Source organism: Numida meleagris, chromosome 4, assembly GCF_002078875.1.
Source record: "Numida meleagris isolate 19003 breed g44 Domestic line chromosome 4, NumMel1.0, whole genome shotgun sequence".
Classification (NCBI taxonomy): domain Eukaryota; kingdom Metazoa; phylum Chordata; class Aves; order Galliformes; family Numididae; genus Numida; species Numida meleagris.
The window spans coordinates 70,553,759-70,625,847 of record NC_034412.1 but is presented as its reverse complement, the minus strand read 5'-3'; the positions used below and the strand labels follow the sequence as shown (position 1 = coordinate 70,625,847).

Here is a 72,089-nt window from a genome sequence, read left to right as displayed (position 1 = left end):
AGCGGCTGGAAGTAGACTGATCCAGCTGCCAGCTGCTGGGGTGCTACTGGGAGTCTATGGGGTCCAGATGCCAGCAACCGGGACAGAGAAGCACCTGGGGTCAGGAGGTGCACGGTCTGAGTGCCTGAAGGCTGACAGCTGGAGAAGGCTGCACAGCATGTGTCTGGGAGTGCTGGTGAACTTTAGTCCCTCTCAGCCACAGGGGAGGAGCAGGATGAGTCTGCCTCTGTTCACCTCTGTGGGGTCACCGTCTGTGTTTATCTGGGTGCTGGTACAGGTGCTGCTCTCTATTGGTCCCTGGGGCTGGTTGTGCGTGTACCATTTGTAGCATGTTTCTCTGTGTGTGTTTGTGTGTGTGTATATATGCTCAGCCTGGACTTTGGGACATGTTCATCCAGCAGCAGCCTCATATCTGTTGGGCTGGTCTAGGAGAAATCACCTGAATCATGTGTCTCACTGGATTCAGCTACCTCTAGCAACAATCATGACTAGTTTTGTTCCTGTTATAACTGCTCAATATTATCATCAATGATCTGCAAATTAATTCTGATGAAGCTAGCAGATATCACAATAATTGGTATAAACCAGACAATTATTTTCTCAAGAAGGCTATTCAAGAAAAATAAAAGTTTTAAACCACAAAATGCAAGATCATACATGTAGGTAAAAACAGTACAGGTATTTTCTGGACCACGGCAGTGTGAGAAATAGCAACTCTTAAAAAGATGTATTAGAAAAGCAATACAACGTATACCTTAATTCTGATACTGTACAAAAGGACTCCTGGTATTTTTGGCGCACTGAACTAGTGAGTAGGAGTGGAGAGGTGATAGGACTTCTGTACGTGACATTTGTCACTTTCCACAAAGTAAAGAGGGATTTGAATTCTGTGTAACCACTCTTAGTCATGAATGTTTCTTCCTGAAGAGTATTCATAGTGAAGCACTTATATCCAACCTATCTTCCGCCAACTCGGTTACTAAGCTATGTTATCTTAATATCCCTTTGGATTTGATCAATTGCACATATACTGTTTTGTTTATTTGCAACAAATTTTTTTTTATTTCAGAGCAGTTCATAACAGTTGCTCAGTCAGGGATTCATGCAGTAGCTGAGAAAATTCAAGTAGGAAAAGTCAGTAAGTCTGGCTGTCAGGCAAAACAATTGTAAACTGACGATGGAATTATTGTGTTTTCATGGAAAAAAATAGTGAGGCCCTAGGGAAGATCTGCAAAAGTTATTTGAAAATTAGAGAAAATGCCTTATAATGGAGTAATTAAAGAACTTAAGATAACTGAAAGATGACTTGGTTATGGCATATAACTGCCTGGAAAACATCATCAGTTAGTTATGCTCTTTAAGCCTAAAAAACAGCATCACAAAAAACATCTGGGCATGACAAGTAAGCAAAACTGTAATCAGATGTAAAAGCACATTTTTACTTTTTACAATGTAGTTGATAAAAAGTTGCAAGAAGAGCTGGATGCTTTATGAAGTGTGAGATTTGTGAAACATGAGAAAATGAGCTTCTTAGAGAGAGAGAGTCAGAATTATTTAGCCTGTGATGGATGCAAGGGTGAGATCAGATTACTTCTAGTGACGTCTAAACACTATGTCACAAAAGATTTCTGAAGGTTTTCATGCTTCATATGAAAAACTGTTACGGTCCATACACACAGGGAGGGTGAAAACTATCTGACAAGATGTTGAAGAGAGGCAAGTTCAGAGTGAGTTCATATCTTTTACTAAAAATAGGAAAGTATGATTGTGTTGATTTATCATAGTTTTATTGTATAGTGTAAAATATCCCTTTTATCTTCAAAATCTCAAAGTCCGAATTTAGCTACTAAATTTGCCCACTTAAAAACTGATAAAAGTTTTCATTAAAATTGCCATATCTTGGCAGATTACGATACATGGCAACTTTAGATACTAAGTCTTACACAGTTATTCGAATTTCTGTTCTGAGGTAGATCTATAGTTTCAAAAACATTAAAATAAATACGAAAACATCAAATTTATATTTTTCATTGGTTCATGTTTTCTCTGCTTGTGATTTTTAAAACAACGTAACCATGATGATTATTCCTAAATGAAAAAGTTTGTGATTCTGGGTGTTAAAATGCTCTCCTCTAGCTGAGAAATTTCCCATTCAAGATGAAGTTTGTTTCAGCAGCTAAACTGAGAACTTCAGAAGAATAGATAGATTTGGGTAAATTAGAAATGCAATGAAACTATTATAATTATGTCATTTGGTAGGTTGAATAAAACTGAACTTAGGACTAAACTATTTTCTGTTTGAATACAGGATATTTCCATATCCTAAAAGGTGGGAAAAAAAATCCAGTTATTAGGGTGGACAGGAATCCACAGTATTATGTGATTACTATCCAGCATTCCTTTATGGTGAAAAGAATCTGAGAGCATTACCACTACTGGACCTTGACAGATGTGTTGTTTTACCTCAACCACTGAACCGGAGTATTACCATATTAGTCCCAGGGCATACCAACAAGCATTGCTAAGATTCTCTATTTTAGTCAAATGTACATTTTGTCTGGCCACTCACACAAGAGCTGCAAACCCTGGAGATTTTTTGAAGATGTAAGGAGTCTTACACCTTTTACTCTCCAAATCAAATTAAAAACCATCAAATTCAGAGTCTTCCCATAATAGAGCTTAAGGGCAAATCATCACTGAGTATACAAGCATTTGTTTGTCCTTGTTCTTCCAGAATGGGGAGAAATTATTTAGGAGAAGTGGTAGAAGAACTAAGCTTACAGGAAACTCCAACAAGAGTTGATGATGGAGTTAAAGGTGACTTGCAATGGATTTTGTGTTAAATTGAGTTTGTCTCTTTTTTGTTGGGGGGTTTTAAGTAGAGTCTTCTCACCTTCTCTTAAGTTGAGATAATTGTGATAAATGGTGTTGCAGACTGTGCTCTGTGTGAAACAATCTAGTCCTAGGTTGCTGGTACATTCTCAGCTAATGCAGCTATCATCAGCTCTCACACTTGAAAGCACTCTCACACTTAACTTCTGATACTGTAACAAAATGCCCATGATGTTCTGATGTCAAAAGGATATTAGTTAAATCTTTCCCCCTCTCTCTCTCTCTCTCTCTCTCTCTCTCTAGTTTTACAGCTCTTTACTTTCAACATTTGTATCTTAATGATTTCTTCAATTGTTATGGTTCTTAAAGGCTGAACATGTCTTGTAATTCCAATGCCAAAGGCAAGTCCCCCTGTATTTTTTATCACCTTTTCATAATGTTGAATAGACACAACCAGGAATAATTTCCCCTTCATTCTGAATTCACTCTAAGGTATGTAAATGTAATATTTACTTGGTCTTCTCTTTTTTGATTGTTATGCCCACAGCAATTTGGGGCATCTCTTTCTCTCTCACTTCTTACAAGCTGCTGCAGAACAATAAAAAATAGTTGAATGTTCAGAACATATTATTTATGATCTTTGATTATTTTAAATGATAAATTGACATATAAAAGCATATAAGTCAAAGGCCAAACTGATTTTGAGTGTTAAGTGTTCTCTAAGGTGTATAATTATATTGGCAAGGAATAACTATGATTTTACTTGCCATGTCCTGCATGTTGGGTTAAAGTCAGCGTCCTTTAAAATCAAAATAGCCTTACAGTTTACTCCAGTGCAGGCAGGATCTCATCCATTATTTACAGAAAATTAAATATTAAAAGTAAGGTTTTCCTTAAGCATCTAGGGCACCTCAAAAGTCTGCAATGGACAGGAATTTATAGTGATTTTATAATATAAAATGAGTTGCTGGTACTAGCATTTGGAAGCCCAAATTATCTCCTCAACTTAGGTATAACATGATCTAAACGAAAAGGAGAAATATGCATTTCTAATGAAAAGCTACGTTAAGTAATTAGAAGACATGCAGAATCTTGAATACATAAAGCAGCTTCCTTTTTTGGTAGTCACCCCACATGATTTGGGATATGAATGTCGTTTTGTGATGTAAAAGATAGTTTCAGGAATTTTTTGATCAGCAGAATTTTCCAGTAGAACAGTAAAGTTAGAAGGGATTGTTTCGTTATTATCTGCTTGATTTTAATTCTTTAACTGGCCTGGATATAAGTATATTTAAGTGACTGTAAAGTGAAGCCTATCAGAAGAAAATAAATATCATTAACTACAGTCACTAAAAGCCTCAATGTTTAAGGAGGAAGGACCAAGCCTTCCTCGGCCAGAATGAAACAATGCTCGATTATCATTCCTGTTAACTCACTCTTTAAGCTGTTTGCAAAAACTGTATGTCATACTGAGTTCTACTTGATGATTACTGTATTTACAGATATCATCAATATTATCACATATGAAAACTAAAAACAGAGAAACCTTGAGGATTTCAAGGATTTGTGATGATTTTCAAAGATTCTTAGATATATAAAAAAAAATAACTGAATCATTTACCAGTAGAAGAACTGAAGACAGTTTGCTTTCTGTCAGCTGCAGCACTGAGAAACTGCTGTGCACTGTGTGCCTCTTGAAATTTTTTGTTTTGGATTTCAGGGCATTTTAAGTTGACATTAGGTCATTGGTAGCAGCATTTATTCATCTACCATTCAAAAAATATATTTGTGCAAATTTTATTAGGCAGTTTGACAAAGGCAAAGGCAAAATACCTGTGGAGCAGATATAGATTTTTTTTTTTTTTCAGAAGGTAAATTCTTAATTAACCTTCAAGTTGTGAAAATTCTTATTGTAGCCCTACTGGTCTCAGTGCAGTTTTCTCTGGTTTACAGTGAGGTAGGTAGAGATTCAGGTGCTATATACACAGGAGCAATTTACAGGAATATGAGACATTAAGCTTTACTTCTCAGTATCTGGAGACCTAAGGTAACCATGAAGGTATAATGAAATCAAAGACCCCAGATAATTTTGAGGTTCTTGAATACTTTTATTCCAAAGTGTTTATTTGTTTTTATTAAAGTAGATGCAATATGGAGTTTAGTTGATAATAACAGCACTGAGCCCTGAAATTAAGCATCAGGGCTAAGGGAATGCTATGAGGCAAAACATTTTTCAGGTCTGTAAGTAGACATCAGAAACTCCCTCTTACCTTGAAATCTCTTAAGTATTGCCATCTAAAATGAAATATTATATAACTGAGTAGAATACTGGGTATTTTCAAAACTTGTGTGGGAGAATTGCTGTAATTTAAGAACTAGTAACTTTAAGATTCTTGTAGTTATAATTATTGTGCAGGATCCACCTTTTCCCCTGAGCAAGCAGCAGTAATCATGATGCAGCTCTTAGAAATATATTAAAATGTTTCTTAGCAAATATCACCTGCAGCTCTAGGTCTCATGACTCATTTTTATAATACTTGTACTATCTTCTTGTAATATCATTTATGTTTTCCAGAACATTGAAGATAAGTCATGGAGGAATAGTCCCCTAATCATGTGAATAACCATTCACACAGCTGCGTAACAAAGATTTTAACAGGAGATGCTTCTTCAACACAGTGTCTCAACAAATTGGAATTCTGCAAAATGTACACACATGAATATCTTTATGCACATCATTTGCTAATAATCATTTGATTATTATTCAACAGTTAGAAAGCTTTATTTCTTTAAAGTTGGTAGTTATTTCTTCAGTGTTGATAATTATGACTTTGGGTCATAACTACAAGAGGAACAGAGAGTAAATCTAAACTTTCAAAGTTTAATTCTACTCCTTAAATACTTTCAAATACAAAAGCAGCAAATTATCTGTTGATGTATTTTGACTTTGGAATGTAGTGTTTTCCTCTTATCTCTAAATGTGGCTTTCAATCCATACTGTAGGACTGCAATATATTTATCAGGATCACAGACTAATGTCTCAGGGAAGAAGTGGGAAGGAAGTTGATGCCTCCTGCCCACTTTTGAATGAAGGCATTCTGAAGCCTGAAATAGTGTTTTGCTTCAGTTTGTGAGATTCCCCCTTTCGACTGGGAGGCTTTTCTTGGATCAGTGGGAGGATGCAGTACACTGTGATCTACACATTTCTGAGAGAGGTCGTGAGAGTCTACAGTCTGTATTTGAGTGAGTCTAGATACAATCCCTGAAATCCCTGAATCCCATGAGGTAGCCTGAGGCCGTTTTTTTTTTTTGTTTGTTTGTTTGTTTTTTTTTTTTTTTTTAAAGAATATATATGTCAGAAGCATATGACAGTAAGGAGACAAGGTGGCACGATGCATTACAGTTGGCTCTGTTATTCACTGGCAGATTGGCTTTCTGTATATCTGTGCTAGCACTTTAGCTAAGATGCCTGTCACAGGAGTCCAGCTGTTCTTCTTTGAGGCACGGCTCATCTGGAGGAGAGCAGATGCTTTTACTTCAACTAGAGGCTAAGCAGTGAGGTGCACCTGGATGCTATCTGGCTCCATGCTTTTCAAAAATCTATTCAAAGCCAGATATACTAAGAGCTGCAGCACAGAGACACAAAGATGTCTTTGAACAAGAGCAGCCTGGCACCAGCTTGACTTATTGCTAGAGCTAGCCTTTGTAAACATGCCTACATGGTGTTGGACAGTGGCAGCCTGGAAGCTGAGAGAGGGACAGGACCAAAACTGTGGTTCTTCCCACACCTTCAGAGAGAAAGGAAATGGCAATCTATTTTTTCTGTTCTTTGTGTTTTAGCTTAAAAGGTGACAGACAGAGCTGGCTTGAAGTAGCACCGTGGCCCAGTCAGTGAGTGTGCTGGGAAATATAATGGAGGATTGCACAAGTGAGTCTACAGCTCTGTCTTCATGTGTCACTCATGCACATCTTTCCCACATCCTGAACTCCTGAAAGCACTCAGGCACTTTCCTACATGGATAAGGAATAAAAGGTGATTAAAGAGGCAGTAATACTACAGCAACTGAAAAAAAGTGTTTGCTGGTTATACTTGTTGTGGAACAGGATAAAACATAAATTTTGTTCTTTTTAAGCACAGTATATTAAGTTTGAGAAAATAAAGCTGGATTCTGTGTGAAGATTGTGTGGGAGACCTTTTCTTCTCATGGATCTAGCTATCAAATCAATAGCATTAAAAGCTATGGTAACAACATTGCTCTTGGGTTTCCTTATTTTTTCAGGGACTGGAAAAACACAGATGAGCACTGAAGATCAAACACATAGCTATTACGTGTTCTCCTTGCTACTTAGCTTGGGCACTGCCAAAGTTTCCGTCAGGACTTTCACTAAACCTCTAGGGCATATTATTAAAAAAAAAGGTAAGAGCCCATTAGTAATTTTCAGCCAACTTCCAAAGAGAACAATAGGATTTCTTAAAATTGAAGTATTGCACAGAGAAGAGAATGAAATATTGTAAAATATCTTTGAAATACTAATAAGAACATTAAGATTTTTAAAAAAAACCTAACATCTGAGCTAAACTGACCTCCTTCTTTCTTGCTGTGACATATTTCCATGTAAGAATTGAATTGTAGTCTTCACTGCTAGCAAGATTCCAACAGATCATCAGTTGCCAAGAAACAGGAATGTAAACTCATACCTGAGATTTGGCATAGATATTGAGACCTAGCTGTTCTTTGCCTTCTGTATTTATAGCCTTCTTTACCTCCTTGCTTTCTAACTCACATTCAGAGGACTTTGGGAACTCTCTGTGACTCTACCTCTGAGACTCTACCCCTCTGTTTCAGAAGCAGCTGCTGCATTTGTTTAGTAAATGTCATACTTGTTACCAAGAAGTTTTTGAGAGTCTCTAGAAGAGGCTGTCCTCCTCATTGCTGCTATACAAAAACATAGTGTATTGCAGTTAAAATCTTCCTTGCTGCTTCTCTGGTATGAAAAACATTGTGTATGCAGTCGGTAAATTATAAAGATAAAGAAAAATTAGTCAGATTAGGAATCCTATCTGCTTTGCTTGAGACTAAGCAAAGAAAATTTTGGCTTGAATGACAGATGATGAATAAGATATGATCTTTTCTTTTAAGGAAAATAAATCATAGAGTCCAATTAGCCCATATGTTTCAGGATAGTCTCATAAAAAAATCTAAAGGCTTTCAATTCTTCTGCAGTGAATTACATATTTTAGTTAAAATCTGTTGGAAATTAAGGAAAACAAACCAAAAAAGCAAGAGGATTTATCAAGAATGTTAAATTCTGTTCAAAAGAATGTTGGATTCTGTTCAAAACAACTTCATCACAGTGGTAACAATTAGATTACTCTCTTGCATACCAGATCAATCAGAAAATCAAACACATTTTTTAAAAGATTATTTGTTGTTGAATCCAGATAGATTCTTTAAATAGAAAACTCTACATAAGAGTTTTTTTAAACTTCTGTTCACGCAGCCCAGTTATGTTAAACAGGCTACATACAATAGCTTTTTATTTTTGTAATGTACTACCAGAGCACTCAGAGCCGGACAATATAATTAGCATTTCTTATTCCCTGGACACTTAGTAAGGCTGTTTCTAATTTTGATTATATAATGGAGAATGAGTCAGGTACACTGTTAGATAATTTTCCATTGCAATTATACGTCTAATTTCTAGCATAAAATAAGGAAGATAATTAATGCTTCCTATTTTATTTAAAATATTTCAACCTTATAAACCCTTTCAAATACTTTTACAGAAATGACTAAATGAGACTGAAATGTAAAACTAATTTCTGGATATAAATTATAAAAATATATATCTTTAAGAAGCTGAAGTAAGCTTTAAGTCAGAGGAAGCTTATATAACAGGGAAAGACAGGAAATTTAGACTAATCATCTTGCAAAGAGTGGTATGAAATCAAGACAGAAGGCAATGTCCCTTAACAAATTGACTTTGGCTAAGAATACAGATGGATCACTTCCTTGAGGCAGATGTAGGTGTCGCAGTACTCATCATTGAAAGTCCCGCTCCTTCAGACATTCATCTGTCTGTTGGCTTTAACAGTTTGGCCTCTGACAAAGCTCATCCATATGGTAAGATTTAAGCACATAAGGATGGTATTTGTAGCACATATATCTTGTCTTCAGCTAACTATTAGGAAATTTGAATTATGGGTTGCGTGGTTTCAGAGAGACATTTACCTTTCTATAGGAGTTATTTTGCTATGTTTGAACTATTTGGCTCTTTATCCGCTCACAATTCCTGGAAAAACTTAATCCCTTTGTTTCAAAAATTCAGCCTCATATTCAGTAAAGCTAATTTTCAGTGCTCTCCTTGGCCACTGAGAGCTGGAAAGAAACCATTGTGGCTATGTCTATATAGCCAGCTGAAGTGTAGTGCAAAATTATCTAGGCTAGGATTTATCTGAGCTAACTTGAGTGCTGACTGTGGTATACCTGTGAATGTGAATCTTTGGAAGATAAATTAAGACCCTTGTGTTGAAATTCTGCTGAAGATAGTCAACAAATATGTCAGAGCCATTAGGGACCTGCAAATGTATTTACAGGCAGGCAAGACAAAAATAAATAGCTTGTATCTCAACAGCAGTAAGTGGTCCTGAAAATACAACTTTTTGCACTTGTGGTAGGAGGCAAGGGTTGAAGAAAGCAGCCTAAGACTGTGGAACAAGAGAGTATCCCTCAGAAGCCAGGAAAGAGAGGGGAAGTTAGAACAGAGCTGTTCTGAGTCTAAAACGAGATGTTTTTACCTACAACTGAAGTTGCTCCTGTTTCTAGAAACACTGCTGAAAACTCCTAGAGAAATGTGGGAATTTAGTAAAAGATGAAAACTCATGCAGTTTTCTTGTTGTTTATCACTGATGCCTTTATACTTAATGAACATAACTGTTTAGATTGAAATTGCTCTTGCATGTTTAGATAGCTTTACAAGTGACATCTTTCTCACTAAACTGTTTTGAACAATGATGACCAAAGATGATACCTCTGCATATAACTTTTCTTTTTAAACAGAAAAATCCGTTGGTCACATTTTTTTCCTTTACAGCAAAAGAATGGGGTAAACTTGCATAAGAACAGCAAGGATAGCAAAGACTGGTTTTTGAGTCAGGCAACAGCATTCTTCTTATTGTGTATACAAATAACTTTCTCTGTTTAGCTGTTACGGTTGGAAGATTTTCTATTTTAAAATGATCCTTCCTAAGAAGTATATACGTTGCACCGTAACTTTTTTTGAAAGAGCAGAGCCAGCTCTTCTGGATCTTTAAAGAGACTTATATTACAAAGGCACATAGTTTAGCTTATCTCAAGGTTCTGAAAGAATTTTTATTGATTGTAAGGACAAATCAGTCAGAGATGACAGAGCTCCTGTCATGTGTTATTGTAAATGGTTAATGAACCCCAGGTTTTAATGGCACATTAAAACTTCGTTTGAACAATACATTTAAATTACATAAAATTAAAACTAGCTGAAACACTTGTTAAGGCTTTTCAACAGGCAGCTATGTAGCTCTGTAGGCAGTAAGGAAGACTGGGGACTTGTGTCCAGATAATCAGATGTAATACATAGCCAACTCAGAGTCTAATTTGGTCCTTGGATAAGTACTTTGATCTCTCCCTTTAATCATCCAAAGACAAAGTAATGCTAGTAATTTATGTTCACTCTCAAACAGCTTGATTTTGCTTAACTTACTTTCACTAAATTTCTTCAGGCAGGTTTGAACTGGTAGCCAATAACAAGTTAGTCAACCAGAAAGCACTACTGAATGGTAGTGGTAGTGAAATCTGGCTGCATTTACTCTTTGCTGTCTTTCAGGTTTGGGAAGAAGTATAACACAGTAGTCTTGCTCTTAATCATTTATTTTAGTTGAATCACATTTCTTTATTGGGCCTGTATTCCTCTTAGAAGATCAAAGCTGCTGAGCATTATGTATGTGCTCCAATTTAGTCTGATAAATTAGACTATTAGCAGAGAGTAGTAGGCAATTATAAAATGCAAATCATCCCAGATTTTTTAGAATGGGACACATGTCCTGTGGAGTTAGATGTCTTTCTGTCTCTTTTCTATCTGTATTGTGAGACTGGAGTGCTAGGTAGGTAACACCACCTAGTCTGACAAGTAGCTTTAGGTACCAAGTGAACAGAGACAGAGCCATCAGAGATACTAGCTTTTTCACTGAGAAATAAAATAGGCATAAATAGGATGCTACCTTGTTATAATAACAACATATTGGCAAATAAACAGCTAAGGAAAGAATTTGCTGGTATTCAATTAAAATCATAGTAAGTTAAAATTATTGACAGAATAACTAAACAGAAGATGCTATTCATCAATTAGAACTTTTATCAAGATGGCAAATCAAATATCTTTTGATCTGTGCTTGTTGGATTTAATTTGCTGAAATCAATTCTCTGAAATTCCTGGAATGAGAAGGCTAATAAACATTATGTTTTCATGTTGCTGAAAGGAACAGAGTTTCAATATTAGGCTTGAGAATTGTTGTGGGATGGATGGAGAAAAACACAAAGGGTTATATTTTCTTCATTATATTTAAATTTTGAATTCTAGAGAGAGAGTCTTCAAATGTAGAGGTGTTATAGTTTTGAAAAACCGAGAAAGAAAATCAAAAATATTTGCAAACAAGGCTTTCTTACAAAAGAGAGAGAAAGTAGCATGTAATGTATGTATAATGTAAATGTGTATCTTTTTTGCCAGACTTTGTACAAAATGTCAAATATTCAAAGATTTTTAAATTAATTGTTTAGCAGATTCCAGGTGGTAAGGAGCTGCTCCTTGTTGTAGAAGTGAACATAATCATCACAAGCATGTGCATCACAAGTAGAAAGGAATTAACTCAGTTCTGTAGCATAATTTTATACTTCACTTGTCCTTGACTGCATGCTGATTTAAGGCATCTCCTGCTATAAAGTGGCTGCTTCTGTAAGATGAAGATGCAGACATATAGAGGCGTCCGATATTGCACCTTGGAGAAGATGCTGTGGGTATTATGGGAACAGTAGTTATCCTCCTAGCTGATGATCTTGTGATTTTCCTCTGTCATCTTCCTCTCTGTGGAGCCCATTTATCTCTGACGGGAGGCTTAGCACTTTCACCTACATTTCCTTTGTGGAAGCAAAGGTAATCAGTAAGGGCAAGCAGCACAGCAGTGGTATATTACTAGCTAACGAGTGACTACACGTACAAAATTTCCCAATGACTAGAGTCAAAATTTGCTAGCGGCAGCATCCTTTATGAGGATATCATAAAGGCTACATGTTGATTAGAAGGGCTGCTCTGTGATTCAGATGGTTAAACAATGAGTACAGGTTGAAAATCTGTTTAGAACAGAAGAACACTGTGAAATGAAGGAAGCCATACATAAAACCCAAAAATATTTATTTGCAACAAAACCAAACAGAAACAAGGCAAAATACCATAATGTGGGGAGAAAAGCACTGAAAATTTCTGATGAGTGTGTGTTCCTATTATAAATTAACAAATGGTACAAAGCAAACCGTGCAGTAATACAACTGAACTAATAATGCTGCAGTAGAGAGGGCTACAGTTGTACTTACACCTGACAAATTACATGCTTCCACAAGTATTTAAATTTAATCTATATGTGCTACAGTGAAGAAAGCAAGTCGAGTCTCTGGCTGGGATACTTGTAAGTGTTTATTAAAACAGTGTAAAAATCTCAGTGAATACCTCACATTAGTAGCATGTGCAAACTTGGGGATGGCGTCTAGTCTTGAGATTTTTACCGTACCTACATTTTTTCATCTGATCTGCTCTCTGAACTCCAGCTGAACAGGTCTGAATAGATCTCTTATTGATTAAGAAGATCTTAGATACTCACTCAAATGAAGATACTAGGGCTCAGCCCAAAGGTCTAAATTTAGTGTCATAACTTTAATGCCATTTGTGATGACCATGGGGATCCTGCCGGGCCTCCACAAGCTGCTACAGAAGGACAGGAATTTTTGTTTTGTAGTTCCTGCATTGTATTTTCCAGTGTCCTGGGGATATTTCAGGTACACCGACTCCTGGGGACTACATTTTAACCACTTCTTTTTACCACCAATTTCAAGTGCCTTTCATGCTAGTGGTTGCTCTGTCAAGGCCTAGAAGCTACAAGTGAGACCCACAGAGAATAATGTTGACTTCTCCTCTGCAATGACATTGAGCAGAAAAATATTTTGCTTCAGAACAGACGTCTGAAAGTCTTCAGAAAGTGAGTTTTATGGATAATTCTCAAATGGCTGACTTTTCAAACTCTATCAAAGTTTGTTAATGCATTTTGAGTGATCTTCCTGGTATTATGATCTAACTTCAGTCATGTAAGAAAAGTGAAACTGCAGCTTTAGTAAACTAAAGAATGTAAATTTTCAAGATTTCTATCTGGAACATGGACTAATACAGTGCTTACACCCAGAATATACACACATGCAGTTAACACAAGACTCACTTCCTACCTGTTGTGCAGTTGGGATAGGAAGGTCTGACCGGGGTGTGTTGCATATATTTTCTGCTCCTTGATGGCCAGGAGGAATTCAGCAAGACTAACCTTGCTCATCACTAATATATGCTGATGGGTGGAAAACAGATCCCATGTGTTGGGTTGGGATGAGCATTTCAGTTTGCTTGTTCCTGATAGCAGCAGGATGTGGGTACACATGGAAAGAATAGGAGTCCCAGGATGTAAGAAGAAAAGAAGGAAGACTATACACTCCTAGGAAAATGGTTTCACTGGGAGCTCAGGGCACCAGAAGCAGCTAAGGAGTCTGTCATATTTGCAATTCTTCTTGTAGATAGTTCAGCCCAGCATGTATATTCTGAATTTCTACTATCTGGAGAAATAAAAAAGTTGCACATGGTCTTCATGTGCAACTTGGTCCACAATGAACACTGGGATGCTGTGAACATGACATCTCTCAGTAGTGTCTACTGTGTAGCTGCATGTTGCTACTAACAGCATCACACACTTAACTCTGGCTCCTTCCATTGCACAGAGGGTCTGATAGAATATACACTCATTCTTTGTTCTAGGGATACCTGAGCCATTTGCACTGCTGTAGGGATCCTTGCAATACTTTCATTTAAATCTTCCAGTTTCTGTTGATAAACAGTTCAATAATCATGGGAGGAAAGTAGTTCTTTCAGAAGTCTCTACATAAGCATCAGTTCTGGGTACTGGAGGATACCTGGCTAGGCCAGTATAAACTGCTGGGGGCACCCATAACTCAAAAAGCTGTTCCAAAATGACATGAACCCAAACAAAATACCGTATGTCATCTCTGCTGGCAAAAGGTGATCAGCTTTAGAGAGCTGAATTAAGCCTTGAAGAACTGTGGAAGTGCACTGGAGATCAGCTCTGTTGTTATAACAGACTTAAATAAAATGGCCAGTTTCAAAACACAAATGCAGTGCAATACAGTCAACAATGTCTAGTGTGTGCACTGTGTAACCCTGCTAGAGTTAGTTATAATGTCCCCTTAAAACATCAGTGATTTTAGTATACATTGACTAGAAGAATTCTGTAGAACAATTTCTGAAATTACTATGGGTAAACTAGCATCTGTCAGTCATATGTGATATTTTCTTGAAGAAGGTAAAAAGCTTTCGCATTTTTCAAACAATAAAATTACTCTTGAGCACTTGTAGAAAGCAATTTGCTTTTTGCAGACAGAATTTTCTTAAAATTAGCTCAGACAGAAGGTCTTCCTTTCCCTAGACTTTTTCAGTCTATATAAAAAATCCTTCAGAGTTTAGAAAAAGTCTCATATTCATATACGGAAATCCAACCTCAAAGTTTATGTACCGTATAGGACATCTGAGTTTTAAGAAGAAAAATAGCATAAATTCTTGTTCTATTCTTATTTTGTGCCTTGTTTCCATTGCACTAACATTAAGAAGGTTTACAGCTTCTATCTATAAGAAAATTTAAATAGTTGGTAGTGAAAGTTATTTGTTTTCTATCAAGAATTTCGCATATTTTCCTGTTGGAGTGGTTCTGTGAAGGCAGAAGAATTACACCCTTAGCAGTAAGAAGGCAATTTTTTTGGACATGGAGCAGGAAGAGATGACTTGATGTACCAGGCTCAAGTGTGGAGATCTGTCATACAATATGTTATTCTCATAATCACCACAGTTTTCTAAATGAAGCAGGACTAGTAATGCAGCTACAGTAAGTGTGACTTCATAAACATTATAGAAAACCTGCTTTAGTTTAATCTTAGGAATTTGTTTACCTTTTCTGGCCAAAGATTGGTTCATAATTTTCATTCAGAAACTCCAGTGTTTGCTATCAAATAGTTTTAAAGACAAGAATTTATTGTTCATTTTTGGCTTAGTGGATGGTACAATGAGAACAGACAAATTAGTAAGCTGAAAAAACACCATCTTCATTCCTGTGGCATATTTGAACAGTAAAATTCCTTATAAATGTCAGCTTACTGGAAGAGATCTCATTTCTGTCCTGTATACTAGATACGGGTTGTAAGCAACATTCAAAATCACTTGTTGATGGTTCTATTTTTGCAGTGTTTCAGTATTGCTCAGTATACTAAAATCACATGAAAACTGAGCCACATACAACTATTTCCAAACTGTAAGTGTCAGCACTGTATATGAAATTGATAACAGTCATTGTATCTTTCCAACTCAGTAGCCCAGGCATCAAAAGACCCAGCTGCATTTTGTTCAAATTCTAACCAGATTTGTAATGCACCTGTTAAATTCCTGCCCATTCAGAAACACAATAATTCCACTTCTGCCGAAATGAGCATTAAGAATACTAATATAGGTCAAGCAGTTTGCTATCAGTATGAACAAAAGCATAAATAACCCACAATTTGCATCCAAAATGAATGAATAGCTGCCATTGTATGATTTAAAACATTGTATGATTTAAAAATGATTTAAAAAGAAAGGAATGTTACAGCTGAGTTGCTTTTCTTGCCTCAGCTGTGACACTGAGGTTTAAGAACAACTGTGGAAGTGAGTGGAGCACTGGAAAGAACTGGAAAGAAGGACACAGAGGACTGGAAAACTGCGAGTCTGAATCAGAACAAAGAACGCTAAAACTCTTGGTGAAGTCTTTTGAGTTTTAGGAGCTGCATCTGAATGAGGTATATCATCTCTAGTTTCCCTCATCACCTGGGAACTCTAAAAAAAGGATTGATAAGACCCTGGTACCAAAGTGTGTAGAGTGAAATTTGCCATCATACATAGCCAATCTTTTCTATGACCAATGTGCAGATACAGTTAAAGTCTACTCTAAACTATTACTAGGCAGAACGTCTAAAGGGGATTGGGGCTGGTGTTTAGAATGTTGAGCTGTGGCTTGTTCATGGACTTCCTGAATGTTTGGGGACAAATAATTTATCTCCTCTGACTTGATGATTGTAAATATCTAAATGCAGGGAACAAAGTTTGTTTTTCAAAGAGAAGTAGATGCATTAGAGGCCTGCAAGTTCCTCCACCCAGGAAAGGGCAAGGATCTGCATCTGCTTTAGTAGTGCACTCTCTGTTTTCCCCTTCTTACCTTTACTTATCTCTGATACTGAAATTCTGTTAATACTCAAACATCCACCGAAGTGCATTTTTACCATATGCTTTAATTCAGATCAAAATATCAAAGTGCTACAGGAAAGTAATCTTTATTCTTAGCCACAGAGAGGAAATGCAAATGTTTGAAAATCACGTCCTTGTGGAATGTCTGCATCATTTTTTGCAGAGGCAAGAAATTTAAGTACTGAGGACTTTGTCCTGCAAGGAGACTGCCAATGAATAGTAATTAGTCCTTGTAAGATAAATAAATCCATCTCTCCTTCCTTGCATGCCAAATAGGATTTCATTGCTGCAGGATACTGGGACGTACCTCAGTGTCTGACAGTATGCCACCCTAACATCTGTAGTGTGTTGATGCCAACAGTCCTGAAACCCTTGTGTTTTTCTGTGTTTAAGGTAGTTAGGCACCAAAATATTTCATGTTGTTTAAGCTTGACATTGTTATCTCATTAAGAAACACTCTGTCCCTTTGTTCAAAAACAAAAGGAAACCCAACAAACAAACCAAACCAACCAAATAAAAAGAACCCCCCAAAACAAACAATCAAGTAACAACCTCAAAATCCATCCAAATTTCTTTAACTTCTGCTTCTGAAAACTGACATTGTAAACCAAGAGAGATGAAGGATGACACCAAAATAAAATTCAACAAAAAAACTGTGTCAAAGAAGGTGTTCTCAATCTGGTGGATAAAGACAAGTTTTTCTGTGTTCATCTTTCTTTCAAAACTTTTACTTAACTAGTTTTTACTTGATTTAAGTCAAAGCTAAAATATGTATGAAGTAAAACTTATCAGTGCATAGATTTTGCCAATTATTACTGTCACATTTCAGCTGATATCAGTGTTGTATTTGATCCATCCATGCATTTAGGGTCTGAATTATGTGTCCTGGAAAACAGTCAGTAGGTTTACTTGGTTAAAATATTATACAGAATAAGTAAGGAACTGGCACTTTAAGGAGTACTATATTTTCGTGTGGATTTATATACTATTGCTTTTCGTATTCATTTTTCAGTTAGTCTCTCTTTAACACCTTTACAGTTGTGTTTCACATCTATCTCTGACAGTGAATTAAGAAATTTCACTCTCTTGTGATCAGTTCTGCTTGCCTTACCTCTTGCAACATCCATATTGAAATCACAAAGACTTGTGCTAGTAAGGTGAAGGCCTGTAAAGCTTAGTTATAATACTTAAGTATTAACTAATAGTGCTTAGTACTTACACAACTTGATGCTTTATAATTTTCAAAGCACTGTACAAATGTTAACTAGTTAATCTCCACAGCAAATCTGCGTGGTAGGTTATTAAGGCCACACTGAAAATCTCCCACCATATGATCTTGCTTGCACACTAGGCATATGTGAAAAAATATCTGAAGTTATGTCACTGAAGTCATGAGAGTTTAATTTTAGTGGACCATAGCACCGTAACTTGCTCTGCTTTTAGTAAATTAGCTTTGCTTTCTTATACTTGGTATTGTGACCCAACACAGAATATTACCATGATTTTAAGGATATTTACTGTTATTAAAACTCCAGGAAACAAATAAGAAGCAGAGAATGTTATTTTTCATTCAAGAAATCAAGTTTCTAGTGCTAATGGTTGCAAAGAAAACAAAGGAAGCGTCTCAATATTGAAGCTCTCAGGAGAGTAAGTACCATTTTTGAGAATGTGAGTTTTATGTTATTGAGATTGACTATGAAGCCAAAGTATGATTGTACTTAGGGGAACTTAAGGCTTCAGAGACCCCATTTCATTTAGGAAATTGTATACATTCCTAGCTCAAATTTTCTTTGAATTTTCATATCCCAGAATAAAAGAATATGGAATAGTTACTGCTTTAGTTTCTGTCAGGCTAAAAATTTCCTATGAAGTAAAAATACCACTTTAACTTCCCAGTAATAATGTTAACTTTCTACATCTGATAATGTCACAAATGCCATTGATTCCTTTTTTTTTTTTTTTTTTTTTTTTTGTTAGCTCTACTGGAAAACTTTTTAAAAACATTATAATTTGAATGTAACTTTATTATCATGTGAAGACCAAATTCACCAAGCAAAGGTGTAAGTTATCAGCTTAAGACTGCTCCATTAAAAAAAAAGCTTCCAAAAAGTGAAAAGTCTTTCTAATACCTGGCTCAGAAAAGAAACAGTGGTTTTGGCTGGCAAGGCCTTATTACAAGAGAACCAGATGGCAACTGCAGTTTTCATCACCAATTAGAACAAAAGTTCCTCAGTTTTCCAGCATGTCTATAGAGTCGGTGCAGCATTATTTATATTCCCTTCAAGACATCAGGGAAATGAATGCCTTCCTCTTGCTTTCATCTCCAACTCTCTTCTCTGTAAAGCTGGTAATTTGAGAGCTGGTCCTTTGTAAGAAAGAATCTCTATGATATTGTGAAGACTGACCTCAATTTCTTATTTCCTTTCAGCTTCAGCATGGAAACTTCTATTTCCATACTTTTATACTGTTTTCTCCTGTCTTTGTTTTCCTTGCTTTTGTCTTCATTTGTTGTTTTTTTTTCACCTTTAGAGGGAAATGACAACCTTGGAAGGAATAATTAGAATTCTCTGTGACCCTAAGGTAAAAAGTGTTGCCTGATTCACTATTAAACTGCTTATCTAAGGGTAAGAGTTTCAGGCAGATCTGGCAAAGAGGAGTTTCCACATGAGCGATGACAAGGATGAGCAGAAAAGAGACCCTAGAAAGCAAAGGAATAAATGGATGAAACATAGGAGGAGAACTAATTAATTAGCCAGTCTCACATGCTTGCCACTACATAATTTCAAATGCTCCAAATGGAGCCTGGTGTTCTGCAGGCAAGCTCATAATTAAGTACAGAGTTGCAATGCGCACGCATGAGAGGGCTGAATTAAGGCTTCACAGGTAGCCTTCTGGCTTTCCCAACCTTTGGTCACTTAATTTCGTGACCTAAATCTTTTTTTAATACAGAAAAATTGTCTTTGATGAGGTCTTTTAATTGTTTAGAGAGGAGGAGTTGTTAAGGCGTGCAATTTATTATACAACTACAGATGCCTAGTACTTCAAAGGAAAAAGTGTTCTATTTTTATTCTGCATAAATTTGTAAATCATGCTGAGTCCATAATACCTGTGTGGTTGTTTATTTTTTTTGTTGTTGTTTTTTTCTCCTAAAGCCCATTAAGCTACATGGTTAGCATGTAATTCAAATGCATCAGAAGCAGGAAGTCCGCCAGAGTTTATAGGACCAGTAGATAATCTTGGCTGTAGAATGCCCAGAAAAGATTAGGTCCTAAGGGAAAGGATGAGTGAATTCACTATGGAGTTTTAGAAGAGTCTACATCAGAATCTTTTTCTAAGAGGCAGTTTTTTCAAGCTGAATAGATTTTAAAACAAGTCAGTAATGGTGTCGATACATAACTTGGACCAGATGGTATTCACGCTTTAGTGATTTTTTAGGAAACTTAGGTATGAAGTCACTGGAGGTGCTGAACTATGTGGCCTTTTCCTGGGATCAGCTTTGGTACCTGAGGACAGAAATGCAGCAAATATAATGGCATCTTGCAAAAAAAAAAAAAAATAAATAAGAGGTCTCTGAGAGCACTGGGGAATATCAGATCAGACCCTAGTTACCCCAGTTTGTTTGTACCAGCCAATTAGCTGACATTGCATTACAAGACAAAATTAGCAGATGCATGTGGAAGAACAGAGTAACAGGATACATGTCAGCACAATCTTTGTAAAGCTCAGTTGCGTCTTATATATCAGTCAAAGCTCTTTGAAGAAGTTAAGAAGGTTAACTGTGATTTAGCCAATAGCCCTGACTGTTGGATGTCTTCATAATAAAGATCAAGAGCTTCAGCATTTCTCCAAGGCTTTGATATATTTAACAGGATATTAACTTCATATGTCTCCAGTGTAGTTTTTCTCAGCCTGTTCTTCTTTTCCAGTATTACTGTTGTTTTTTGCTTTAGGTGGGCTTGTCAGACTAAAACCAATGCATGTTCTTGAGTTACTTCAGCAGTTTTGAAAATCCTATTGATACACAGTCATGTTCCTACTATTCCCCTTTAATCCTGTCTCCAGGTACCTTCAAAGCTGATTTGAGGCCACGCAGAACATTTAATAGTTCAACACCTTCAGAGCCATCAGTGTGACGCTGTGCTGAGTTCTGTGCCTGTAGCATGAGCTCGTGGTGCTTTTTCATGCTTCTCCATGTATTTATCTGTAACCTCATATGTAAATTATAAGCTCCTGGGTCAGGACGATCTAATATCCTGTGTTTATGCAGCACCAAAACTATTGGGTCCCCGTTCACTATTCTGATGAATATAGCTAAACGTGTGAAAGTATAGAAACAACCTGCCATTTTCTGGCTCCCATCACAAGCACTGGGAGGATACTCGTGCTGCAAAACCTGGCAGGCACCCAAAAAGGTCAGTGCGAGCTTAACCTTTAAACGAGGGTTAATACCCCCTCCTCCCTGGAAGCTTCCCCCCCCCTCTTCCCACCAGCAGCTCCAGCAGCATTCATCCTCCCCTTTTTCCCTTGCAGGATGCGACGGGGGTAAGGAAAAGAGTTAACATTTGGCATTCCGGGGGGCGGGGAAGGGGGACTGGGGCCGTTCCATGGGGGGGGGGCCCTCGGCGGAGGGCCAAGCCCTCCCCGCTCCCTCCGCCGAGGGCCCCCCCTTGGCACGGCCCGGCACGGCACGGCACGGCCAAGCGCCGCCTCCGCGCCGGGATGCAGCCGCCGCCGCCCCGCTGGTGCAGGTAAGGAGCGGGGCGGGCCGCCGGGTGGGATGCTCGGAGCACGGGAATCCCCGCTGCCATCCCCCCCGCAACCCTTCGCCCCGAGGGTTGGCTTTTGGGGGAAGGGAAAGGAGGATGGGGGAAAAAAAAAAAAAAAGGAATACAAAAACCGAAAAATTAAAAATGAAAAATAGCAAAATAGCGACCTGATTGCTGGCAGCTCGATGTCAGCGAACGGAGGTGATATCCGCCCGCTGAGCTGCTGACCCTCCCCGGGACGGAAGGATTTCGAGATTTCGAGATTTAACTTCTCCCTCCGCCCTCCATGCTCCCCGTGTAAAGGAGCGGGGCCGCGGTGCAGGCAGCCCTAGCATCTAGCAGCACTGCTGGCGATGGGCTTGGCAGCAGCACTTGGGAAGGGTAGTTTTTAGGAGACGTGCAGGGAATTTGCTACAGAAATAACAAGTTTCTCTGTGATTGCCTGGTTATTTAAAAAGGAAGTATGCGCTCTGAATTGGCAAACAGTCCTAAGCAATGATCTTGAGCAATCCTGAGTCTTAATAGTTTATCATATTTTCCTCACCCAGAATATTCAAAATTCCTAAGCATCGACTTTGTAAATGCACACAGAGACCTTACTGTTGCTGAGTGTTTGGTGTTTACTGAATGTTTGTAAAGGGATTTCATTCCCACTGAGTGCCGGTAGGAACAGCGGGTGCTCGGAGGCGGGTCATCCACTCCTGCTCTTTGGCAAAGACAGAAGGAGCAGAATTCTTCCAGCAATACAGCTGTGTGGTTGTGGTGCACAGGATGACATTCCCTGCTGATGGAACTGCTTGGGTGATGTGTGCTTCTGGAGTTTGTGATTTTGAGCATGAAACTTGAGAAAAAGATAAGGAAAATATGCAGTAGTCTCTGCATGAGCAACCAAAAAGGTCCTCTCAGGACTTTTTAATGCTCTGTAATAGAGCCAATGGGGAGATCGGGTTTCATTTTGGTTATTTATTTTCAATCTAGCGTATTGGTATATTTATGTCTGTCTGTATGCTATTTATAGAGTGCCTGCCTCTCTGAAGGAGTGCATTTTTATTTACTGTTTTCTCTCTCACATTGTGTTTTTGTAATGGACTGTACACTGAGATGTTTCTGTGGTGCTGCTATTGTGTAGCTTCCAGAGATGTGTGTTTTGGGAAAAATAGACACATGCAGGTAGCTGTGGCTGTGCATTTTAATATTGCCTCTGGCAAGGAGATGTTCAAAGGGATAAAACGTTGTCAAACGTACATACAATGCTAAACTGAACCTGGTGAGAAGAAAAGTCACTCTTCAGCATTTTCTGAGATAAAACAAACACAAATCCATACCTGAAGTTATAAAGTCTGTTCAAAGATTGAAATCAGCCCTGAGCCAAGGGGCAGATAATAAACAATTCCCATGCAAACATTCTGGTTTGCGGGTATCCTGCCATCCATTCTGGATGGATGACCCAGAAGAATAATATGGGACGGCACAAACAGCATGAAGCTCAGTCCTGCAAAAAGTTATTTGCACATTCCTACTTTCAGTTAATAAAGTACCTGAGGTCAGTGAGATGACTACGGTGCAGAAAGTTAAACAGTTATCTGTGTCTTTGCAGTACCAGGATCTATGTGGGCATGTTTATAACTGATAATACTTATAGAATAATCCCGTGTAGCAGGAAACCGTGGCTGGAGGTCTGCATGGCTCTCTAATTTGTAGAGATTTAAGACATTGAAAAAATACTTCTGACTTTTATATACTTACCAAGTTAATTTTAATCATTTTTAAAATGAAAAATGAACTCCTTTTGTTTGAAAATACTTAGGAGGAGTGGAGACACTAGCTCTTCATAAAACTTATGTATGTGCCTTCATAAGAGGAGACAAAAGTGAATTACTGGGAGAAGTCTAACTATTGAAAAATGGAGTAAATATTCATGCCATGGCTAGGCCTTATGTAAGTGACTAAAATTCACGGACACAGAGTCCTGCATGTTTTTTTTTCCTGGAAGACTTTAGATATAATATATTTGGGCCAAACACTGTCTATTTTGGTTTGTGCTTTGTTACTGAAAAATATTTATTTTTGAATATTTGTATATTAATATACACATGTAGTCATTTCAGAAAAATAATTTATTTGTAGACCGAAGTTCTTATAAGAAATTATTTCTAATGGTGTTACACTGTTTTTTTTTTGTAGATATTAGCTCTTGTTCTCCATCATAGAATAGTTTCCCCCAAAAAATTATTAAAAAAAAATAATTTGCATCTAGAAAGACAATGGTATTCAAATATTTTCCTAATGGAAAACTTTAGCAGAGTGTATAGGGAATTTCAGCTCCCGCAGGGATCAGCACAGCATTTCCTTTCCATGCCGAATAGGAAAAAATGCTTAGTGTAAAGGCCTTTGCATTCAAATAGAAGGCTTAGAAACACCAAGCTGGGTAAAACGGAATCAGTATAACATAAAGCCTTTACAATAGAAAAATATTCCAGAAAAAACTCTGGGAAGTTATGAAAATGAAGACTCTTGTCTAGAGATTTTGGTGGTGGAGTGCTAAGCCTTCACACTGCCCGGCCCACTACAGCTACTAGTGGAAGAGCCTGGGTCTGCAGCAGTGGCCAGGCACCTTATGGGGGGGTTGCACAAAGCAGGCATGTCAGATTTTTGAGCATTGTGGAAAAATAAAAGTGTGGTGCTGTCTTTGCTCTCATTCCAATGGTCATGAACCAAGAATAACTTAATTCCTAAAACTCTTTCTGCCACAGGACCTGTTCTTTTGAAACTTTATTTAGACAGTATAGTGAATACTGAATACATTTGTATACTGAATATGAATTTTTCAAATTATGAAATCATATTTTCAGCTATAATGAACTAGCAATAATCAGGAGTGGTTTTTAAAAAATATCAAAAGAATCCTCATGGCAATTTTGTAATTACTGTAATTGATTATGCAATGTTTTATATTTAATTTTAGGATCAAAGGTAACCATTGATGGCCTTAGTTGGGGATCCAGTTTGGCAATGTGCTGCTTATCCTTCTGTCACTAAGATATTAAGATTCAGCAGAAGATGTATCTCCAAGTAACTGAATGTCTTACTTAAATTGGTTTGTAAAATTGCTTTAATTTGGGAGGCTTTGTATGTAGCACCAAGAACTATTTGAATACCAACTGTGATGAGCATTGTGAATGGGAGAAAAAGGAAAATTATACTGCATAAATTAAAACTAATCCATCTGGAAATAGTACTCTAAATACCAACCCAAATCCTGTGGAAACATAAGGAATTTAAAAGGCTATAGTTCCAGAACTATAGGATGACATTAGGGAATCAAATGTCTATAAATATATCTTGGCATGAAGAATGGAAACATATGGATAGGATACAGAGAATGACAACAATACTCAAAAGACCACCGAGATTGATTCATCATGAAGAGTGAAAAGTATTAAATATTTAATGCTTGATTAATTGCTGGTAAATAAGGGACAGAAGACAAGGTAACTTTAAAAGTATATGAGATATTACTCTGACCAAGAAGAGGATTTAACTACCCTTAAAAGCTTGTAAGTAGTGTAATGCAAAGGACTTGAGATACTGATGCAGAGCTCTTAGGAAACAAACAAACCAACAGTAACTGTAACTGTTTCCAATGGGAAATGAGTTTATTATCTTTACTAATTTAGCTTCAAAATCAACCTCAATGTTAAAGAGTAGGAAACGTACGTGAAACATACTTTCAGCTTTTAATTATTGTGGTTTTTTTTCTATAGCAATTAACTGAAATCTGGCATATAAATTGAAAAATTCAAGTTTTATTCTTACATTCATAGACACACAGACTCACAAAGCTTAATGCTGGGGCATCTGTCTCCCCCAAAGCTGCATCAACTATATCAACGTGTTTCCTGACAGATGCTTGGCTAACTTATATTTTTAAGAGCTTACTGATGGAGGCTCTGTGACCCACACATTCCAGAATAATTTTCAGTGCTTTTCTATCCTTCTCATTGCTTTTTAAATGTCTCACTTTTATCTTCCTTGCTGTAGTTTAAGGCCACTATTTTTTTGTCTGCTCTTTACTGTGGAAAACAGCTTTTTTTTTTTTTAACTGCTTTCCTAGTCCTTTCACATTGCTGAATCAGTATGAAAAGGCTAAGGAGCAATAGAAGATTTGCCTAGAAAAGCCCACTGGCACCTACATTTTGCAACCTGTGTATTTTGCAGTTAATTAATGTAAACAGTAATCAACAGACTTAACTAGTGTGGATTATGCAGATTATTGTATTGGTTATTTGTAAAAATATTCTTTGGTCCATAGTATTTATTACCACAGGAGAGATATCTGATGTACTTCTGCTTTGTAGCTAATCCAGGGCAGAGATACATCATAAGCAAAGGAAGCTTAACAAGGCGATTTGCACTTAAACTCCACAGTAAAGTAGTACTAGCTCAATACATCATACACTCTTCTGCATAATTACAGTAAACTGAAAATGATTTGAAGATTCACTTTCCAAGCTACAATTCTTTCTGTCACCTCTTTTCCCTCCAATTTAACACTTTTCTTCATCCTGTTCCCATTGCTTTGGTCTATGGCTGCTGAGGTGAATTGCCATAGGCAAGAAGGACTGTGCTCTCCAGCTGGGGAGCGGGTTGTGTATTGATGTGCCCTGGAAGGTCTGAAGATGTACATCAGTGCAAGTCTAGCATCAGGGATTTTTGACTTTTTGGGAGCCTTGTAGGAAGGCACCTTCTTTGCCTAGGGGTGGGATGTGTATTTTCCTGTAGTAGGAAAGATGGACTGACATTTAATGGGACTTCTACATGATTATGCTCCTTCTTTCAGTGGTTTTAACTAGCAAAGGTTTTGTGTTTGTGCATTGTTTTCTTTGCTGAATGTTATCTATCTACAGAATAGAGTTTGTACCTGATGAAATGCATCTGCTTATGATGCGGCCTTTCAGCTGTGTACATTATGACCCTAAATGCAAAAGTGCAGGGGGAATATTAAATGATTAACTGATCAAAGAATAGGATGTGGAGTGAATAGTACTAGGTGTTGACTGGAGAATAAAACTAACAGAAAACAAATTTGATGGTGAATGTTTGCCATTTAGACTAACGGGAGTTTGAATCATAAACTTTTTCTTTAGGTCAGGACCTTGAAAGAACAGTCTCTCTGCTTTCAGTCTTTCATTAGAGCAAGATTCTATTTATCAGTAAGAAAAAGTATAATTATAGTGATTTTATTTCAATTAATGAAGTTATTTTAAAATTCTAGTTTCACACTGACCATTTTGAATAACAGTGATTCTAAGGTTGTCTCAGATCATTTTCTCTTCAGTTTGCCAAATTTTACTGGAACAATGCTACTGAATCAGGAGCTCAGCTCAGCAAGGTTTTAGACACACTGCATGGCCTTCCTCTCGCTCTGATTTCACACTGTGCATTTTCATGGGATTGTTGCTGTTCATGCATGGGTGAATTTAATTACCAGAGTTGTTAGCCTTAAGAAAACTGTTTTCTGCTGTATCCTTTTTCTTAACTTGGATTGCATCTAGCTTAACAATTCACAGCAGGATTCCTTTTATTCTGTTTCATTATCCTTTATTTACTCTTAAGGCTGTTTTACGTAATGATTCATATCTAAAATCATACTCCTATTTGTTACCTTTATTAATGAAATAAAGCACTGTAAATCAGAATGGACATCATTACTGTGATTTATAAAGCCAGTCTTAAACGTGGGCAAAGCACTGACAAAGAAAATGGGTCCAGTTTTGAGAAGGAGTGTTCTGATATTTTGCAATTGGTTCTTACCGTTGGCTGTACATGCAGCTTTTCCATAGTTACTTGTATTTGAATGAAAAGACTGGTAAGTTGTAAGCAAGCTGGCAGTTAACTGGAAGTATTTCTCACCATTGTGTACAGCTCTTCCTGTCCAGTAGATGGGGAAATGGAAGTAAATAGGACTTTCTCACTCTTTACCCAATTGTTAGTATTAGCTATAGCTGCTCGTGTTACTGCTGGAGAGCAGAGTAGTGTTGGAAATAAACCTGCCCTTGTGGTTATACTGTTCTATATTTAAAGTTATTTTTTAAATTATTACATCCGTAGCTGCAGTTGCATGCGTAACCAAGATTTGTGTTGCTGTAGCAACACGAAGAGACAACTGTGCTGAATTTCATAGATCTTTGAAGTAGGAGGGCTCCTAATCCAAAATGGGATTGAGAATTCCCATCAGTGTGTCAAGAGCTTAACTAATAGGAGCTCTCATTATGAGACTGAAATATTTCATATATGACACTCAGGCTGAATTGAGTAAGCTCCTGCTGTTCATCAAAGGGTTAGAGAAAACAGGCAGCTGCAAGAGAGAGAAGTGAAAGGAAAGCCTGTGGCTCAAATTAATCAAGAGCTATTGATTTGAAGAGAAATAGGAGGGGTGCAGGATTTGATGCCTAGCATGAAAATCACAGGATGCTTACAAGAGGCCACTGACAATGTTTGTAACGTGTTCTGGATATTGTGACTGGCCTAGCCATAGAGGCAGTCACAGGAGGAACTGAGCGTGAGCTAATTGAAGACTTCACAGTGTTATACATCAAGTTAAAATAATGGTGGTGAAATAACATGTGGTAAGGTAGATAGAGAATAATATGAAAATCTTTGGTTTAAGTGGAACTTGAAGTGAATGAGGAGGGTTACATGGGATTCAGAAGAAAGGAAGGTTTGGAAAGCTTTTGGTGCAGACAGAGTTTTTGGACTGAACACTACCTGCATTTCAGCGTTAGGGCACCTTTTATGTCTGTGGGGCAACAACTGTTTTGAGCTCTTGAGGCAAAAGTATTTAATACAATTAGCCAAATCACTTCCAAAACCCACAAAAATTACTTGGAAAAAAAATCCTGGCTTTTTAAAATGTTGTAAGCTGGGATTATTAATTTTGTGTGTTTTCATTTCAAGGTGACATAGTTAAATGCATTTATCACTTCAGCAGTGATAGAACAAGTCCAAGCAACAGGACTTTCCTTAAAGCTTGAAAAGTTAATTGTTTAAACAGTTTCAAAATATTAATGGCAAAGGAAGAAATTAGTTCCCCTTGGACTTAGAAAACTTTTAGTAAGGTGTAGCTATAAAAATATATGGTTTGTTAGTACAATTACTTCTGCACCCTAGGAAGCTGTAGGTTTAGTTTTTTTTAATTTTATTTTGCTTTTATTTGTTTTAATAAAGAAACAAACCAGCTATGTAGGGAAGAGTCAAAGAACCTGTTTACTTTTGGTCATTTTTGTTCATATGCCACAGTTCCATGTGATGGGCTTGTGATCCATTTCCCTGCAAGATCAACAAGAGCTACACTGCATCTTTCAGCTATTATTTTCACTTCATAGATCATATACAACAAGGGCCTGTTGTAATCTTGTGAGCGAACATAGATGAACCAGGAGGCACTGGCAGAGGAGAGAATCCTACTCTTCATTTGTTATCCAAACAGTTTGTAGGAGTCCTGTGTTTCTTGAGCTGCTTCCCTATTTTAGGGACTTCCTGCAGTCACTGAGCAACTGGCTGCCTGTCCATGGTACCCTTCCTGCTCTTGCACCTGGTCTCTACATGAGCCCTTTGGCAGCTGTATAAGCTACCACTCTAGAAAATGAAGAATTCAGGGTGAGGAAAGAGTGCCCATAATCACATTCCTCTGCTCTTCTTTGGCTAATCGGATAGCTTCCAGATAATCTGAGTAGAGCAGATGCTGAAGCAGTGGGATTTCTGGAAATCTTACATTTTCATTACCTCCTTTGCAAAACAGACATTCCCATTATCCTGGAAGTAAAAGATAGGATTTGGATGAACTGAACATTTTCTACAGTCTATGTGCAGCAGAGACGTTGTCTGATATTTTTAAGGCAAAAGGGTTGTAATGATTGGTTTTGTTTATGAAGAAAAATTGAGGTACTGTCTTTGGCTTGCAAAGTTAGGTAGTTCTAAATTTTATGTCTTCAGTGACATCAGGCTTGTGTAATACTGGTACATCTGTAGGCTAGGTCTGTCTCCACAGGTTTCTTGCCTTCTGTAAACAGTGAAATGAAGAGGATTATTGCTGGGACATTTCCCTGCTGTGCTGCAAAGTAAAGCCTGACAGAGTTTTGGGCTTTGACTGGAAAGTCATCATCATGTGACTTAATCGTCTGCAAAATATATGTAATCAACAGGAATGGAAATTGCAATAAAATGCTAAATGAAATTATTTGTGTTTTGGTAGACTACTATTCTGAGATTATAGCCAAATTATTATCTTGATAGCATTTATGAAATGTATCTAAAAATAATAACCTCTAATACAGTGCTGTGGTACTCTCTCACGTGTCCAGTATAGAAGACTCAGTAGCAGTCTCAGTGAATGAGAAAGTCAAGGCAAAAATGTAATGGGCTTGTGATTCTGTAGAAAACAAAGCTGAATTTCAGCCTATATTGGGATTTAATATAGATGTTTCACAAAAAAATGCAGTAGAATATTGTATCAATGGGGAACTCCTTACCATCTTCTATGTCAAGTCCAAGTTGGCTTTTGTATTTAACATATTCAAATTAAGCTTCGGTTCACACAGCTAATTCTGTAGTTGTCATAAACTGAAATTTCTTTAGCATTTGGAAATCACTATGAATTGTTGAAAACATTCTCCATTGCTTTTTTTTTTTTAAGAACTATGAAGATTGAACAAGCAGCTTCAAGTAGAAAGATGAAAACACTTGTAAGCACTGAAGCACATAGTAACCAAGCATCAAATATAAACTAGAGCAAGAAGCATACGGAATGACAAAAGAAGATAAATAATTGTTAGTCTTTGGAATTTCTACTTATAAATAGAGGATTTCTGGGTAACTGAACAACAAAATAGAGGACATTTCAAGGTAGAGAAGAAAGATAACTGCAAACCTGAAACACCCAATCTGTTTTATTTAAGAGTCAAATAAGAAAAAAAGAATGGGCTTCAGACTCTAACAAATACTTGTTTGAAATTACTGCAACTAACCCATCCTATTTTACAACATAACTTGAAATAGAACTCTGAGGAAAACTCTGAGTTACTTCTGGCACATGTGATGTCATTTCAAATCTATATTTCCAACAGCATCTGCTTTTCTTGTTCACTCTGTTATAGTTTTCCACTCCTGAGAATAACACTGAAATGTTGGCTACTGGGAATTTGCTATTCTGTTACTGATTTTTTTGGACATATTTTTATATATACGTATATATATAAACACACACATGCATACATATATTCAGCTAGTAAAAGCTGAACTAATGCATCATAAAAGAAAACTGTGGATCAGGCCAGAAAAACGAAAGTAGGTGTTGTAAAGACACTGAGCATAAATGTTTTGAAGAGAGCTATTATATTAGGCAGTATATAGAGAGTTAGTATATAGGTGCTACAGTCCGAATAGACCACTGGGACAATTTGGCCCGACATAGCAGAGTATGTAAAACCAATGAGGTGGATAAAATCTTTTATACTATTCTTGTAACTGCTCACATACACTTAACGTAAAGCACACAAATATTTTCTTTGTTGTCACCGGAATTAATTCCCATTTTCTAAATTAAGAAGATAGTGTTTGTAGGAGAGGTGTTTTGAATGAAATGAAGACAGTTAAGCAAGGGTAGAGAAATTCTGATTTTTTTTTTTGCTGAAAATCTCAGCCATGTCATCACTTCGAGGGGGTAGATAAACACCACAACTGCTTTAAACATGATTTGGGGACTTTGGTTTCAGGGTCCAGGCCATATTTAAAAAAAAAATCATAATAACAGCTTGCCTATCTACTCGCTGGAAAGTCTATTCTGAACTTCCTGGTTCTGTGCTCCTGCTGAATACATGCTCTGTTTGTCAACAGATAAGCTCTTACTGTACTGGCCAAATTACTTAGGAATGTGCACAATGTTGAACAGTACATGTTGTTATATAATGCTTCTCAAGGAATATGATAAATTCAAAATTTTTCTTGACATTTATGAAACAAAACCAGATACTTTGATTAAAAAACATTTTATAAATATGACAGCTATTAGATGGTTGTAATGACTTTATGAAAATGAGCTTACAAGGTCAGGAATTACGCATGTAAATATAGTCTACAACAGTTCATGTTTTGTTGTATACAATCTTTCTTCGTTATATTTTCAGGATGGAACATGAGGCTACCCAGCTAGAAAAGCAACATGTGCATAATGTGTATGAAAATACAGCTGCTTACTTTAATGATCTGCAGAGCAAAGCATGGCCTCGTGTGAGAAACTTTCTGTTGGAGCAAAAGCCTGGCAGTCTCGTTGCTGACATAGGTAAGCCATTCCCTGAGGTAGCATGAAATATTGCCCATAAACTTTATTCGTTTATATATTAATTACATATATTCTCCAGAGAAGAAACTTCTAAAGTTTTTTAGAGATTGCTTTAAAATTGTTTTAAAGCCATATTAGATGTCACATGCCATTTATTTTATTTCTTTGACAGTGTATCAGGCAGCGAGTAAATATAATTTTTTACCTTATTTTGATGGAGCTAAGCTTTAATCTACCAGTTTCTTCACAAACTTAATGGTCAGTCACTCCCCTGCACTTTAAAAAAAGTAAATTGTATTAGTAGCTTAATTATTTCATGTTTCAGTTTCTTTTGGTCTCTTGGATTAAATACTGCTGGTCTGCAATTTGTTACCTTTAATTTGTTCTAAAACACCTCCTATCATGGCTTTAACTTCAGAGAAATATTTTGACATGTCCGCTATTAAAAAAAAAAAAACAGCAACAACAACAAAAAAAAACAAATAGAAGTTGTGAGGATCTCCCTATGCTCCTAAATATGGATACCAAAATCTCAATTTTCTGCTATGGCCTTGTCTTCCCTACATGTTCAGTTTATCTCTTGATTTTCTGCTGCACCTACAGGTACTGTAAGGTTTACCAGGTCCTAATGTTTGCTTTGTGTTGTGTTATGAATTCAATCCAATGCACCGCACCATTGCAAACTAGATGCTCCTTTGCATCGCTGGATTTTCCTTACTGCTTAGACTGGTAAAACACATTTAACACAGCACAGCGCAATAATTGTATGACATAAGTTATACACCTGCCTTATCCTTTCAGAGAAAATCCTTTTTGAACATTTTGGCTACCATAATCAAAAGATAACATACAGTTCTGCTGATGTCAAGTAGTCCTCAAAAAAATACTAGACTCATTATTTTGGCTGTGTATCTTTTATACGACTGCGTTATTTTCACTAATAATCTCAAGAGATATCCTATGGCATACATTCATTTGACAGTTGACTTAACATGGTATTTCTAAGCCAAATTTTTTTGCCACTTCAATAAAAGTCATTGAAACCTTTGCTGACGTTCTTTGAGGCTTTATCAGCAGGTGTCATGGCTGTTGCTGAAAGCTTAAGATCACCCCATTACAGTTTCAGCTGAAATAATTTAAATGCAGGTGAAGCATCTGAACAGAAGGCAAATGCTTACAGTTGCCAATAAAAGTATTCCCACCGAGGCACACAAGGTACCTTCTCTTATGGGATTTAATAAGACCTACAGGAATCTGAAAGCAGTGTTTATTTTTAGCATGCATTTTGAGAGGAGAGCTACACAGTAGCACCAACATTTCCAAAATAAGATGTTCAATTGATAATTTCTTTTTTCTGTAAAATACCACCTTTTTTAAAAATATTTTTGTTAGCTGTGAAGCATGATAACAGTAGCAGAATGAAATATCATTTTGTGTAATTGCCTTATTATTGTTCATTCATCAGAATAAATGGCAATAGTATGGCTGCTGTTAACAGCTTCATGAAGGAATCCACCCTCCTGATGACTCATTTAAAAATGAATCTCCTGCAAATGTAGATTTTTGGAGCACAGGGAGTGTTATCACTCTGTGACTTCATTCCAGAGCAGACAATGCACTTCAGAAAACACTGATTAAAAAGCACTCCACCAAAAAACATGTATGTAGCAACTGAATCTTCTAAATGAATACACATTTGACTTAATGTGTTCCTTCTACAAAAAGGCTTGATTTTGCCCTTTTTCCAGCATGGAAGTGTTGTGCTGTTCTCCAGCAGTTTCTGTGCTGTCTCTCCAGATAATGGTGCACATTAACATCAGTGACAGCAGCAGTGCTGCAAGAAGCAGTGACGTTTCTAAAGATAACTCTAGGCCTTTAAATTGAATTACCAGTACGAAGATAGTTCTCTTTGCCAAGCTGCTACCCTGTTGCGTGGCTGTCAACTTCCCGAAATTATTTTTCACTACTGACCCGTAACTGCAGTGAATGTTTTCTAATCTAATTTTGAAAAATGCCTGTTATGCATATGGTAGAGGAGAACACTCTGAAAAATTTCAACTTAGTATAGCACAGTCCTTTAGTAGACATACTTGTATGTAGAAGATAGTCTGGGACTGTTCATTACATTTACATGTGTTACAGTGCAACAGAACAAAGGCAGAAAGAGAACATGCCCTCAGAGTGGCAAGAATTGTTATGAATCAGTTATTTTCAAGTCTATATGCCAAGTTGAAAAGTTCCTTCCTGCCTTGTGCCAGTTACAGATATGGTTTAGGATTTCTTGCAGAGAAATCCTTTCCTCTGCCACACCGTCAGAGACCTCTCTGGCTGGGTCTGGGCCAGTGAGTTCCTCCTTCTCCCTGGCTCCCTCTGAGTGAGATGCACTGGAGAGGTACTGGGTAGGATTTAGCAGAGACTGGGGAAGTATGTGGCAGAGATTTATTGTAGGTCACTAAAAAGACATTGCTGTAAGATATGCAGTAGTGGCTGCAGAGGAACACTCATTCCTCCTCCTACCTGCACGTAGCTTACTTCCCCAGAGAGCTGCACATAGCCTAGTATTGCACAAGGCTAAGTAATGGGTATTTTTATTGGTGATAGTTATACTGTTACATTGCTAATTGTGTGAACAAATAATTTCAAACAGTCCAAATGAATCTTGCAGGAGCTGGGCTAGTAGGAGCAAACACACATTTTCAGGAAACCTTAGAACTGGAAAAGACAACCCACCCACATACAGCTTCTGATCTAGTAAAGAGTATTCTTTTCTTTAGGTTGTGGAACTGGGAAGTATCTCAGCGTCAACAGTCAGGTGTACAATCTCGGCTGTGATTACTGTGGACCTTTGGTAGAAATTGCAAGGAAGAGAGGTGAAGAAGTTCTGGTTTGTGACAACCTCAACCTTCCCTTTAGGGACCAGTGCTTCAATGCAGTCATTTCCATTGGAGGTAAGACAGCATACACTCATTCTGTCTCACTGCAAATACATATTGGTTTTGATCATTTTCTTTCTGAGTGTCTTCACTTCAGTTAAATGTTTTCAAAAAATTCTCTAAGAATCACAGCACATATTACTGAAATTAGTGTAGTAAAAGTTAAAAAAAAAAATTAGGTCCATTGCACAGATGTGTGCTAACCAGGGAAGTATGTGGATCATTGGTTTATATGTGGTCTTGATCACTCTGTGAAGAAAAGATTTCCTTCCAATTGCATTTTAAACAAATAAATATTAATATAGAATCACAGAATGAATCATAGAATGGTTTGGATTGGAAGGGACCTTTAAGATCACCTAGTTCCAACCCCCCTGCAATAGGCAGGGACACCTCCCTCTAGACCACGTTGTTCAGAGTCCCATCCAGCCTGGCCTTGAATGCTTCCAGGGAGGGGGCATCCACAACCTTGCTGGGCAACCTGTTCCAGTGTCTCATCAACCTCACAGTAAAGAATTTCTTCCTAATATCTAGTCCAAATCTACCCTCTTCCAATTTGAAACCATTTCTCCTCGTCCTGTTGCTACATGCCCTTATAGAAAGTCCTTCCCCCGCTTTCCTGTAGGCTCCCTTCAGCTACTGGAAGGAAATAGATAAGCATGGCCATTTATAGTTTAAACACATTACATGGTCAAGATACACTTTTGTTTCTTCCTTAAGATCTGTTTTGACTGGCAAATACATTGAAATGGAAAAAACTTGTTAGAAAGCAAGAATTTAAAACTCATATTAGCTATTATGTATTAGGAATACAAATTTATCTTAGAATAGACATGAAATCAAAATTTAGAACTGTCCAAATGCCTGTTGTCTGAGTGAAGAATCTTAAAATCTTATCTCTTCTGACTTCTGTTTTTGAAAATATTGCTCATAATTTGGAAAGTAAAACCTGTAAAAGGGTAGATGAAGAGGAATAGTCAGAGTACCCAGTTACAATCTAGGTTTTTATCTCAATTCTAGCTTGAACTTCTTTCAGGCTTTTTCGCTGCATGAGCAAAAATATAAAATGGGAAAATTATTATTGGTAGTAATTAACAAAGTACTTGGTCTATTACTGAAAAGTATTTTAAAATATATATTATAAGCACAAAATTTTAAAGGGAAGAAATGTTGACCAGTATGTGACTGGTATGCATACTTACTTGCTTTTGTATTAACTATTTAATATAGTTGTCAGCTCTATCCAAATATCAGGTCTTGTGGCATAATTTTCAATGCTATCAGATCAGCTGACTTTGAAGCATAGCCTACCTATTTAGTATTTATACCAATTAAGGGTCTGATAAGATTAAGGGTTCATGTGGTATTTTTGTGCTTTCAACAGTAATGGATTTTAATCCCTCCTGAACAGAGACATGATATGTCTGTGTCCATCTAATTCTAAATAAAGTGGTTTTTATCCCATTCCAGATAATGGCAAGTATTTGTGTGCAGAATCAAATACTCTTCTTGGTTTTGCTGGTATTCTCCTCTTAACAGGATTTCTATTTCTGTAGAAGCACCAGAATGATTATGTAATTCTAACCACAAGGAATATTTAATCTGTTGAATGAATTGCTTTGATAGAGCTTGCTGATTAGCCCTTTATTCCGATGAATAAGCTCACATGCTTATGCTGTCAGTTTGATTCTGTTTTACAGGAGGTTCAGTGGTGACATATAACCTATCTCCATTATGAGAGAAAATATCAGTTTCTTTCTCCCCATCTTATTTAATAGTGTTGATTTTTTTCCAGTTGGGAGGAGCTGGAAAAAAAATTGACCATATGGAAAACTCTCCTCAGAGTTTTCTGTCAGATGCTTCTGAGGGCCTAGTTAATATCAACTGCCAAGAAAGTTCTCCTTGGCCTATGGTAAAAAAAGTTCTTTTTTTCCCTTGGTAAAATAATCACTGTTTAGAATGAAATCGGGGCTATCTGGACACACTTTTCATAACTGCAGTGTTGAAATAATCTTTCTACAAGAATTGGCTACTGCCAAGCAGCACACATAATCTAATTTTTCTGAAGGTATGAAGATGACTTCAACTGAGAACATATATAGTTAATATATTTTGATATATGGGTAGATTGAATGTTTGTGTGAAGCAGCGTCTTACAAGTCCATCTGAAATGAGTTGTGGAATCAGTCCATATGTCACTGATTTGATTAGCATCTCACAATCTGATGATGTGAAGAACAACTTCACCAACATGACTGATCTCAGTCCAAGTTAAAGTTTTTGAGAGTTTAGAGAGCAAACAGCTAACTTAGCTATTCTCTGGCTGTTGAAATAGTTCCTTCAGGTGAGTAGGAATCTATAAACAATGTGGAAATCTTGAAACACAGCTTCATTTCGTGTTACAGTGAAATCGGGAAATTATCCTGGAAAGAAAATTCAACCATAGGGATCAATAGATTTGACTTTGATGATGACTTCTTTTTTTTTTTAATATCATAACAGAATGTAAAAAAAAAAGAAAAAAATCACTATTCTCAGGAATGAAAATGGAGGCTGAGATACTTTCTTCTCATCTTTTTTTCCTCCAAAGAAAGCATTCTGTAAAGGAAACACCTTTCTACAGAATTAATGCACTGGAAGATATTTCTGTTTAATTTCTCTCACTAGATCTTTTGAAAGCACGCTGACTTGAAAATCTTTTTTGTGAGCATCTTTTCACCAATATTACTTTTTGCTATATTTGTTACATGATAAAAAAGAATTTGTGTTTTCTGTTAAGATAAGTCTCAAGTGTATTCCAAACCCTAAAGTCAAACTTAATATTACTTTACCAAAGGACAGGCATTTAAGTGAAAGCTACTCATACTTTTTTCTTTTATGGGTGATGCAGAGAAACAGCAACTCTGGCTTATGTGCCTGACTTATCTCAAAACCCTACTTTGTGACCATATGAATGTCCTCCTTTGGGATTTGCCTGTTTTTATCCATGAATATGAACACATGAGAGCATTCCAGGGTAAACTTGTGCTGCAGTACCAACAAATTCTGCAGCATTGCTACTTGTGGTGGGTGGTGACTGTGGTATGGCAACTAAAATGATTAAACACCTCAAACAAGTTGAAGAAGAAAATGATCTGCCCTTACTCATATTCAATGCATAATGTCTTTCCTTTTTCATAGTGATCCATCATTTCTCAACTAAACAAAGAAGAATCAAAGCAATAAAGGAAATGGCAAGAGTATTGATGCCTGGAGGCCAGATGATGGTTTATGTTTGGGCTATGGAACAAAAGAATCGTCGCTTTGAGAAACAAGATGTATTTGTTCCCTGGAACAAGGCCTTGTGCTCACGGCATTTTTCAGAATCAAATCAATCTGGAGATAAGGGAGAGTTTGTGCATGCAGTAAAGAGCCAAGATATATATCCTGCAGAGGCACTGAGCTCTGATTACAGCTACCAAACCAATCTGCAACCAGAAACTGATTCAAAACATCCCCACAGTACAGACCATTGCTTATCCAGAGCCTGCTGCATGAAAATTTCTGAAGAAGAAACTAGATTTTACAGTGCTCTCGGAAGATCTTTCCGCTCATGGTTTTCCTCCAGATCCCTTGATGAATCAGCCCTCAGAAAGCAAACTGAAAAATTGAAGCCTCTGAAGAATGAAGGAGAATGGACAAACAGTACCGTGCCCATTCAGCACTCACGACATTGCAGTTTGGATTTAGGTCACCACAGGGCACTGCTGAAAGAGCAAAGTTTAGATGATGATGATGTGTTTGTAGAAAGCTCACCTGTCAAAAAACTACCGTGGTCACAAGCCATACATGCATTGAAGGATTTGAGTTTAAATGGAGGACACCAAAGTGCAAGTCAGAGCAAGAGTGAAGAAGCTGCATTTATAAATGGCCCAGTGGAAGACAAGGACTACAGCTGCAGCTATGATAAGGATGACGCTGTTAAGTCTAATGCCAGCAAGTTTTTCAAAAGAACTTCAACAACTGACTCCACCGACTCTGCTTTGGATTCAGCAGTGTCTGTTGGGGACCAGAGTGATGACACACCGGATACAAAAGCCTTCATGCGTTATTATCATGTTTTTCGGGAAGGGGAGCTGTGCTCTCTGATAGAAGAGAATGTGCCTGAGCTTCTGATACTTTCTTCCTGCTATGACCATGGAAACTGGTGCATTATTGCAGAGAAAAGAGGACAATAGCTGTAAACAGGACAAAACAATTTAGTGACTGAAGATTTTAAGCTGTTCCTCGTGTTCCCGTGATTGTACAGTGTGACATGGAATTTGAATCCCTTGTAGTCGTGTGCCATTCATTCCTTAGTTTGTTACATATGTAAATATCTAATGCAAAGCCTGTATATAGGAATGTAAGTGGCAAACAATGTTTATGTTTTGTTAAACTTTTATGAAGTTAAAAATGAAGAGTTTTATATTGCTTTTAGCAAATAATTTTGTTTTTAAGCATACTTTTCTATTGAAAAATAAAACTTTTTTTATAAGACAAGGAAAGGATCAGGGCATCTTTTATGAGAAATATCCTCTCAGTAGGACATTCAGGTTTTGTTCTTGAAATGCTTAAAATATGTGACTTTATTCCCTGGTCTTCAAGTCACATGAATAGAGACATAGACACATTTTGAAAAACACTTGTCTGTATACTGCTTGAGTGCATGCTGCAGAACTGGGAGCAAGCATGGTCCTTGTGCTACTTAGTTTGGAGTAGAGTTGTTAGTGGTCAATAATACATACAGAGCAAGCTCAGCATCTTCTGTCATTTGTAATTGGTATTTCAGAGTAAATGGCAGAATGAATTTTGAACAGAAATTTGGATTTTTGTTTTGAAAGTAATTTAATTTGTGCCTCAGTTGCAAGTTAGGTTCTGCATGTTAGCTCTCACTTTATCTTAATTTCCATTGCTGCAGGTTTTCACTGGTTATATGTATATAAAAGTCAGAGGGATTAGTGAGAGTATCAGTACTAGGTAAAGGTTACAAAATACCAAATACTTGAGATGGATATCTCTTTTTTATAAGCTTGGGTAGCTAAGATAAATAATACTTGGTAAGATTAATAAGATCCCAGTGTGCATCCATTCAGCTGTCATATTTGCTCTCCTCCTTCACTGACATGAGAATATGTACTAAATGGTGTGTTAAACAATGTAGATAGGAAGTAGATACAAGTTGAATTTTGTATCTAAAACACAACTTTTCCAATCTATGTTAAGTAGATGAGTTTTGGATTGGATTTTGACTTGAATGGATTTTAACCTGGGTGGATTTTGGGTTGATCAGTAGAAAGCCCTGGTGGTACTGCCTATTTTTAGATGTAGCTGCCCAGGAGTAATTACTGCATGGTAATGTATTATACGTCTATTTACTGGAGTTATACTTGTAGAAGAATCATCTTGGTTTTCCTCTTAGTTTAGGATCCTTGTACTTTATCTTTCCCAGGTTTGTACCAAGTGCCAGAGGCAAATTCTTGCATTCCCTACTGCCTTTTGAAAATAGAAACTATCCATCTGAAGCTTCTGAAATATTATTCCACTGTGTCTGAGCCTTACCTTGGAGCACAGGCAATATTCCCTGCGTGACTGGGGCCAGCTGCTCCCTGCTCAGGGGCTGCTCCAACTGCATCCTCCGTCTCCAGTTCCAGAAGCACAGTGCGAAGATGCCTGTGCTGGTGAATTGCAGAGCCCATGGGGGACATGATCAGCTCCACACCTCATCTGCAGTGTTCTCATGTCTGACCTCATTTCCTGAGGATTTCTGGAGGAGCCTGAGGAGTTAGAAGCAAATTCAGTTTCTTCCAGAGAAATATGTTAGGGGATATTCAGCACCCCTGGAATTTGGGACCAGTGTAAGAAGGAGATAGTTGTTTATCATCCTATATCCAGTCTTGAAAGTTTGTTCCTAAAGTCCAGCATGCAGAAACTTCATTGCACATACATTAAAATATTCATTAAAAAGACGGAATCTAAACTGAAAACAAGTTTATTTACCTGGGAAAAGCAACATTATAATTCTCTTATCTGTCCCTCTGCATTCTACCCATGCAGTATTCTGTGTCTGGATAGGCAAATTGACAAGATTTGAGGAAATTAAGAAAGAAAGTCTTTCATTCTCTTTACGACAGAGATTTACTGTTATTGTAAAAGGCTGACTTTTTCAGTGTCTACTAAAAACTTCTTGCTCCATCCGTTGTACAGATAAGAGCTGTCATCTCAAAGCCACTAAGTTACTTTAAATCACGTTTCTGTTTATGGACTTTCTGTGCATAGTTTAGTTTGAGATTTTTGACTGGGGATACTTTCCACAATTTTTTTTTTCTGTATTTCCATTCCTCTTGTTTTGAGGTATTGCTAAGTAGTGTTAAATGAAAGTTTGGATTGCATTGTTAAAATTCCTGAGGGGTGGGGTGTTTAGTAAATGACTTTCGTTTTGTTTTTTGCAGTTGGACATAATGATCTGTTCTGTGCTATTGTATTCTACTCTATTCCATTTGATTCCAATTCTATTCCATTCTATCCTATCCTATTCTTAAGTACCCTGTTTTCCACTGAGAACATACAAGGGCTACTCTGAGACTAATGCCTCCTGTTTTATTGTGTTGGCCCATGACATCAGAGGCGGATGTTGTTAGTATGGCAGTAGAGGTTGACCCTTCCTGCCAATATTCTTTCACATTCTGTTGCCATGTGACAGATGATGGTAGAGGGGTAGTCCGACAAATTGGTGTCTGGCATGCAAGTGTGTTTGAAGCAAAGGTGTGCCACTGAATTCTTCCATGCAGAAAAACTGACACCCACTGACATTAATCAATGCTTGGCGAACGTTTATGGAGACCAAACAGTAGAGTTGAGCACAGTGAGGTGGATGGTGCATTTCAGCATAGGCAACAGGGATGTGAAAGACATGCCACATTTCGGACAGCCATGCAGATTTTCATGAGTGTGCCATGCAGACTCTTGTTCATTGCTGGCAAAAATGCAAAGTTAGTGGTGGTGACTATGTTGAAAAATAGCATTTTGTAGCTGTGAATTTGCTTTTTCAAACAGTACTATGGCATTCTTTGTAGGTGTTGTGGTTTCCGTGGAAAAAATGGGAGGCATTACTTTTGGAGCAGCCTGTAATTACCTTGGAACACAATTTTTGTAGGTGGAAACAGGCAGCTGAGGTCAGGAACTTCAGGCCTGCACTGCAAGCATGTGAGTCAGGCTTTTATTCCTGTATTAAATATTCCATCTACCTGTAGAGCCTGCCTAGATCTGTTACAGCTTTAGCATCTCATATGAAGCCAGATTACCTCTCTCTGAGCACAGTGAATGTCTCTTTTGATTGGCTTGAAGACAGTCATCAAGCAGGACATGATTTCCAGAAGAACCCATGTGACTCCAGTCTTTGATAGCTTGCAGACATCCTTAAAGTGGTCAGAGAGGTGGGTATGCTCTTGAAAACTTTATAACGAATGAATAAATAAATACAATCCTTTTCCCCCTGCATTCTCAGTGATGCCCAGTCTACAAGATCTGATTGCTGTAAGGTTAAAGGCAAATATGTTTTTGTATTTCTTGTCTGACTTAGAGGCAAAATTCTCACCCTGGTTATGCCAATGTCAAATCTGCTACTGAACTCAGTACCTCTGCTCTTAAGTGGTGCATGGAGATGTCTTGATTACACAAGAAAACATGGCCTGTTTTTTTACAATTTAATTTACCAGAATCATTGCTTGTCTGAACTGGCTGAACAAAAGCTGCCACTGTGTTAACTCTTACAAACTGTAATCAGAACACACAACTGCAATAAAATGGATGCAATTGAACAGATCTACTTCTGAAGGACTAATACAATTACAATCTTTGATAAATGGCATTTTATCATTTTTATTTTTTTAGCACATGAAATATTTATATTAGAAGTGCAGAAAGATCATTTTTTTTTCTGCTAATGGCAACTAACTTACCTTCTTCCAAGCTCTTTATGCAGGAACTTTAAAAGCACAGGTGAGGTGTGAAAGCTGTAAGTATTCCAGCAGATCTTTTTCTGGCACATACTTATATACGAGTTACTTATGTGCACACTGTAAAGTCATGCTGAATGAAGGGCTGTGTATTCTATGCCAGCAGAACATTTTAAGTGAACCACTTTGGTTGATTCTGAATAGAAATGGAGGCTCCAAGCCTGTGACATCTCTGCTGTATCGAGCTGCATTCAAGTATCTGTGGGGCTCTGCTGGTGTTGACATCGTGTTGAAGCCATTGGTCTACCCATTTCCTTGCTCAGCTCTTTGACAGGAGTTGTGTCTATTTTAGCTCTCCATGAAAATGAAGTGTGTCAATATTAAATATATATAATTTTGTATCTATTCTGTGCATTCTGCATTTCCTATTCTTATAGTATATTAATTCTGGAAGCTGCCCATGATTTTATCTTCCAATCTGCTGGTCACAGCCATGCTTAGGTACTGCTCTGTAATCAATTCTTTGTCTATACATAGAACCTATTATCTAGTATTTGATATAAAATAAATCTTACTTGGATAAAATATGATTTCATACAGAACTTCTGTGCTTTAAGATTAGTTAATAAATATATTAGTGACTGGAAACTGTGTATGGGTAAGTTCTTGATGAATGTTAATTTGGAGAAGACTGCTGCTCAGTGAGACCATGTAGCACGATGCAGAGCAGGTGAGCAGCCTGATTTTCTATGAAGCCAGAGAGTCTGTCTCTGCTTTAGACTTCCAAAGTCAACCTAGCCATAAATGTGCTCATTTGAACTAGGTAAATAAAGGTGATGAAAAGTGAATTTCAGCCACATCAGTATTATGTGTCATGCTGATGACAGAAAAGGGTGTAGCTGATGGTCCACCGGGATTATCTGCTACTGAGCTTCATTTCTGAGCCCCTTCTGAGTTATTTACTATGCTCCAGGACTGAGATAACATTGAAATATTTCTTTGGGATTGTTTGCAGTCTTTTTGCACCAATTTAATTCAGAATAGTGTTTTTACAGTTAAAGTGATTAATTGTGCTTTTGCAATTACACTGATCACTTCTTATTGTGCTGATAAGTTTATCATAGTAGTGACTAAGGACCTAGAAATAATTAGGCACCATCCAGGTGAGTGTTAATGCACACCCGGTAGAACAGATCATGTGGCCTTTTAGATTTTAGTACAGAGCATGTAGCATTTAGATTATGGGAAAATAGTAGGAATACGGATTGGGCATTGGGATGGTAACAAGTGCAATTGCAGGCGGATATGGATCGGTCCCTGTGAAGAGGGAATGAACGAAAATCGATGCAGAGTTGAGAGTGGCTAAGGAAAAAGAGCAAATATAGGAAGTATACAGAGAAATGAAGGGGAATGGCAAAGATCAGAGCAATCACAGCAGAGAAAGCACGATCGGCACTGCTGGATATTCTTAATTTCCAGAGGGTCTAATTGATGTCCTCCTGCTTCATTGCACACGCAGAGGGAGGAATGTACCTTTTTTAGTTTGTACTTTTCTGTGTGCTTCCAGTACTTAGGCATATACAGAGCAAGATTGCTAGGGTTAACAATTTTTCCTCCCTTTTTACTTCATTGTAGCTTGTTGTGTTTTGATTCCTTTTATTCTTGTTGAGTGCTTCAGTTTGTCCTGGTCAACATGACCTTGCACAGAAGAGCTTCCTCTTCTACCAGTATAGTGAAACTGGTACAAGCTTTGCTTGTAGAAAGGGTTGTAGGAACAGATTAGAAGAGTATTAAGGCACAAAAAGGTGCATATTTTCAGCTGTTGAGAGATGCCAGTGTCTTGCTCTTATTATCTGCATAGTTATAGTATGTTAGCCAGAGTAAAGATAAGATTTCTCTGAGACTCTCCTTTAATGCAATAGGCATGAGCGTGCTGTAGAAAACCGTACCAAACATGTGCAGGCATCTTTGATACTTAGTTTTCCAATGTGCCATGAGTGAATGTGGGACTGTTCAGCTGGAGAAGGCACTGGGGAGACCTGATAGCTGTCCTTCAATATCTAAAGGGGGGCTATAAGAAAGAAGGGAACAGACTCCGTAGCAGGGGCCGTTGTGATAGGACAAGGGGAAATGGTTTCAAACTGAAAGAGAGGAGATTTAGATTTGCTGTAAGGAAGAAGCTTTTCACAGTCAGGGTGGCGAGGCACTGGAACACGTTGCCCAGAAAGGTGGTGGATGTCCCATCCCTGAAAACATTCAAGGTCAGGCTGGATGGGGCTCTGAGCAACCTAATCTAGCTGTAGGTGTCCCTGTTCATTGCAGGGCAGTTGGACTAGATGATCTTTAAGGGTCCCTTCCAATTCAAACGATTCTATGATGAGTTTCTAGATGCTTGGTTTGCTACTACCGTAGTAAATACATTTAGCATTTTGCATTCAGATGCAAGTGATTGTGCAGCCCCCTTTGACAGACTAATTACCAAAGGCTCCATTATTCCTAATAATTTCATTTTGATTTCTTTCTAACCTCATTTGTTTTCTTCTTTCCAAGCATTTCCTTCCATGTATTTCTCATTTTTTACCCTTTAATCTGCATTTATGATGATGCTTTCAGGGTATTTCATACTTCTGCCTCTGACAGTTGGTGATTAAATTGAGAAAATAACTTCTTAAAGCTCTAAGTGCTATAGAAAGCCTTACTACAATGACTAACTTACAGAATTAAGGACATTTTACATTAGGGTTATTTTACAAATAATTATTTTACAAACAATTATTTTAATTTTACATTTACAAATTTTACAATAAATTATTTTACAAATAATGGTATCAGCTATACATCAGTGCCTCTCTTTGCTTTTTATGTCAGCTGTTATTTGTTCATCATTGTCTTTTTTGGGGGGCCTTTTGAGCTCATTTGATTATTCTCACAGCTTCCTAGAGCTCGGTGTGCCTGAAGACAGCAGGTGTCTGCAATGCTGTTGTATCAGTTCTAGGCAAACCAGCAGCAGCTGCACCCAGCCTGGCTGTCTTCTTTAAATTCATCAGCTCCTCTTACAGATAAAGGTTATCTTAAATTGAAGTCCAATATTCTGATTAAACAACAGCGAAGCTAGTGGGAGGATTTTCAGCAGCTGTGATCAAATGACTAGAAACGTTGAAGAAAATACAGGTGAGTGGCACCCTTGGCTTTAGAAATATTTTTGGATATAATTTCTTTACTCTCTTTGTTGCTGTTGATGGGATGCAATGCTGGGTTTTTCGAAGGAGACTGTGGATGGTATAGGGACCATGGGAACAGTGAGATGGTGTTAGGTTGCCCTCTTCTGTCATGATGAAATAGGCTGATTTCTGTAGAATGTTGGTTGCTTTTTACTGTTTATTTAACATCTTAAATGCGGTTTCCTGAATGAAGAAAAGAGTGCTCTATTACTCTCAATTATTTTGAGTTTTTCATGAGTAAAAGAAAGAAACAAGAGGGGACAGAAATAAGCAGATATTCATCTAGCTGAAAACATCACCTTGATATCCAAGTGCTAACAAAGGTGCCTGTATGCAGTTAGGTTAAAAACAGTTGTTTTCTCTTCCATAAGATAGAGAAGACTCCCCTTCATGGGAATCTTTACAGTAAGGCAACAGCAAGCCTTTTCTGCATCTCTTCATGCACCTTTATAGAAGAGACTATGCTATGTCAGAACTATAGAGAACACACTGAGCTGTCACTAGTCTTTTTCCTTACCATAAGGATGACAGGATGGTCATTTTTGATTATGAACATCTGGGGAGAGCAAATCAGTGTTTCCTCTGAAAGGAGGAGTTAGCCTCCTGAACAGAATAAATGGTTTACTGTAGAGAAAGTACAGCCTTTCAATACTGTATAAAACTCCTTTCTATTTAGAAAGAGGCAAAGCAGAGTGTTTTCTGAGTCACTGGCCAAAGCCACTTTCCAACATATATAAGAGAAACTAGAGGTGAGGTGGTGATGATATTAATAGAGGTCAGGTCTCACAGCATCCCCAAGCTGCTTTAAATTGATGTTCTAGTCAATGACATAGCCTTGAGAAGGCACTGCCTGTACTGAACATTAGCTGCTCTTATCAATATTAATAATGGTTGGAGTGCTCAGAGCCTCCTGGGACCTGCCCTATCCATTTTAAGAAGATCAGCTGTTTCACCACTGGCCATTGGACTACTTAAAAAGTTACTCCCGATGAACACATTTTAGACTCATCTAATACCTCCATACATTCTTTTTTTCCTGGTTTAATACAAGTGGGGGGGAAGGGGGGGGGGGGAAGGAGAGGAGGAAATGTTTTGCCTACACTACAATGAGACTAGTGCTTGGTGCAGTTTCTAAGAGGTGAACAAACCATTTGAAAACAAGTGCTCGGCCAGGTCTGTTTGGATGGAGGTAGAAGGGAAGAAGAAGGGGGCCCTAGGAGAAGCACATAAATAAAAAAGAAAATTGCTTGAGCCTGGAGAGTGTGACCTGGGAGTCATTGTACCAAATCTGACTCAAAGACTTCTGTTGACTTTCCTGACCTGGAACAACCTTGGTTGTTCTCAGAAATATCTATTTACCCTGGAATTTTTCTTTCTTTGATTTGGAGGAGAAAAAAGATCCCTGGGAGGTTTACTTTATGCTTAAATGTATGGTCATCAGTCAGCCTAAGAGCAGAGCAAACATCTGAGTGTGGTTGTGCAGGTTTCATTGGCTGTGGCTGGTGGATCCACGTGGTGTGTCCAAGGGGTTCAAGGCTGTGGAACTTGCACTCAGCTCCTGGTGCTTGGGGAGGGAGCCACAGGCGCTCCCATCTCTGTTTCTCCTTCCAGCTTTTGTGTGAGATTGACCATGGTGGGGCTGTGACATGTTCAGATCTTCTTTCATCTGCTTGTTCAAAAGGCCAGCATCTTGCATTTGTAGTTTAGTTACCACAAAATATTCATAAAGCTCAGCCAGAGTTACCAAATCAAAGAGTAAAAGGAAATGTGTTAAGTTTAACATTAAAAGTGATTTTTGTGCCTGAATTTGCTTTAAGTTATATCCATTGAATTTGCTGATATTGGGTGAAGTCCTAAATGGGGAATTTTGAGACCGAGAGCACGTGGCTGCTGTTGAGATTCAGAGATTTTTCTGGCCAGTACAGGGTGAGGTCTGTATGCAACTCTGTGTGTCCTCAGATTCACCTTTGCTTTTCAGTTCACATGGAGACTTCACTGGAAACATGAAGTGATTTAGTGCTGTGTGAAGAAATCTTTCAAATATGAACTGAATTTATAACTCATGTCTTTATGAAATATTAAACAAAGCATTAGTATGTCTGGGCAGTTCACCCACATGAGCACTCAAATCTGCATTGGCTGTGATAACTTACTAGGCTTTGGCTTATTGAGAGAAAAGAAGCATAAGTGAGAGCTCACTGGAGACAGGCTATGAAAAACACATTTAAGTGGATAAATCGCCAGGAAGAGATTTAATAAAGAGGTTACATAAACAGTTTTAACGCTGCTACAATGAAGTCTGAAATAAAGAAAAAGTCATGTGCAGCAATAGCCACCCAATGATAATAAATGTAGAGATATCAAAGGGGATTACAGACTACTGGCAGATAGAATAGTTGCATGGGGAGGTTGTGCGTCTGTGCTTGGTTCAGACGTGTTGTTCCCCATTTGGAACAGGCTAAAGGATGCCTACAGGAGATTGTGAGATGGAATGAAGGTCAAGCATGGGGGGGAGGCATGCACCTTCCCGAATACTGGCAATTGCATGGGACAGTGCACAGGAGCTCTGTGACAGCCTTAAAGACTGACAGATGTGCCCTCTAAAACAAGGAAGTAGTTCATGAAAAAACTTCATGAAAAAGATATGGAAATATCAATGGTTTTTAGTATATATTTTCTCTGTAATTATTGTTTTAAATAACCAGTACTATGCTCAGGGAAATTGTCTTTGAGTTCTGGTTAATTCTGTCACTGTCCTTATCAGGAAATCAACCTGTGGGTTTTGGTTTCAGTGCAGCCTTGTGGTATGTTAACAGTGAATTGTAGCAGGGCAGCAGCCTGAAGTCCTGGACAGGTTGTGCAGTCCTTCACTGTGACATGCTTGGCCTCTGGATCCCCGACTTTGGCACTGCACAAGGTGAGCTCTGCTGCTGGGCACTGTTGGGGAACTGCTGCTGCTAGGAGCCCCAGTGTGCTTGAGCTGGGCTGCCCACCAGCCCAGCTGGTAATGGCAGTGTAATGGCATAGCCTTTCCTATGCCATTACACTAAGACTCATTTCCAACCTAAGTGGACCAAAAAAATCCAAAGTCCATTGTTTAATGGTCTCTCCCAAGCTTGATTCATTAGGCATATCTAGAGAAATGTCACTCTTGGTGGATGGCACAGATCTAAGACACTCACAGTTCCCTTCTTGTTTCCAAGGGATTGAAGTTGTGAATGATGATGACTATGCTCAGTCACTGGCATGGTCCAAAGCTGAGTTGCATCCTTGCAAATGATATTTGGTAGTCTGGGCATCTTCAGGATGTTAGCCCACTGAAGGACCACATTGGCTAGCTTGGGTTCACAATATGAGAGCCATTGCTGTGGCCTCCAGTATCTATAGACCTGTGGTTTTTTGTTTGTTTTCCTAAATACAAGCAGACTATGAAGGTAACATTCACTGAAATACCAGTACACAGTCTGGTGAGTTTCAGATGGTTTGATCCCGTCAGTTTGCACGTACTGAAGCTGGCTTTTCCTGTGCTGGTTGGATGTGCACAGAGAACAGTGTGATGTGACATTTTCCTGCTGATGCCAAGGTCATTGTGAGCAAATTCATAGCTGCCTCCTGCATTTGCGTGCCAGCTTCCTGGAGAATAAATACAAAGGTTTGAATGAGTGTGTCAGAAGAATTCAGAAACTGAAAACTCTGTGAGAGGAGATGGCAAAACAACAAATAGGAATATTTCTAACAGTGCTGGAAAACCTCACATTTGAGGAAAAAAAATACGAAATAGAGCTATTAAAAAAAAAAAGCATTAAGGGAGAGGAATAAAAAGTATGAATATGGAATATAGGACAGTGTTTTTCCTGTATAAACTGGCCAAGAGGCTGTCCAAGGGACCACAGGAAGTTTTTCAAGATTTTTTTTTTAAATTGAAAACTAAAAGCTCAACAAATAAATGTAGTTTCACTGAAGCCTGGACTAAGGACACTATACTGCCTAAGGGGATTAAGTAGATAATCAAAAACATTTTGTGGTCTCTGCTGTTCCCAGAGAACAAAACTAGGGACAGAGGAGAATCAGTTCATAAATAAGTCAAACTGAAAAAATCCCATAACCCTGTAGAAAAAGATGACTTTCCCATATCCAGCTGGAAGCCAACTTTAAAAGTAGCTAAGTATTATGAAAGACAGAACACAAACACAGGATCTACAGCTATGATCTAAAGTTCTTGCTTTCCTTTGTAGAGTAGAAATATTTGGAAGTGTTTAGTGCTTATAAAAAAATTTAATAGTTACTTAAATAGGACTCAGTACATCTGAGTGTATTAATATTATACTTCTCAAATTGGAATGAGAATGTGAAGATTGATTCTGCAATTAATTATTCTAACAGGCAAAATTAGAAGATCTAGGTCACTGTGGTTGTAGAGCAGAAGATTTTGGGGGTCAGTGGGACTTTTTTTGAGGGGGTAGGTAGAAAAATTTGCTTTTTTGGTAGTAGTACCTCAGAGAGGATTGGCTTGTAAATCAGGTCTTGGAACTTAACTATATATTATGTTATATATTAAGATCTGATTATTCAGATCAGTTTGTGTAATTTTGTCCATTGGATCCCTCAAGATCACTCTATCAAACCTAATATTCAGAACTCTGGGATTTGGGTGGCATTGCTGGTAGTTATTGAGGTGTATTCTCAGCTACTTACAATAAGGTCTGGGCTTCTTCAGCAATTGCTTGGAAGATTATATCTAAATACACACGTCCCCCTTGGCTGAGAGAGGGATCAAGTCACAGGAATGTGATTTTCTGGGCTAGGAGCTGACAGTTTAGATAACTTTGAATAGTGCAGGCAGAGGTGCTAGAAGAATGGATGTGCTGTTCTAAGGAAGTGAATACAAAAGCCTCTCAGTGCCATGGAATTATATTTAGAGATCTTGTCTGCAAAAGAATCCCCATTATTTAATTCTAGTCCAGCTGGAGCTTGTAAAGTGATTGCTCAGCAAGGCTTGTAGAGCACAACACTGCACCAATCAAATCTATTAGTCACGAGAACATAGGGGTGATGCTACCTACATCAGTCTGTGGGAACTCTGCAGTCAGCTCAGCTGCATTTGGCATTTGTCTTGTATTGCAAAATCCCTTCACAGATGCTGAACATTAAGCAACTACTGAGACAGGATTCTAAAGCATGTATAGACTTAAGGACAAAGCAAAATCGTCTTTGCATTTTTATCATTAGTTGGAATAATTGATACCATATGATGAACTTATCTGAGGCCACAAAAATCAAAATTTTGGAAGAAAGCACTTCTTAGTTCTTAAATATTTATACATAAGGCATTAACCAAAGAATCAATAATTCTGGTTTACTAGAAGCAGCAACTCTAGAATATCAACTGTATCAAGAATAAGTTTGTTTGTAAGCACTTTAGGGGCTCCCAGATCTCCCATTTCTACAATAATGGTAATATGGATGAAGTCTGTATAAATACTGACTAAAAAGATTCACTCAACAGAATAAGGGAAAGGAAAGCCTCAATTTTCCACTAGGTGTCAGTTAATCTCTTCCTTTGGTGAAGTAGGATTTATCCACAGACAAGAACTGGGAGTAAAACGCAGAAGTGATCCAAACATAGTTATTTCTGTGTGCACAAACAAGAAGTATTTTGAAAGACTGAGGCTGAATGGATAATTTTGTATTCTACTTGTGCTTCTGTGTTTTCTTATTTGCTTCACATTACCAGACATTGAGAGGACACCCCACATGCTCCAAGCCCGGTACAGTCTGTTCATGAGCAAGTAGTTCTGGGGAAAGCAGGGAGCAAGGGCATGTGGTGCTGGTCTACTGAGCCACCATTTTGTAATTTTATGTCAGTCTTGAGCCAGTGTTCCTCCCCACTAAGGGGAGGGTGCCTCAGTTACTTATTGCTGCAATGGAAAGCTGAATCCAGCCTGTTCCAAAGAAGCTTAAAGCATCGAGCCTTTGAACTGCCATTGTATTTAAGATAAGGGGAAGCCTTTTCAGTCAGTGCAAGTTATGGAGAGATCTTTAGGGAAGATCAGAGAGTGCAGCAGCATAAACCAGGAAATTATTGCCAAGGGGAAGAGAGAAGAAAAGATGGATGCAGAGAGAGTAGTGTATCAGTATGGATTTGAAAAGGCACAGCTTTCCCTGATGGTGGCCTTGGCCCTGTGTCACTGCCTGTAATGGCGGTTGAATGTGATCTACTACTCTGTGTACCAAATCTCCCAGTTCAATAGCCTGAGAAAGTCTGATGAAGGGACACAATACAAAAACCAGAGGTATCTTTTATAAGACAGCATCAGCTTTGTGACACCAATTCAGTTTATAGCCCATGTTCACAGGGGAAGGGTTGCAGACTGGTTGTGCTGCGGTGAGATGAAGCTCTGGCTGAAGAAATTGGAAAGCAATGCCAGAGAGGTGGCAGGGAGAGGGACAGGCTGCCCAGGCTGTTCAGAGCCCACTGCTTGGCTGCTACCTTTCTTCCTACCTGTGGCTTTTGGGCTGTGTGATCTGGCAAAGCAGAGACCCACAAGAAACAGCTGATGTGGTGTTTTATTGCTCAGCCTGTGTCTTCTACATTGGCACTAGTCTTGCCTTGATCTCTGGCTCTGCTCTTCAGATGCAGAGCTTCTTTTCTTGCTGCTGATGATTTTTTTTTTCCCCCTGTAATCTATGGAGGTCTCTTACTGCAGTGGAATCCAGAAAACTCTTCTTTCTTGTGCTCTTCACTTCTGTTCTTCATGCTATCTGCATGCTGTCTGCCTTGTCAATGCTCTCATGTGCTGAGCTGCTCATTTGCACCACTGTGCAGCTATCCCATTCATCCAGAAGAACCAGGGTTTTCCTGGTGGCCATTACAGTGAGGAGAAAGTTATTAATGGTAGAGAAGTTATTTAGATGTATTTTAATATAAACCCTTCAAAACCCTAAACAGTTAGCTTATTATATTTGTTACTGCATTGCACATTGTCTTTGTGATCTTAAATGCTGTTGTCTGGCCTGGCTGTGTACAGTAGAGAAAGAACAGAATATTTTTTTGGTGGATCACAGAATCATAGAATGGCCTGAATTGAAAAGGACCATAACGATCATCTAGTTTCAACCCCCCCCTGCTGTGTGCAGGGCTGCCAACCACTAGAACAGCCTGGTGTTGAATGCCTCCAGGGATGGGGCATCCATAACCTCCTTGGGCAACCTGTTCCAGTGCGTCACCACCGTATGTGTGGAAAAACTTCCTCCTAATAGCTAACCTAAACCTTCCCCATCTTAGATTAAAACCATCCACACTTGTCCTATCACTATTCACCTATGTAAACAGTTGTACTCCCTCCTGTTTATACACTCCCTTCAAGTATTGGAAGGAATTGGGTCTATTGATTCTAAAATTTGAATTCTAATCAAGATTGATATCTTTGGTGCTGGATTCTGTGCTGCTGTTAGGTTTTTCTGTCCTCCTGCTGTTCACAAACATCCATGATTTCTAGTTAAGCTATTTTCTTCCTAGCTGACAGAAGCCTTGATTGTTTTATATGGGAATAAATCTTGGGATCTACTGCAGTCAGTTTTGATTTGCTGTTCAAATTCCCACCTCTGTGTAATCATTCCAGAAAAATATTTTTATTTGTGATGTTTCACTTATTTGCTATTTCTGTAATGTACTTCAGAGATTAAAAACCTTCCTTTGCTTGCTTGTGTGTATACAGCTTGTTCCCAAGAAATGGAACGTACTCCTCTGAAATGGAGGCATGAGGGAAGTGCTGGTTCCTGCTGCATGCCCTTGACTTAAGCAGATGGAAACGTGGCTTTCCGTTTGCCTTTGTGGAGCTGTGTAAGTAAAACTATTTCCTATAGAGATCTTCAGGGCAACCACTTTCTCCTGTTGAGATGCTGAAATGGAAATGCTTGCTGGCTGCTCTCCTTTAACAGCTTTCTAGTAGCTGATTTCCAGTGGGCTTCTGAAATGCCAAGTGGCTGAAAACCAACCCCATGGCTCATCCTATAGAGAGTATTGGCCACTGAACCGAATTACCAATCCTTAATTACTGTGTCTATACAGATGATGAGCTGCCTGGAGCCATAATCAGGTAGAAAGAAGTCTCTAAAACAAATCTATAGAGCAAATTCTATATTTATGTATAGCCCTGATGGCTGTTCAGACATGCCAGCACAAGTTGTTAATACCACCATACTTCTATCATGTGAATATGACTGTGTTAGTGATCATTGGGTTTTCTGGACATGGCTTTAGAGCTTCACAGACAAGAAGTTATTTCAGCTGGCTGGTTGCATTTAACAGTGAATTTTATACTTGCAGTTCTGTGGTCAAAGGAACTCAGTGTACTGAAAGAAGATTTTCTGATTTTTTTTAATAATTTTTTTAAACAGCTGCACTGATTTGGAGACTTTATCTCCTGAGGAAGCATGTCTTAGCTATAAATGCCCTCTGAGTTACTGCAGTGAGTTTATCTGCACTGGGATTAACTTATAGGTGTCACATTTTACTCTCTCAGGGGACATTTTTATTATCCTCTGTGGACCAACAATGAGGAAAAATTACCAAGGCAGGGAGTTTGAGATATCTGTAATGAGAAACTTCCTCCATGGTTAATTCTGCTCTCCAGGGTGAGCCTGCAGCTGTCCTGAAGCTAGCAGCCCAAGGACAGCTGGCCTCGTGGGGCAAGGTGTCACCTGGGAGCCTCAGGAGAGAGCAGGAGTGGAAGCAACAGCAAGCTTATCTCATAGAGTCTGCTTTTGAGTTGGAAGAGACCCTTAAAGGTCATCTAGTCCAACTCCTCTGCAATGATCAGGGACACCTACAGCTAGATCAGATTGCTCAAAGACCTGTCCAGCCTGACAGCCCCCCTCCAAGGATGGGGCATCCACCTCTGGGCAAGCTGTGCCAATGCCTCACCACTCTAACTGTATATATCTAAAAAAAAAAAATCCAATTTAAATTTCCCCCTCTTAGTTTGAAACCATTTCCCCTTGTCCTACTACAACAGGCCCTGCTAAAGAGCCTGTCCCCTTTCTTACAGCCCCCATTAGATACTGAAAGGCCACTATCAGGTCTTCTCAGAGCTTTCTCTTCTATAGGCTGAACAGCTCCAGCTCTCTCAGCTTGTCCTTGTAAGGGAGGTGTTCCATCCATTGAATCACTTTTGTGACCCTCTTCTGGATGTGCTATAACAGGTCCACATCTCTTCTGTACTGAGGACTCCACAACAGGATGTAATACTCAAGGTGAGGCCTCACCAGTGCAGAGTAGAGGGGTAGAATCACCTCTCTGGACATGCTGGCCACACTTGTTTTGATGCAGCACAGGATATGGTTGGCTTTCTGTACTGTGAGGGCACATTGCTGGCTCATGTCCAGCTTGCCATCCACCAGTACCTCCAAGTCCTTTTCAGCAGGGCCATGCTCTGTCCTTGTATCCCCCAGGTTGTATTACTGGGATTTGCCTTGACCAAGGTGCAAGACCTTGCACTTAAATCTGTTGAAACTCATGATGTTCACCTGGGCTCACTGCTTGAGCTTGTCTAGGTCTCCCTGAATGGCATCCTGTCCCTTGGGCTTGTCAACTACTCCTCACAGTCTGGTGTCTTCTGCAAACTCCCTGAGGAATGACAGGGCTTTGCCGGAGTGGATCTCAGTTAACCAGGAGCAGCTGAGAGTTGGTGTAGGGTGCATCAGCTAAAAGTTTTATTTGCTTTTGGACAAAAATAGTCAAATATTTTTAAAACATCTTTTGATGATCCTGAGCTTGTGGGTGCCTTGTTTGGTGATTTAAATCTCTGTGCTTGAAAACAAATTAGCCTTGCTAGATATCATTTCTGAACTTCTTGTGCCAGACAGGGAAATGCCTGGACAATCCTCTCCTTGCAGAAACCCATGCATTTCTGGAGAAAGGATGGTTGTTCAGAACTCAGCTTTCCAAGAGGCTGATGACAAGCCCCTTACCAATAAGTACTGCTAAAGACAATGCAATCTATAAGCAAATGAGGCCACCTAGCCTGAGATGCCTGTGGAAGGTTTTTCATCAGATCAAGGCAGAAGAAGAAAGTGAGGTGTCGAGGTTGAGCCTGGGGTAGATGCAGTGCTGGCCCTGCGAGGATTGAATGATCATTTGTCATGGTTTTATGATTTTTGGTTATTGGTACTCCACATCATAACATCATGTAGTGAATGTACATGGTCCTCAGAAGAGAAGGACTACTACAGTCCCCACGGTACTTTGCTCCTCTGTTACCATTTTCCAGCCGGAGGGAAAAGATAAAAGCTCACAGTATAAAAACTTGCAGATCACGAGACCTCGTCCCTTTTTTCTGCCGTCTCTCATCTTGGCAGCACCTCGCTCTCCAGCCGTCTTATTGTCGGTAGTAGAGTAAGGCCTACCTTGATTTTGGGACATTCTCTCTCTCTGTATTGGATTTATCAGCTTAAATTGTAATTATATTGTATTATACTGTGTTGTTTTGCATTCTGATATTTTACTTAGTAAATTAGTTTTGTTCCTCCTCAGATTGTTGCCGCTGTTCTTTGCTCTCAGGGCCATCTCCCTACCCTTTTTCCCTTTCCCCTTTTCCCGGGACGTGGGCCCTTGGGTGCCCCGTCCCTTTTGTCACAGAATCGGGCCTAACGCCTGTAAACCGTTGACATCATTGCCACCAGGTAGAGCACAAAAACAATGGGAAAGTGCCCCACAAGGGAGCCTGCAGGCTCTAATGGGGAGATTTGCAAAACAGAAGGTACCAGTGTAAGAGACAGCAGGGCTATGGCAGCAAATGATTCCTGGAGCTACTGCTGCTCAGCCTCCTGTCTGCTCCTGCAATACTTCAGAGAGTAACCAGAGAATCTTATTTGCAATTGGAAAGCATTTATGAATTTTTGGTGCTTTAGCGAAGTATACATGTCTAAATCACACTAAGTTTGCTTGATCAACAACTGAGTGAAGGAAGAGAATATTTATTGGGTGGTGAGCCCTAAGGAGTTGCAGCATAGGAAATGTTTCCTTACAAAGGGTGTCTTGTAGCCATGAATAGGAGAACAGACTTGAAGCAGTTGTGAGCAGTATGTACCTTCTTTTTATCCCAGTTTATGAACTCTTGAAGCATAATTATAGGTATCAAAACAAAACAAAAATCTGACTTGCTTAAAAACATTATTTCCCCCCAGTAATACTGACTGGGGAGAAACTGATAACAACTTACTGGATGTTATCTCCTCTGGCAGCTGGCTAGATGTGGTGCTGTCCATCAGCAGTGATTGATGGGTGCTGCTCAGGCAGAAGTGCAAATAGTGCTATTGGCACGTGACACCCACCAGGCTCCATCCTGCATTCTGTCCGTTCTGCTGTGTGGCACTACTGGAGCAACAAGCAGGACAGGGCAACGCTCTCAGCAAATCCTTGCAAATGCTTGGGTTGCTTTTCTTTGTGCTCCTCCAACTAGGGTTTCAGCAAACTGGGACTACTATCAATGGAAGTTACCAGAAAAATGCGGAAATACTTCAGAAATCATCCTTGTAGTCTTTTAAATTGCTGTTATTTTTGTGTGTGTTTTCTTCTTTGCCCCAGTTAGAGCATTATTTAAGCAAAGTTTGTCAGTTCTGGTGTGTTACAACTTGTTCCCATGATCAGCATGCAGTATTGAGCCTGGTTTTCAAATATTGTAGTTGCTTCTCTGGTTCCAAAATCTTTGTCTTTGTGCTCCCCACCATAAAGCGGGGTTAGTAACAATCTGTTTCATCTCTTGTCTATCGAAAGTAATTTGATTTGGAAATCCTTCTGAGCTGTTGAGGGAGCTGAGGCAGCTCAAAAGGGCGCTTGTTCTCAGCTTGTCCTCTAGGTGTTTGTCTTAACTTCTTGCAAAAACCTTTCTACTTGTGATAACTGCAGCCCAAAATTATATATATTTTCTTTATCTTGAAGAGCTGGTGAAATTTAAATAGGGAAACTGAGACAAAGTAGTACATGAGGTCCAGCTGGGAAACTGGACTGAGCAATGGGCTTAAGCCATGTGAGGAGCCTGGGCTGAATTCCCATTTATGCCGAAAGTTTTTGGTTATTCCTTCATGTTTAATTCTGAGACTGGGGCAAAGCGTGGCAGAGCTGTGAAACCTGGGGAATAGGCTCAGCCAGGCCATTGGCCTGGCTCCTGAAGGAACTGGGCAGCAGTGGGGGACAGAAGAGTGAGCCTGTTTGTTTGGCCATGCAGTGTTGGCCTTTATTTCCCTGCATCTTTTCTAAGGGCCGTGACAACACTTCCTTCCTAGTGCATTTGTGTCACTGACTGAAAGGGATGTGCCTAAATAGAGGTCAGAGCAGCTGCGGGTGGGTTTCTTGTTTGTTAAACAATATGGGAAGAAAACAGGGGCCATGAAGAATACTTCCCGCCCTTCTGTGCCCCAGGGAACATTCTTTATAAAATTTGGCAGCAGCTCTTTCATCAGAAGTCAGTAAATGGCTGTACAGGGCGGCTGGGCCTGGAAAATGTTTTGGCCATTTAGCAGCAGAGGAAGAGGAGGCACAGGAAAGGAGATTAAAGGAGGTTGTGCAAAGTCTCATATAAAAACTCTAAATGAGTAAAATATGGTGGCTAACTTTAAATAAAACAACACACAACTATATATATATAATATATTATATATGTTATATAAAGGTATACCTTGCAAAAAGTATGTTCACAGGTAAGCCCAACAGATCAGTGGCTCATGTAGAAATTGAAGCTTGCAAAAATAGCAGTTCTGTAAATTTGCTTGCCTCCAAGTTCTTAAAGAAAATAGACACTAAAAAACCCACCTCTGAAGATTTAAATAGTGCATTACAAGTGTTAATGATATACTGAAAATAATTACATCTTTTATAGAGCTGATGGCTGACCTTTCCAGAAGTCAGGGTGTACTGTCTTTGTTCCTGAGAAATGTTTGTGGAGCTCTCTGTTCCACTGTGCTCCAAGTGCTAACCTGGATACAGGTCCATCCAAGCCTGAAAGTTCAGACACTTCTAGCTCCCCAAGGCCTGCCTGTGGCTTGAGTTTTTAGCAAAGAAACACCTAACATCCCAGTAGCCATGGCTGGCCTGCTGAGATCTCTGTAGCCCTCAGTGGTGTGGCCTCTAAATCCAATTGCCACCATCAATGGGTTATTCATTCCTTCCTTCATCTGCCTGGCCTTACCAGGGGAGATGCTTAGGGCACAGCCTTTCCTCTGTCCCCAGTCCAATAATCTGAATGGACTTTAGTTTGATAACTCTTCTGCCTGATCTGGTTTGTAAACAATGCTGTGAGGTCTGTGCTTTGCCTCGGTTTTTGGATGTTATTATTATATGTAAGTATTAGTTCTTGTAGGTTGGAACAGGGAAGAGATCAAACTCAGTTTTATTTAGTCTATGACTCAGGCATTCAACTAGAAGCTAGAAAATCTCTACTTTCTTTGCTTGCTCAATGTCATTCTTAAAAGGCCTCTAGGCACAGTTCAGTGTGTTTTCTGAGGCCTCCAAAGCCAAATCAGGGAGACAGAAGAGGAAAGCGGTATGTAATATCAGTGCTGCTGAGTATTCTGTGACAGGCCTGGAATCCATGCATAAGAGGTTATGTCCCCTTATAAATGCGGCTGATTTCCACTTTGGCATAGTATTCAATTAATAGAACTGTCTCTGTGCTGCATGTGACATTTTATCTGATAAGGAGCATGGCACAGAGAAGGGATGCCCTTGGGGATGATAATCACTGTTAGTTCTTGTTGTGTATGACTGAACATCCTCTGATTTGGTTTGCTTCCCACCTTGCTGGAAGGTGGAAGTGCCTGTTATCTGATCCTCCCAGGCTTTAGGTACTAGAGCTATGTAGAGGGAGAGCAGGTGCTGTTTTCTGGACAGGATAACCTAATGGACCTCCTTTTCTTTTTAAAAAGACTAACAAGGAAGACCTTCAAAACTGTTTTTCTGTATATCACAAAGCAATTTTCATTATTATCCGCTGATCAACAAAATTGTTCATGGATTGCAAAGTTTTTACCATTTTCTTGCTCTTAAGTACTGCTTTTAATTTAGTTCCAGCTTTGTAGGCATGTCATACAGCTGGGATATTGAAAATTAATTTGGATTATTATTTGTATTTTTCCTTACTTGTTGTATCCTTTAGAAAACCTAACTGTAAAATTAAGTAAAAACAGCTTCAGTAAGAATTGCTGTCCTATGGGTAGTGCTAGTAAGAACTTCACATTGCAGAACTGTCTTGACAAAGACTGCAAAATTACCTAAAAACAAAACAAAACAAAAAACCAACAAAACAAACAAAAAAAAGCATTCCTATAGACCAGTGGAATTCTCATGGGTGTTCTGTAGAGGTTCTGTTGTACTGCTGTGGTGCTGGCAAATACTTGGAGGAATGAAACGAACAGAGTATATACTGCTGGAGATGACTGAGACATAATGAGGATTTTGGTGTCTCTGTGTTCCTTTTTGAATGTTTAAATGGACTACTTAAAATATGCTCAATTGTACAAATCTCTCAAGAAGGGAACAAGGTGGCCTACAGGGACTTTGCTAGCTGTGCTGTGAAGGTTAGTGTAAACTTAAACTATGTTTTAGGTGAAGATTGTGTTTAATCAGATGATAACTGTACCCTGACCTAAATACACTTTCTTTGAGCAGTTTTCTTGACACAAGAGAGAATTCTAATGATGTGACCTTTTGGTTTGTTATGAATAAATATTCCAGAATGCTCTGCCATTTGCTGAGATGCTAGAAGTGTCAGAAATATTTGGCCAACTGGCTCCTCGTCTTTCCTCTAGTAGCGTCCCTCTGCTGTTGCTGACACCCCGCACAGCGTCTCATTCTGAGCTGTGCTGTGAACACAATGTTTCTGCTTTTAGCTGGTGTATTTAAAAGATAACGGTTGCCTAAAGTAACATTCGAGTGATTTAACTGGAACCACACTTTCTTGAAATTACCCTTTCATTTACTGGCAGTCTTCCAGCAGTTCTAATTATGAGGAACAAGCACCCCCCAAAGCTTGCCCATCTTTTCTATACAGTCCTGAATTTATGCATAAAACAGGCTTATCTCAACAAATTGAGGAGGCTGACAGTCATACTGTGGAAAACGTTATTTAATTTAGCTCCCTGGAATGCACGTAATGTAATTCAATTGCACTAGCACTTTTAGCACTCTACTTTTTGAATATTTGATATATATATATCAATTTATAATATATATATATTTAAAATAGTAATATTCTTTCACAGGTATTGCATGAACAAAACATGCTAACAGATCTTCCTAACTGGGATAGGCTTTGAATAAATGTTAGAAAACTAAAAGATTGTCCCAGTTCTCAGGTCATGTCCCTAAAGAATCACTGAGGAAGGAGAAGACCTTGAAAAGGTCATTGAGTCCAATCATCAACCTGACCTACTGCGTCCCATGCTGATCTTCATGTTCCTGGCATGTAGAATGGAGGCACTGGATCTTCATTCTTAAACAGAAATCCACTTCTGCAAAACTTAAGCTACAAGAAAGATGTGCTCATTAGCAACTTCCAGAATAATTATGTCACAGTGACTTTATTATTGATACCGTGTTATTTCTTATTCAGGAGAATAGCATTAGGTGACACCTACAGACGAAAACTGGTGGTCTACGAAGCCTGTAATCATGTCAAATAGTGGTCAGATGATCTCTCTTAGGTCTTCAGAATGCTTTATGGAAGTCAGTGAAGGAATGATCCAGGGTTTGAGCTTGCACAGATTTAAATTACTTATGCTTTGCTTCTCAGTGAGAGACTGTCCCACAGCCTCAAAGACCTCTTGCTGTTTGGAAAATGTCTTTTCCTTTCCTTCTGCCTCAGATTTTCCATTAACAGTGTTTTTTATCCCCACTTGTACACCCACTCAGGCACTCTGAACTCTTCTTCTGTGTTTTTATGACCTTCCAGTGCTAGTAGACATTTACTACCTCTTGTCTAGGGGCCAGATTATGTGTATTGAATCTTTCTGCATAAACGTACACCTTCAGTGCCTTAATTTCTTTTGATGGGATATTCTTCTGCTTTGAATTCTTTCACAGCCTTCATTGCTCTTTACAGTTCCTGGCCTCAGCTTGGAAATTCATTTCTTCAAAGATCTCTGAAAGCCTCAGGCAATCAGGAAAAGGTAGTGGGGTAGTCGAGGGCGGGGGGAGTGAGCAAGCCTCAAGTCTTGGATAGCACTCAATGCAAAAGAAGAATGGCTGCAAGTTTTGTGTTATCATCAGTAATAAGAACAGCACTTCACCTTCAGTGCTATACTGGAGTCAGCATTTTAGATGTTAATATTTTTTTTTTCCTAGAGAAATGAAATAGCTCTGGACTGACAGATGAGAAACACCTGAAAGCAATTTTTTTTCAGAAATATTTAGTATCATATTGTAGAAAGGATGTAGTCAATAGCCATATTGAAAATTATGGTTATAACATGGTAAAAATGATTCGCATTTTGTCTTTGCAAATTAAATGCATTGGTCAGTTAAACCATTATCTTGATTTTGTTCCCAAAGATTGGGATACTGTGCTTCTGGCACTTTTAGGAGGAACACCTGTGTATAACATTTAATTTTCAGATGTGTTAAGCAGAAAATATCTTAGCCTGAGTCATGTGTACTACATGCATACTAACAATCCCCCTCAGATAAACTAGTGTGAATGTACAGCAGGTCCTGCTCTCTCCAGGGTTTTGTTGGCACTATTTTGCAGAGGTACTGTTCTGAATTGTTTATCTGTTTTGCTTTGGTCCCAGACTGTGTGTTAGTAACGTGGGTTTCTGGCCTTTAAGATGAAGGCCAGTGATTATTTACATACTTGAGGAATGATTGTTTAAAAACAAAAATTTTTTTTAGAAAGCAGTACTGAATTTCAACATTATGAAGCACACAGCTTCATGGATCTCTGCAGCATGGGGTTGCTATAGAAGGAAAGAAGGATTGGGATGGCTGCTGTATACCTCCAAGTGACTTGATGATGGATGAGAATAGCCAATAATTTAAATCCTATGATGTCAATTGCTACAGAATACTGCATGTCATCATCACTGTGGTTGTTAGATGCCTTGGTAACAATATCACAGTAAGAACAACCCAGCTTAAAAAAAAAAAAAATTCTGATGGAACTAGAACTAACTTCAGCATGCAGTAAACCAACACTGAATCATCCCTCTTATTCTGAAGGACTGTTGTGACAGATGGAGTCCAAAAATGAACACCATGAACAACTTAGAGGATGGTCCATAGACAATGGTAATTGTGTGGGTGTTAGTAAACGAGAAAGATAGGTGCTGGTGATTACTCGGGACTTCTTAAGGTAGGGGACTGGAGGGAAGAAAGGAGGACTTCCAGCTGAGCCCAGGCCCCAGAAAGCAGAAGAGTTCAAAGCATTGAGGGTGTTGACAGGCTCTAGGCATAAGGAGAAAGAAGGATGCAGAAAAAAAATGAAGATGTTACAATTCTTTTTTTAAACATTTAATAGTGCACTTATTGGATATATTCTGTACAGACATCTATAGCAAGTTAAACATTTTCCTTTCTCTCACTTAGATCATAGTCGTGTAAAGCACATTTACAATAGAAAACATACTTGAGGTACAAAAACCCAAAAAGAATATCTGAGGTATAAATACAGGTATATTTTAAATAATCTTTACCATGCTTTATCTATGTTTGACAGTACACTGTGGGCAAGTATACATGTTTACAATAGAATGGTATGTACAACATACAATTTTACAAATTCAAAAGTGTTTGATGTAGAAGAATATACAAGGTTTTCCTGCTCATGAGGAACACTATTACTGGAAGTACTATGTTATTTGCCATAATTAATTAAAAAAATCTTCATCAGAAAGCTTAAAAATAATACTGACAATGGTAACCAAGTCTCAGTCAAAATTCTATCTTGCAACTCATTCATACTCTAGCCACAAAATACATTATCACTTAATACTGCACCTCACTGTTACAGTAAGACCTACAGAACACACCTTTCTGGAGGACCTCACCACTTCCTACAGTTCATATACTTTGATTGTGGGAGGGAGGGCAGCAGGGGGGAATATCACAAAGGATTTAAAACCAAGTGAAACCCAAAACAAAAATCCACCCTTCTCTCTGCCGCCAACTCTACCCCTCTAAATTGCTCACATTCAGGTTCTGTTCATGTTAGTGTGCAGCTTTTAAGAAAACAGGCCAAGGAGAGAGAGAGAGAGGAAGGGAGCAAATGCTTACAGAAGTCTTCCTACCCAACTCACTCCATCTGCTGCTGCAAGAGTCCTGTGACTCCAGTGTTTAATTTTTCCTCTTGAGCCATTAGAAGATGGTAAAATACTTAACAGCTCATTAATACACATCATACATATAATTAATGAGGATAGAGTAAAATCTACAAATTTTTTGGCAATATAACAATATAACAGCTTTCTTGCCTGTTAACTAGGCATTTCACTTCTAAGCTGCTATGTTGTTCAAAAGTATATTTACTTACTTACTTAAAATTGCTATAGAATTGCCTTCACTTCCAAAAGATCATTTGGATAAGGAGTAAACAGTAGCCAGAGCAAGCCTATTGTAACACCTGCATAGAGGTTTTAACAGCATTAGAGCTCAGCAAAATGCAGAACTGACAAATGGGAAGGATGGCTACTCCTGGTCCACAGGAGAGGCAACAGTATCCAGTATACTAAAATCCATCCTGGCTGCCTATCAGTGTACCAGACACATTTCAAGTTCAACTTCTGCTATCCTTTCAACCATCAATACACTCATTCACTCTTTAATCTCTGTGCAGACCTTTCTCTGCTTATCTCAGTCAGAACACATTGAAGAGTACCAACTATTCCAGTGGATACATAAGTCCCTCAACGCACGACAAATAAAATGACATGGGTATGTACATAAAGCTAAGCATTTCACATGGGAATGTTGAGCCTTCACCCTACTTAATGATATATTTTGCATCTAAAGAATTTTGCTTCTCAGAAGCAATTCAAACCACCTAATAGTACAATACTTATCTTTTTTTGCACAGTCCTCCTCTGTATTCCAGTCAAGGCCTACACTATAGACCCTAAACAAACAGGAAGCAGCTTTAAAGTGTATGGTATGGCCACAGTCCTATAGCAATGCTCACAGTCAAGTTCTCATGCTATCATCCCTTCACGACATGACTTGCAGATGGTCTGCAGCAGATGAGCCTCTGTTTTGGGTAACATCTATGTTGCTGAGGTCTGAAGTGCACAGCTGTTCCTCTTCTTCAGTAGTCACCTGGATTTTATTTCCCTGCTCTCAAGACTCTGCTGAGTGAAAGAGTCTCGTATCTTAACTACTTCAGATGCACACATGTGTCCAAAACACTTGGTGTACCAGTCTGGCATATGACCCCTAATAGATAGGGAAAAAACAATGAAGAAAGTATCAGCAACATTGCATATATTTTTTTTAGTCAGAATCAAATACATATGTAGCTGGTTCAACGCCTGACTGTGAAATCTCCTTATTACTGCCTAGTTGCTCAGCTCAGCCTTGCAAATACATAGACTTGCTCCAAAATGAATTTGCTGCAGTGAGCAAAAAAGTTATTTGAAGTTTTGTGAGAATCTGGTCTGCTTCACTAACTTAACATTAACATGTCCTTGCATCCAAATAAATACAACTGGGAGATAAAGTGGTGGGATTATATACCAACAGCTGTGTTGGAACACAAACTGGGGGCTTGTAATGTAACAAACCCTCCCTTCTGTTAGATGCGTACCAATGATAATCATCTTCTGTGACCTCTCAGAGTCCTGTGTGCATGCACTACAGACTAAGCTGGAGCCTGCTGCACTGCCTAAATTTTGCACTATAAAAGATGTCAGCAGCACAAAAGGACAATGTAGAAATCCATACCTTAAATCAATTCTGCACATGTAGGTAAGTTTAGATTTTCCTGACCCGCAGGGCTCAATCAGATACCTAGACAGGAGCACATTGACTCTGACACCTGCTACTGGAGCACGGTCATGATCCACTGAAGTTGCTAAAAGCACACAAGCTCCTTTGGGGAAGTTTGTCCTCCATGTTCTATCAAAAAGGAAGAAAAAATATCTTGTCTTTGACAAACATCTTACAGACTAACTTGTTTCAAATCACACATAAACAGGTTTTTAACTACATAATGTGCATTCTACAGAAATTCTGTAGACAAGGTTTGTGTGTGGGGAATATTAAGGCCACAGCATAAAAATCTCTTACCTTAAGACAACGAAGTCCCTGGCTGGGTGAGGAGCCATGCTGTTCTGGACATACTGGTATATATCTGTCTGACTATCCAAAGGTTCAATTACTTTTGAGTCTATAAGATCTTCATCCCAAAGATGCTGCTCTTTAAGTAAACGATTTAAAACTTCCTCTGGTGTAGCAACAATTTCAATGGTAGTTTTCCATAACCGGAGTGGGGGACCTTCACACGCCTAGGGAAAATGACCATTGTCTGCAGTTTTACATTTCCTTTGTATTTGGTATTATTGGATAAACACAGCAAATTAAATATACACACACATACACAAATGCACACATATATTGTACTAGGGTTGTTGTAAGTTTAGACTGAGGTTGTTTTTCTAGGAGCAAAAGGCATCTTCATGCTGACTTCCAAACGATCTTTAAGTTACAGTTACGTTCTCTCATATGAGCTACTATTAAATTGTGGTGCTACAAAAAAGTACCCTAATTTTCCCAGTTTTTTTTTTTTAATATCTTAGCTCATATCTGATTGAAACATATCTCCCTCTGCTAGTTCAGAGCTGTGCAAGATCAGAGCAGAGAAACTTTGTTTCCACTGCCATAATGAAAGTTGGCCTGTCAAGGCTTTGCACAAGTGAGTGAGGGCGTGTAAATGCCATGCAGTGAACATTCCTGGGCTGTATAAACAGAAGAACTAAATTCAGTGCATGTTCACTGACTACTGCTGAAAGACAAGTTGTTTTTAAGATGGTGTGCAACTATGTCAAAAGATTATTATTTTTTCTCAAATCTATCCGCAAAATAAAGGTGTACACTGAACTGTCTGTTTTATCTATATCAAAAGCTGGCTTGTATTAGAGATGAAGCACTAAAAGGCAGAGTGGTGGAGGGAGTTAAAGTGTGCATACCTTCTTGTAGGCCAGATCTGCTTGCTCTGAGGTAGAACAGCTGACCCAGCCCTTAAACTTCTCCTTCATTTCCTTCAGCAAGTCATCCATGCAGTCCTGGAGGTAGCAGTGGTAGTCGGAGGGCTCCGTGGTGCTGCTGCTGCTGCCCCGGAGCTCTTCCAGGCTGAGGGGACGAAGGTCCTGCTCCGTGTATGAGTTCCGGCCCTGGCTCATTTCTTCAGGTATCTGAGGGGTGACAAGGACAAATCATCCTCTTGCAGCTCTCTCCCTAAATCCCAGAGTTAGTATAGCAGCTTCACAGTCACAAAGGATGGGTATGCATCACCTCCTTTTGGTAAGATGCTCACTACTCCCTTCACTCTAAAGTTGGCAGCAGTCACACCCTGTGGTAGAAAATGAGATGCCTAGAGAGGTTTTTGTGTAAGAATGTGTGTGTAATTATATCTGCAAATTACCTGAGCTAGCATACCAACTGTATCGTAAAAGATATATTTGTCAGGTCAAGAACTCAATGTGAAGAAATACCAAAGTTAAGTTTAATGTGCATCAAATCAAGGTCACAGAGACATAGTCTCTCAATTACAGGGTGCCTCCTTTTTTTCCCCCCTCTGTGGAGTAGCCTTTCTTTGCTACACAACTCAGACTCACTCCCACAGCAAAGTTTACCCTGCAGACTGGCTGAAGGAGGGGCAATTGTCAGCTACAAGAAGAGAGACAGGCATGCCTTCAGTTGTGGGCTTTGAAAAGGTTTGATGACAGTGAGGAAATCCAGGACACAGGCTTGTCTAGTTCTCCATGCTGGGCCCCAGAGGGAGCATGCCTTAGTTGTTACAGACCTTCCAGCGAATGGTCTGAGAGTGTTATGGTTCAGGATGCTTTTGTGTCCTAGACTTGCTCTCCCTTGGGAATTTAAATATAAAGCAAACACTGGAACTCTTGGAAATAGCTTTGTAAGTAGAGCCAAAGCTCACAGATCCTCATGGCCACACAATAAAAACTGGAAGACGATTCAAATGAAGCCTGCATGTAACAAAAATGCCCTGGACCCCACAACTGCCTCATGTCTATTAAGTACCCGTATCAGCACACCTGGCACTCCTCCAAATTCACATATGCACTCAGACCAGGATGCAAAAATTTTTAAAAGGTTATTTATCACACACTAATCCTTTATTGAAATAAAGAGACTTTCCATTATACAGCAGACCTAAGCCACACTGGCCAATATTGCACCCAGTGGTTTTGCAGATGTGCTTTACCTGGAAGAGCTTCTTGCATTCAGCAATCATATGGGCTAGCCCTTGGGTTGCAGCCAAATTTTCATTTAGGTCTTTCTGATCGGGTTTTCCCAGACTCGGTTTTCTTTGCATCACCCTTCACAGGAAGAAGAACACATATACACAAATCCAGTTATTTAACACAGAGCATGAGAGATATTTAGTAAGAAAACAGCCACATTCCAGAATTTTTTGGTGGTTTAGAGCAGTGCTGCTTGAGACCAGATCTTGGCATGCTGTTACTGGCTTCTCTAGTTATTCCCACTAAACTTTGCCTTTGGCATCTTCCCATTACTGCCCTTTTGTATACTTGCTAGTATTTCACCAAATCTGTTAAAAAAGTAGGGTCACAGAACCATTCTACATCTGATGCCTTCTGAGGTGTTCAAGATGATCAAAAGGGGTAGGGTCAACAGGACTGGCAGCAACAAGCTCTGCTCTCCCGATATGTACCTTGGGGAGGAATTCTCTCTTTTGAGTGTGTTTAAATGGAAGAGGGAAGGTGCTAAGCACACCGCCAGGTTTGTTGGTGTCATCTGGTTCTCCTTCACAGCAGCTGTGACATCACTCAGGAAATAGAGAAGAATCTGGAGGACCTCCCTGTTCTCGTCAGGTAAAAGCATAATGGCAGCCTTGATAGCCTGGAGACGCTGATCCTTTGGCACATCTGCAGAATATTAGCAATTCTCTCATCAGACCATTGATTTTCCACACACACAGCATGAATACATCCCAAAGCAAACTCCAGCTTCAAATATTTAACTCAAGTTTGAAGCGATTTCCTTCAGGATGCATACCATTCATAGGAAACATGAAGGAATTTTTTTTAACCCACTAGTTTAACTACCCTCAGTTATTTCCTGCCTCACAAGAAATGCAAGCAAGAAGAAGCTGTGCCCAGGCCAGAGTTAATTTTAGATTTAATTTCAACAGCTTCTTGCTCCCACAGATGCACTAAAGTGACAGAATCCTGGACTCAGGCAGTGAACAAGCAAACACAGTCTAGCCGATTAGAAATTCTTTGGCTTTTAAAGAAATTTTAAAAATTAATGCATTTTTTAAAAAGTGAATTAATTGAATAAATTGGCTAGTAAACTTTTTTAACAATGATGTCATAAAATAGCCAGAAAGTGCTTTGCCAAACACACTGGGTTGCTTCATCAAGCAGATCATTCAAAGTCATGCAGTGGAAAAAGAAAGTCAATGCTGTGAAGCCCCATACCATTACACAGCTCCTTGGTTACTAACAACAAACATCCATTGGAAAAATTTGACGTGTGTCTTTATATAAGGCCTTCTCCTACAAACTTGAAGGGAACAAATAATGAAATAACCCAGACCAGATCTGCTTCTTATAAAGGGATTTCCAACAAGCCATCCATTCCCGAAGACAACATGAGAGTCTGACTCTCAGAGCACTTGTATCATCATTAGCACCACACCGCCCTGGCTGCATGTCTCATAATACATGCGTTGCTAACCAGATATTTAATTGGTATTTGCTTCAGGTTTCAGCAATTTCATAAGGCTGGCAATTGAGTTTAGAAAGCAATTTTAAGCAAAAATCGACTGCTCTTCATGCTCTCCCCTAAATCAGCTCAAAACACGTTTAAGCCATGTATGGGAAATTCCAGACTGCAGCCTGGTGCATAACTCTAAAGCAAAGAGAAATTTTGTCCTTTGCAGGGAAGCAAAACTGACAGTTGCTTTAAGGCATTTTGCTTTGCACAGAGAGAACACTCCCTGACCACCTCTGGGGACTGCTCAGACCTACCGTCTGTGAAAGGAAAGGAACAGATATGTCTGCGATTCTGTGTCAAACTGTTTCTGGCACTAACCAGAAAGAGTTGCTGCTTAATATGCATGGAAGAGGAGAGTCTGATTCATTTTTTCCATAAACTTCCCTGGGAATTGAAACAACACCAACACAAAAGTGTGCTCTGAAATAATGGTATGTATGTTTTTATTTTAAACTGTCACCTCCACCTCCGGAGGTCTGAGGGAAGTTCCTGGATGATATAAACCATTTGCACCATCATCATAGGGAAGGCACAAAATACTGTAGTGGCTCAAGGGAAGTGTTTTTGCAGTGAGCTGTGTTGTAGCTACGATACCATGGGAAGAATACATGGGGAGAGAGCTGGGGTGGCCTTAGAAAGAGAAACAGGATTGGCAAAGTGCCTGCAGTGCATCAGTTTGGATCTCCATGTATTTTAAGAAGCTTTGCGGTCCTGGTCACCAAACATTAATTCATCTTTGGCTATTTTAGAAAATATTTTTAAAAAAGCATTTCAGTTTTCCTAATGAAACAACTTTGAAATAGCTTTTGAAGGGCAACCTATTGTTTGGAAAGCACACAACAGCCATCTGTACAGAACCTGATTTATCTGATTCACAATACAGAATGTCTCCCTTGCCGGAGCTGGACCTATCATCCCAGAAGGATAATTTCTTTTCAGGTGTGTTGATAAATACCCGTTTTGATGCTATTTATTCTAAGAACATTCTGTCTATGGTACCTACTGGTAAAGTAGTTAAAAAATAGTAACAGAAAAGCTTTTAATTTAACAGGTTGTTTTCAAAAATGATAGTGAAGAATACAATAATATGAATTATAAGAAAACAGAACTATTATAGCTATCTCGCTCTTAGAAAAACAAGGAAAAACAACTTATTTGGTGGATTTCAATCCCCTTGAAAGCTCCAGATTCTGTTAATGTACTGTTTGCACATCTCCTCTACTTAGCTACATCAGATACAGTTTATTTTCAAACTGTAATATCAAGGAAGCTCAAAGAAGAAAGGAAACTCTACAGCAAGTGATGGAGAATTTTTGTTCACCAGAGGAAGGTGAAATGAAGAGAACTTGTCCAATAAATCATTACACAAACAGAATATAAAAAATTAGTTCCTTATGTGGTAGCCTGAAATACAACAGCTACTACAAAGAGACAAAGATTGACATACACAACATGTGTAGTGCCCAGAAATTTCCGCCCTTGCTACACAAATGACAACTGTCATCTAGCTACAGAAATCTCAGTACTTACACTGGTATATCTGTAAGAAGGTCTCAGAGAGCTTGTTGGTCATGAGAGGCTCAGGCAGGTCACGGAAGAATTGCTTTAACATATCTGCCACATCGTAGGCAGACTGGCCTTCGTAGCTGACACTGTCTGTTGAACTCTCGTTCATTTGACGCAAAGCCTGAATTCTTGATTTCACTCCAGATTTCCTAAATAGTCCAACCTAAACGTATTTGTATATGGAAAAGTAAATACATTTACATCAAGTCTGGTAAATTTGAAATTTAAGTATGCGTTATGTATGCATTCTCATTTCATGGAAAGCTTTTTCTTTAATTGTTCATTTTATTCTGAGTCTATTTTTTCAGACTAACCAAGGAACTACAAAAACCTAACAGAACACTAGAAATGGGTGCTGAATGAGTATAGGATGAGAGCAGAGCAAAGCTCACCTGATCCAGGCAGTGGTTACGGAGGTACCGCATGGCTTGCTGAATGCTCTGTGGAAGGGGCTGCCCTGTGCGCTGGACGTTGACTTGCAGCGGTACTCCAAATACATTTCGGTCTCTATAGTCTGGCACCTTTATCCTCTTCATAAATTTTGGTACTGCCCTATAAAGTAAAAGAAATTACAAAATTAAATTAAATCTCTGTCAACCATTTATCTCATGGATTTCCAGTAATGCAGAAAGTAAGTGAAATAAATGAAACACTTTAGTACTCCGAATAATATGAAAAGTACTGAGAACATAAATGAGATAATTCATTCAGGTATAGGAACAGGGAAAGAACAGAAAACACAGTTTCTCTAAGAGAAAGGCTTGAAATTTAGGGCAACATGCTGCCTGTAAGTATTAATGTAGTGCTACTCTATCAATATTAGTAGAACAAAAGCTACAGGGTAAAACTGCAGGGGCCAGACTGAACT

General features: G+C 38.7%; 2 protein-coding genes across 12 annotated transcripts in view; one reads left to right on the top strand and one right to left on the bottom strand.

Annotated features, from left to right (window-relative positions):
• KIAA1456 (KIAA1456 ortholog) lies at nt 20,924–43,234 on the top strand. Of its 4 annotated transcripts, none has more exons than XM_021396760.1 (4): nt 20,924–20,997; nt 31,406–31,560; nt 34,335–34,508; nt 37,674–43,234. In XM_021396760.1, exons 1-4 carry the CDS (start codon nt 20,987–20,989, stop codon nt 38,708–38,710), a joined length of 1,377 nt encoding a protein of 458 aa, XP_021252435.1. In that variant the 5' UTR covers nt 20,924–20,986; the 3' UTR covers nt 38,711–43,234. The 4 variants fall into 4 exon arrangements, with proteins under 4 accessions (XP_021252435.1, XP_021252434.1, XP_021252437.1 ...); XM_021396759.1 differs by lacking the exon at nt 20,924–20,997 and adding an exon at nt 21,145–21,203; XM_021396762.1 differs by lacking the exon at nt 20,924–20,997 and adding an exon at nt 29,928–30,050.
• The window catches only part of DLC1 (DLC1 Rho GTPase activating protein), a 229,030-nt gene continuing 220,118 nt past the window's right edge, over nt 63,178–72,089 (bottom strand). For 7 of the 8 annotated variants that reach the window (XM_021395397.1, XM_021395395.1, XM_021395398.1 and 4 more), the window contains 8 exons: nt 71,614–71,773; nt 71,186–71,384; nt 68,589–68,802; nt 68,118–68,232; nt 66,859–67,083; nt 65,960–66,177; nt 65,615–65,788; nt 63,178–65,107 (listed from right to left, as the gene is read on the bottom strand). In XM_021395397.1, the coding sequence (XP_021251072.1) occupies nt 64,987–65,107; nt 65,615–65,788; nt 65,960–66,177; nt 66,859–67,083; nt 68,118–68,232; nt 68,589–68,802; nt 71,186–71,384; nt 71,614–71,773 (1,426 nt within the window). In that variant the 3' untranslated portion in view covers nt 63,178–64,986. Of the gene's footprint in view, nt 65,108–65,614; nt 65,789–65,959; nt 66,178–66,858; nt 67,084–68,117; nt 68,233–68,588; nt 68,803–71,174; nt 71,385–71,613; nt 71,774–72,089 lie in introns of those variants that run through there. The other variant, XM_021395399.1, reaches the window with a different exon arrangement.

Coding starts and splice junctions, on each gene's coding strand:
- KIAA1456 (XM_021396759.1), top strand. CDS start 21,175: ATGCAGCCGCCGCCGCCCCGCTGGTGCAG. Junction 21,204..31,405: donor CCGCCGCCCCGCTGGTGCAG/GTAAGGAGCGGG, acceptor TTATATTTTCAG/GATGGAACATGAGGCTACCC. Junction 34,509..37,673: donor TGCAGTCATTTCCATTGGAG/GTAAGACAGCAT, acceptor CCTTTTTCATAG/TGATCCATCATTTCTCAACT.